This window comes from Aphis gossypii, unplaced genomic scaffold (genome assembly GCF_020184175.1).
Source record: "Aphis gossypii isolate Hap1 unplaced genomic scaffold, ASM2018417v2 Contig00063, whole genome shotgun sequence".
NCBI classification, from domain to species: Eukaryota; Metazoa; Arthropoda; class Insecta; order Hemiptera; family Aphididae; genus Aphis; species Aphis gossypii.
The window spans coordinates 2,824-74,912 of record NW_026082997.1 but is presented as its reverse complement, the minus strand read 5'-3'; the positions used below and the strand labels follow the sequence as shown (position 1 = coordinate 74,912).

The window sequence follows — 72,089 nt, the reverse complement described above, 5'->3', positions numbered from 1 at the left end:
CTTAATTAAGTCAAGATGCTATTGAGTTGTTTTTTGGTCATGTCACGTTTTTTACATAACGATAATCTTAACTGTCTACAGTTTAGGTACGCTTTAAGAAGTATTTTGCTGCACATTTCAATTATACAATCAACTGGAAATTGATCCTTACTGACTTTTCATGAAGATTCATTGTTCTCGCTGAAATGGAAGTACAAAAAAAAAATGAACAAGTACTAGAAAATGAGGACAGGTACAATTAATATCTGACATCTGCAACAATCTAATGTTGAATTTGTAAGTAGTTTGTAACTTTATAAGACCGATTGCATAGAAAATAACTACAACATGCTTAGTGAATTCATGAATAGAAAAATTTTTGTGGAGGATTTCAATTAGGCCTTTAAAAAACCTAGCAATGACACTTGTCAATTATGTGACAAATTAGAAACCATAATCAAGTGTTCGGCTGTTAATGAGGAAGTACAAAACGCAATAAAAGAAAAAGATGAACATTTAAAAATGGCAGATATGGCCTACCAGGAAAAAAAATGATAAAGCTGTAAATAAAATTAACAAAGAAATAGTCACAGTTTCATTTGATTTGCAAAAATGTTTAGCTACACCATCATTATCAAGTGGCCTTTCATTTTACAAACGTCAATTATGGACATTTAATTTGACTGTATATGAAACATATGGAAACAAAAATGTATCATACTGTTATTTATGGAATGAAACCCAAGCTTTTCGTGGTGGTCAGGAAATTGCATCCTGTATTTATAAATACATTTATGACAAAACAGAGCAATTCAATGATATCAAAGAAATAATATTTTACAGTGATTGGACAAAATAGAAACATTTTTATGACCACAATGTTTTTATACATAGTTGCTACTTTAAAAGAAAAATGAAGAAACTTGATAATACATCATACATTTTTAATTTCGGGATATACCCATATGGAAGCAGACACCATACATGAGGCAGTAGTATATATTTGTATGTTCTGAGCACCTTTTGACTACGGAGATTTCAAAATTTTAAGGGAGACTTTTCCCCTCAAACTTTTTTTTGTCCGCTGTACCAGTAAAACACTGATTTTCAAAAAACATAATGTATGTTCTGAGCACCTTTTTTTTTTTTACAAAGAGATTTCATAAATATCAGATAAATCGTGGTTGTAAAAGTAACAATCTGACTACTAAAAGTAACAATTTACAATTTATTTATTACTTATACCAGTGGTGGCCAAACTTTTTTTGGTCACGATCTACTAAAAATGTACTTCACCTTTGAGGATCGACTTCCATATAATTTGTTTTTTTATTATTGAATAACTATAATTATTAAGAAACTGCGACTGGGCTAGTAGCTCTAGAAATAAATTCTAACACAATCGACTTTGAAATTGTCCAAGATCGACCGGTCGATCGCGATCGACTGTTTGGCCGCCCCTGACTTATACAATATACATGTTGGCTACACTGAGCTGTAATTCTTTAGTAACAAAATTATTTTTTTCTTTACATTTTAGTAACTAATTAACCATCGTTTAACCAAGTTGTGTTTTAAGTTTATTTTTTCTATCTCTTAAGAATATATTTTTTATAGTAATACGTTTTGATTTTCAATGTCATTTAAAAACATGAACTTACAAAAAACTAGCAATGACATTTCTTCATTAGTTTCTTTCGTAGGTACGAAACAAATCATTCCCAACATATCCGGAATACATTACATTTACATCCAGATTAAAAACGTATGATATATTACCATCAAAAAGATAGATGTTAGCAAAAAGATTTTAATCGTTATATTATTAGAATGTAAAATAACTAAAAAGATTTTAAACCTTGATCTTGAACAATGGCTTACATTAATGTGTGAAAATAATTACAATGCAATTATCGATAATCTGCAAACTCGATGTAAACGTGTAAGAATAACTGACAATTTAAGTTATTCTGTTAATGTGAAACAGTCTTCAATTATATTACATTCAAATGAAAATTATATTACTTTATCACATATCGATTTACACAGTTTGTAACAATTGCAACACTGTATTGATTTATATATTATTGAAAAACAAAAAAAAAGTTATGAAAAGACTTTTGACATGGCATATTCACTAATTATGGCAGATGTAAATGGGTTACCTTTTTCTTGTCGTCGGAATGAATTTACAAACCAATATATTCAGAATTATGACTTAAGTTATAGTAATATGGAGTCTAACGATATTTCTTTTATGTATGAATTATTACAGTATCATTCTAACTCACTATCAGATATGATATTACAAGACTAAAATACTTTAAGGCCCGGTTTTTCAGTCATATTTAACTGCTAGTTAGAGACACTTAACTGTCAGTTAAATTTAACAGAGAGTTAACTGAAACTTTTCAGTTTATCAGTTAATGGCTAAACATAACTGTAGGATAAAGTGTTGGTTAAGTTATCTGTTACTTTTTCTACTAGTTAAACTTTTAACTGAAAGATTCAAACATAGAATAATATAATATAATATAATTATATACAAAAATTAACACCTAATCATTTTATGATTACAATGTACTAACTATTTTGGCTAAAAATGTATACATTTTATGTATACCAGTCCTACATATTTGTTAATTTTTTTTAAAAATAAATAACTAAAAAACATATAATGAATCTTCAGCCAAATCTTTTATTTGATGACAACGATGACGAAATATTAGAGTTCATTAATTATCGTCGAAGACCTTACACGGTACGAGATAGAATTAATCATATGATGAAATGGGATGATCATGATTTTAGGATAAGGTTTAGACTTTCTAAAATAGTTGTTGAACAAGTATTGGAATTAATAAGGAACGATATATCTGTAGAAAAGCAATGATAAGTTTGGATTAAGAAATAAAAAAATAATTTATTTAAGCAAATAAAATATTAAAATAATTGGTAGGTACATCCTATTTTGTACCAAAATAGTAAGGTTATATTTATGAAATTAAATATAAGTTTGTAAGTATTAAATCAGCATTTGTGAATGGTGAAATTCTATATTTATTAATAATCATCACATATCAAAATGATACACCTTCTTCTTTGGCTTTCTACAGGCCTTTCAGGCTCATTGCCGAAACAACTATTTACCTTCACTTTTCTCTATCTTTTGCCATTTCTTCCCCATTCCATATTCCAGCATCTTCAAGTCTTTTTTTATTTATGATACACCTTACTATTTTCAAATGGCAACATATAATACATGTTGGAATCAGTCAATACTATTTTGATTAATTCCAATTAATAATCTTCAACTACCTACCTAATAATATTTTGTAATCCTCTTTATTTCTTAAGGAATTGTTCAATATCATCTAAAGACAAACTTTTATTAACACTACGATTCTATGCAACAGGAAGTTTTCTTATTACTGCTGGTGACTTTCTTGGTGTTAGTAAATCTTCTGCTTGTATAATTGTTCGGACTGTTAGCACAGCCATTGCACGACTATGTCATCAATTTATTTGTATGCCAACTACAGATGAAGAAGTGTATACATTACAGAGATCTTTCTACAAAATTGCGCGATTCCCAAGAGCTATAGGTGCAATAGATTGCACACATATTCGAATTCAAAGCCCAGAATATTTATTATTATTAAACTTCATATAAAAATAATTTACATTGTAATGCTATACATAAGTAGAAGTTTGGTATCTCAATCGCCAATAAAACATCTGTATCAACACCTCCCCAATTTTTTTTTTTTTATGCCTCAGGGCTTCATTATTTAAATAATATAAAAGTTATTTTTAAGCACTAAAAAGTAATAAATAATAATAAACAGGGTGTTTCTGAAATGAATGAGGTCACTAGTATACGCGTACTCGCTGTGATGGCCCAATGAAGATTTTTTTGAAAATTTTTTTCTATCTTCAAAATCTGGGTTTCTTCTTGTTATTTTTAGAATATTATCTCAAATGCAAAAATAAACGATCTAGTTGTATTTTTTGCGAAATTCTCATACAAATCGAGACGTCACATCGTTTTTGAGCTTGTCGCGCGTTTTTGACGCTCGAATCGCCGACTAAAAAAAATGGTGTAACACATCGATTTGTATGAGAATACTGCAAGATTACGGTTGTGATAGTTATTTGTTGCTATTTAACATACACGATTAACTAAAACATTATTTTACTTTGTAAGAATAATCAATTTATTTTATTTTTACTTTATTTACAATTTCTATTTACAAAAGTTGTCCAATGTGACCCCCATTTACTTCGATGCATTTTTCCATACGACGATGTAATGAACTCCAAGTTTTTTCTAATACATTTGGTGTTTGACGAATAATATCAGCTACATTGATAATTCGCATTAATAGTTCATCTCTATTATTTACTTCTTTTGCATAAACTTGTTCCTTCATAAAACCCCATAAAAAAAAGTCGCATGGATTAAAATCAGGACTGCGAGGTGGCCATGCTGTGTCTGGTCGATATTGAGCATTATTTCCAGCTGCTCTACCAATTAGTTTATCAGGAAAAAGATAATGTAATTGTTGTCGGACTGCATTTGTATGATGAGGAGGTGCACCATCTAACATAAACCACATTGTTTCTTGTACTTCCAATGGTACATTCTCTAATAGTACTGGAAGATTATTCATAATAAAATGTAAAAATGCTTGACCATTTAATCTAGCTGGTAATTCATGTGGGCCTAATAAAGTATTTCCGACCAATTCACACCAAATATTTATACTAAGTTTTAAATAATGACTTTTTGGAAAAATGAAAAACTGATCCCAGTAAAGAATCCCTCGGAGAACAAATCGACCTCTATGCAAAATGTTCGTTTGGCCATTGGTTTACCGGGAAAATTGACGATTTCGTAATTCGGAAAATCGCGTTTTCCAGCTGTTTCCCGGGAAAACCGTCATAGATAGGACAAAAATCATAAGAGGTAAAATTGATCCCCGTAGGGTACTTTGTAAGTTTTGTAATTTAGATTTTACGAAAACGTGTTGTTTAAGTGGCATATAAACAAAAAATTCAAAATAATTATTACTTAAAACATTAAACAGACGTATACCATAAGGAAACGTATGGTTATACGAAAAATAACTTTATGTGTTATTCAACTTTTTGCTTCCCAGATTACGGGTGAAATAATGGTCGTAGGTACTTCAACCATAGACCCTTTTTGAATTGTCGTACGCTAAAATACCAGAATCTGGAGTTTCATAGTGATCGATCGAAAATTCAAAATCCAAAAAACACGTTACTACGTAATTTTCTAAGTACAAAAAACATACGAAAAATCATAACTCCCGAACCACAAGTCGCATAACGTCGATCTCGGAACCCATCGATTCGGCGCAAAGTCCTCTATAATATTTAATTACAAAAACAGTTTGTTGCGCCCAAATCTTAGTGCCCATGCCAAAAAAACCGAAAAAAATGTAAATTTTGAACTTTTGAAGCCCCAAATTACAGGGAAAAACGGATTCTACGGTCTCGACACAAGACGCCAAATTTGATCACCGACCTTCAAACTACCCAGTTCCCGAGTTTCAGAAACATTGTACAAAAATTAAACATTTTCAAAAATACACCTAGGGGGGGGGTGTTCAAAGACCCTCGACTTCGGGAATGCGTCTTAGAAGAGCCTAAACCAAAACGTTTGGTGAAGCAATGGTCCCCCTAAGTTGAAACCTGTCCGAAAAATACTAGATTGTCTAGATTACCTACCTATTTGTGTATTTATATTACATTAAAATACAGTATTTGTAATTAAGGTGATTTGTTTTGAATGAAGGAAAACGATTTTTGTTATCCGACAACTTAGATTTACTTTTAAACTTTCAAACGATAAGTAAATAAGAATGTTCGCTGTGGATGAAGGACTTAGTATTTTAACAGAAGCAAGCTGCAAATGGTATTGTGACTAAAATTTGAACCTCTGTACTTGACTATTTTATAGTTTTATGCAGTTATATGTTTATTTTTTTATGCATACATAATAACTTAATTCATGACAAGTCTCAAAACCTTTAACGCTGAACAATAGGTATAGTAATTACAAAATAACAAGGGTAAATATTATGTTTTCTATTCAGAATTATTGTGGTCGTCCATTTGCGGACGAGATTAATCACACATAAGAGAACGAGAAATTGTGAACCCAAAACTTTATCGGTAGAGAAATTTATGAGGATTCCATTTAAGTGGTCAGTGTAACAAATCTTCCAGTAGTTAAATAGATAGCTTTCAAAAAGCATAAAAAAACCAAAAAACAATACAAAAATTTGCTTTATCAATTATTATAGATTATAGATTAGTATAACCATGGTTGTATATAGTTTTAGAAGGTTACCATTTCAAATCTTAACCAATATTTGAGGTTATTAATTTATTTTTTGTTTTTAATTTCATGATAAAGAAAAAATGATTATTATCAATTTTGATATTTTTGATTTAATTTTTCAGTATTTAAAGTATTTTACATTTTTTGTTTTGTTTAATTGAATAATAATTTCACTACAGTGTACAGTATACAAATTTCAAATCTAAACAGTTCTCCTTAGATGTGGTTTTTGTAAGTCCTTCATAGTTATTAGTCATCATATTTTGTGTATTCTGTAGATTTTATTTTATATAACATTGTTATTATTTCTAGGTGCAATGTATAGACAAAGAATTAAAATCATCGCAAAAAACAAGTTAATATCATGCTATCTACAACAATTACATACCTACTCAATTCATGTAAGTTTGGTATAGTGTAACAATTTCTTTAATAGGTGTATTATTTATTTAAAGTTTATTTTTTATTTCACATCTAAAGCAACTTAAAAGAAATATGGAAAAGATAATTATTTATCTTACAAAGTTACAATCGGGTATGGATTGATTACTTGAGAGTTTGTAATTATTGACTGTTCAATTTTATAGTAATGTTAAATGTTGATAGAATTAATAATTCATAATATTAAATAGTTTATATATTTATAATATAATTATTGATTTTACTTTTCTCTATAACACATATACAATTATAAATAGTATAAGTATACTCTATAAGCACACCACTATAATACAATAATAAAATTTGAATAATATTGATTATAGTAACTATTTTACATTGATACAATTTTCAGAATAATTTTATTAATATTATTTTTTATTATTTTTTTAAGCTTTAGTCAGCAAGATACAATAATTGACATAGGCATTTGTCCAGGACAATAAGGAGATTATTCTGTTTTGAAAAAAGCTTTTTACTAACAAATGTTAAGTTGTAAACTTACACATCTCTATTATTCAACAATGTATTCTTCAGTTCATAATTTTTTTATATCATATGGTTATATTTTTTATTTTTAATGTATATTTTATTTTATTTTTTTGTTTGTGTATAATGGCAAACATAAGCCATAAATAATATATATATTTTTATTTCATTATTATAATTTTTAAAAGATTTATAAAATCACAATTTTATTATTTATACATTTTTTATGTGTGTATCTTATGTAACTATTTACCTTAAACCTAAAATACATAATATAGGTTTAAGCAAGTAAATACAATTTTTAAGTTTTATATATGGTTTATATGCTAATGTATATGACACGATCGTGTATTTCTATAACAGTGCCTTGATGCTATTGGTTCACAAAGGAGCACACATGCACTTATAATCTTTTGTCAATACATAAATTAGCAATAACCAAAATTATGAGTGCTGTGTAATACGGATTCACCAGTGGCATTACAGATATAATTTTTTTTTGAATATTCAAGTTTAAATTGTTTTAAAGTGTGGAAAGATAACTTCAATATTTTAGGTTATGGATAAAATGTGTGTTACCAATATGAGTTTCATTGAATACTATTTTTTGATATTTTTGATAATTCATATGTGAGGTCAAAATTAGCAATAAGTTCCGAAATATAGTATCATACAATTTTATAATTTATGACAATGCTTTACACAAGATGGTGCTGGATCAAATTGTTGCTTAAAATTAGTTGAAATTTAAATTTATTTGTAAATGATTCTATACCTTTGGGAAATATTTAATGCAATTTGCAAAATTCTTTCATACAGAAATTATTCATTATATTATCATTCAATATATAAATCATAAGTCATAATCATTTACAGAATCGTGACATAAACATTGATACAGCTGCAGATGTGCAAGAGAGCCAAATTAAGATAAAAGTTAGGAAATTCTATTGAATCGATGTCATTGGTAAGTATCATAAATTACTTTACCAATTAATTTGTTTTGTTACATTCAATTTTTGTAATGGCCCACGCTGCATTATGCCAGCAGGGCCTCAAATCTATCAAAAGTCTACTAAAAATACTCAGCTCGTAATTGAAATTTTCCATATAACTTACTTTACTAACTACTTACTATCTATGACGGTTTTCTCGGTAAACCGTTGGCCGAACGAATATTTTGCATAGAGGTCGATTTGTTCTCTGAGGGATTCTACACTAGGATCAGTTTTTCATTTTTCCAAAAAGGTCAGATAGCCTGATTATATTAATTAAGTCTGATAGCTGTTATGTTCATTAATATTTTTGAAATAGAACCAAGACACAGATTACAAATTTAAAAAAAACTTTTGTTTATTTATAATTTTTTATAAATATCTTAAGTTCAAATATGACAATATTTATCAAAACCTTAAAAATGTTCAAATTGATTATAGTAAAAAATATATATAAATAGTTTAATTTTTATATCTTAAGATTGAAAAATTGAAACAAGAATTCTCATCAATACATTGATTATTTTAGTCAGCTATCCATATGGGCCACAGCATGTTCTGTAAGCTTTTCATTGATGTGTTTAAAAGTTTAATGATTCGTATTTATAAATCATACCTTATACCATATTATGTGTCAGTTCACCTGTAAACTGTTAGGGGTTATAAAGCCCTTCAGAAGCAAAAAGTATGTGATTCACATTCATACTGTTATCTAAAAATACTTAAAACACAGTTTTTTCATGGCCATTCACTTTTAATATAATAAAAATAACATTATTTTTAATTTCCAAATCATATTTTAAAAACAATGTAATAGGTATGATACCTTCTTAATATACAATTTTTCTCTTAATAACTATTATATTTTTGAAAAAATGTTTAACGTTTTACTAAATAAATAATTCAACAGAAATATAGTTCTTGAATAGTTAGATGATGTTTACAGCAACCAACAGCTTTTTTGTTTTGTACTAATATACATTGTTTCATCCTCATTGTAACATAATATTTTAAGAATTTGGAAGTTTCTCGTCTTAGGCGCCTTTATTGTTAAATAAACCAGCAGTAGTCTGTAAACTTGCAAGAAGGATGTAGGTTGATCATTTGGACAAATAGGTTGGCATAGTGTACCGTAAGATTGCTACAATTGAAGTATAAACATTAAGAGGCCGTTCTGGTAAAACTGAAACGTATACAACGGGCGAGAGAACGCGCTGTTAGGTGTTTTCGGGATCCGCAAGCACGCGACGTTTTAACCACGCCCACTACTAGTAGTCGGCGCCCGGCGGCCGGCCGATGATTTTGTTTGTTCGGGAGCCACGTTTATTATTATCTGAACCTTTGCCTATGACGGATCGCGCGTAAATATACACGTAAATGGTAAATGCAGCTGTAATAACCGCGGCTACCTAGTACCCATGCGATTTATGTTTAATACATTATTAGATACTTACTAATTATTTTAAATGATAGTAAAATATGTTACATTCCAATAAGCGATAACAGTGTACATATTAATTATTTTGTAATAATATATAATTGATTGAAATACAACTTAATACAAATTAACTATTATATCATTAGACATTTTTTTAACAATTTATATATCATTAAATAAGTATTAGTATTCATAGATAATAGATTAATAACATGAAATACCTAAAATACAAGAATATATATTTCTATTTAATGAAATGTGATATTATGTACAAATTATTTAGGTATGTAAAAAGGTTACAATTACGTATACCTATTATTATTATAATTTATAATAAGTAATAACATAAAAAGTATAACACTATAGGTACGTACTATTGTACGTATTTATTTTAATGCCATAATAAAAAACCATTTGTAACGATTTAATAATAATAAATAGGTAAGTAACATAATATAGTTTATTGCCGTCAACTAATATAACAGTACAATTAATAAATATAATTACAATATTATAACCAATATAATTTATACCTAGTTACAAATATAATTCATGTATATTATATACAATTTTAAAAAATATTTCATTTGATATTAATACATATTTTTATTACTTAAATTTTAAATAAATATTTTTATATTTAATTTTGATGGTTTCAAACCATTTCATGCTGTAAATTTGGATAAATATTATGGGTTTTATTCTTATAACGTTGAACGTTTTTATTTCTAACGAGTCTTCATCAAACTCTTTATTTTTAATGTACATGTTTTTATTAGACTGAGATATTAATTTATGAGTAATACTAGAAAAAAAAACCCCTAAAAGCTTTGTACTCCATCCAAAAGTTTTTTACAAAAAATGAATATTAATACCTGCATCGATGGTTGTAACTATTAATTTTGCAACAAAGAATATCCCCATTAGCCCCGACACAAAAGTTCCAACTGTCGTAAACCAGCCCCATAATTTGAATAGCTTATCTTCCACCATTTTTCCAAGTGTGTGTTCATCTATCAAATATTTAAATTGTATTCCTTGGTTTACTGTATCATAACCCATGGTCTGTCTAACTAAATTATTTTTGACTGCGTCCACTTCTTGGGGGTATATTATATGTTGTTGGAAAGCTTTCATTGTATCTTTAGTATACAAGCCGGAATTCATTAAAAAGTCTAAATTTTTGTATGCCCATGTCCATGCTGTATTTGGTTTCAATTTTGGTGGCGTTTTTATTTCCTGGACATTAGGGAAAAATCCATACCAATTACCATCTAAATTGAACGCAGGTGGATACATTGAATTACAATTAATTTGTGTTCCATATTTTTGCAAGGTATGTTTTTTGGAGCCATATAGAATGTATGGTTGTTATACAAGACTGGTAATTCATTATAACATGAGTCTGTTTTAGTTACCTCGACTTTAACTTTTTTGCATTTGATTAAATAAATTATTTCAGCGTGCTTGATGGCCGTGAATCCAGGCCCTCCGCCCATAATATACGCGAACTCCGGAAGATTGTTTGAGGCTAATGTAAGCCTTTGCTGTAATAATTGTCGTTCAAGTGTACATTGCTTTTGTAATAAGTCATTATATAATGTGGTTATTGTTGATTTAAAAAAATTTTCAATGTATACAAATTTTGTATTTACATAAGCAATTAAATCAGTGTTTTGCGGAGAAATGGATTTTGTTTGAAAATTATTTAAAAACATGGCATCTGTAAGAATAAGTAATTGCATGTGTTCGGTTTGAATTACCGGGATTTCACAAGCGAATGTTTTTTTAATTTGTTTGAGAGCAAACACTATTTGTCTGTCTCTACAATATATGTATATATACTCGAGTTGTCGTTAGTGATCGAGGTAACTAATGATGCTGGACCATCAAATAAAACAACGAAATCTTGTTCTTCGCAATTATAATGATTATTGCTCCATACGGTTTCGCCTTTAAACGTATCAACACCATAATTATCAGATAGTTTCATTTTTGTACCCGACGGAAGAAAAGGGTGTTATCTTTACTATTGGCTATTGCTGTACCTTCTGATAAATTTATTTTATATTTAGCCTGTACTATGGCGTTCTCCCATTCTCCTTTATTAGATTTAAAATTCGTCCCTTTACAATTTCCAAATCTGTCCAGTGATCCTGCTACAGTGTGCGAAACTAATGTTGTTTCATTCATTTGCAAATCCGTTACTATACCCCCTAGAGGAAAAGTATAGGATCGTTTTTGATGAATTTCCCAACATCGAGCATTTCCTAACTCAACAACATCGGAAAAATACCCTCCCTCTACTGATTGTGCATCTTCAAATACCGAGCATCTAGTTATTAAATAATCGACTGATATGAAACACGACTTAAAATGAACAGGATAGGTATCAATCCTCTGTAGTAATTGTATTCTTGGTACCTGTTGTGTTTTTGATGGTACTGGAAAATCGCAGTTGTCCACTTCTAAGCTATCAAATGACGTGACATTTTGAACAGGCCCATCACAATCGTACGCAATGAACTCGGATTCAGTGAAAGGTATAGTTGTAATTATGATAAGTATTATATTTTTGATACACATCATGTTGATCGGGTTTAACCTATTATAAAAGACAAAATTAAACAAATTAACCAAAAAAAATTAATGTTATTAATTAAATATTATAATAACAACTATACTATACTTTTTACCTTATACTTATACATTTAAACATAAAACTAAAATTATTATAATTAATATTTAATTATAATTAAAATATTTTAAAATAATATATATTTAATGTACATATTTGTAAATTTATTTTAATATTACACGTCAACAACGAAATTGGGGCGAAATAAATAATTTATAAAATCTTATTTAAAAAATCTATTTTATTTGTAAAGTATATTTAATTTGTTCATTATTAAATATAGTAACAACCAAATAGGTTATAATGGTTATATTATATAAGTACACTAAACGACATAATTATTAAAAAACATGCATTTGATTTATAATTTTAATTTGTAATTTGTTATATTTGTTATTTCTTGGTTTTGCTATTTTTTTTTACTATTCATTCAGTAAGAATATATAAATGTATGAGTTTTAGTGCATATTCTGTATACGTAATGTTGGGTATAATACAATAAGTATTCAGACTTACTTGAAAATAGCCGTAACGCTGGTCTGGAACGTGAACTGATTTGATGCTTGTTGCTTTGATTCCTATACTGTGAATCTTCGGAGCTCCAGGAATGTAGAAAAAGTAGATTATGTACTTGTAATAATTAACACTTTTTTTATTCGACAAAAATGAATGACAACGCGTAGAAACGATTTGAGATTATAAGCAAAGTATGGCAAAAACGAATATAATAGGCCAGTATGTGTGCAAGAGACTGATGTACACGCCTAAGTGGACACTGGAACACTCGATATGAGATGATCTGTTTGGAGGGCTATATTTTATACAATTTGCAGATAGCTGCTTTAATCATTGGTAAATTGCTATTGTTATCATATGTTAATGTTTGTGTAGCTATTTAAATAATATTCTATTTAATTTTCAAAATAATTATGATATATCCTAATGTCATTAAATGTCATTACACTATTTAACCTTATCGAAACTTTTAAAAATGTTTGAATACACTTATTAAATCAATAGCAATATATTTAATTTTAAGATATCAATAGGAAGTCTAAGGTCCTAAACTTATTAATTTAGACCAATTATAGATATGTCATGTATGATTATGCTTGTCTTTTTATGACAACCATTTTTACAATTATTAATCTTAGTATAATATGCGCGTAATATAAAAATATAATATTATAATACGCGTTTAATATTATACGCGAGTGAACACGAATCGCTGTTATACTTTTGTCGTTTTGTCATTTCGTGCTCATCATATTTTTTTTAACGTAAAATGGATCCATCGAAAAATAAAAATCGATATCAATCAAAGAAGTTATCGATAAAAAAATCTGAGTTCTCGAATGAGGGACCTTTTTGGTATTCGCAGACAAAACAAGTATTTAAATAAAACATAAATAATTTTTTTTAATAATTAAATAAGAATATATTTTAATCTAACTTATATTATTTTATTTTAATTCAAGGGACAATACTGAAGTAATCGAACCTGTTGTGGAACCCATGTTTTTAGGTGCTGATAATCAACCACCATGTTCGTCAAGGGAAATAATAAGGTAAACTTTAAATCTTTTATGTATATTATACATTTTTTCTTTAAATAAATAATATAAAAAAAAATTGCTTTCAATAATTTTGACCATGCCAACAAATAATAAATAGTTTATAAATAATTAATTTTTATTTTAATTCAAGGCACAATTTTGAGGTAATCGAACCTGTAGGAGAACCCTTTTTCCTAGGTGTTGATAATCAACCCCATGTTCGTCAAGGGAAACCATCAGGTAAACTTAAAATCTTTAATGTATTATACATTTTTTAAATGATTAAATGCATAGGCGAAATGTAGGGAGCCAATTTAGAGTATAACTTCAAATGCATCATATAAAAAAATATGCCTATGTATTTTTTTTTATAATTTTAATTAGTTTTTAATTAGGTATATTATATAATATATATAGCTTATTTAATTTTTTAGTAGTAAAATAACCAAATCGGAAGACACTGAAGTTAATGATTTGATTACTGAAGAAACCTTATACAGCCATGATTTTTCTGAACAATCTAAATCTAGTAATCAATATGTTGAGTATGAAAACTCCGGTAGACGAATAGTAGATATGAATTACGTTTTTTATCAAATTAAAAATAGTAATCACAAAGGACCATTTGGTTGTTCATTTTTAAATATGACGTTTATTTCTGAAAAAAAACATGGATTAAGATCAACTTTTAAGTTTAAATGCGATATTTGTAATATTATTATGATTATTGAATCGGAAAAATCGAAACCGGAAACTTATTTACCAATTAACGAAGCCGCCGTTAGCGGATCAATATCAGCTGGAATTGGATTTACGCAACTGTCTGAATTGTGCGCGACAATGGATATTCCATGTATGGCGTCATGTACTTTTGTATTAGTTCAAGGATTTATTAACAATAGAATTCACGATGTAGCAGAAGCACAAATGAAAATCGCCGGTGACGAAGAACGTCGTTTAGCAATAGAAGCTGGAACAGTAGATGTTGACGGAATTCCTATGTGTACGGTTGTCGCAGATGGACAATGGTCTAAGCGTAGTTACAAAACTAAATATGACGCATTATCTGGAGTGGTAAGAAATGTAAATATACCGATTGTGTACATTTTAATATTACATTATTAATTTCAGGCAACAATAATTGGTTATAGATCAAAAAAAATTTTGTTTGTGGGTATTAGAAATCGGTTTTGTATATTTGCCAGAGAGCAAAAAATAAAAAATTACAACCACCTGAACACACATGTTTTTTAAATTGGAAAAGGGGTGCTACAAGTATGGAAGCTGATGGTATTGCTGACGGTTTTAAACAGAGTATACAAATGCATGGTCTAAAATACAATAAGCTAATAGGTAAGCTACTATCTACGTTTTTAAATCGTGCATATTTTTCAACTATATAATTTTAGTTAATTCCTAATAAATATATGAAAAAAAATTGTCTAGGAGACGGAGATTCTAGTGTTACAAAAAGACTAGCTGAAATAATGCCTTATGGCCCTAGACTACCTGTCATAAAAATAGAATGTCGCAACCATTTATTGCGAAATTATGGAACAAAATTAGTAGCTCTGACGTTAAATACTAAGTATCCGATTTCGTTGAGAAAACATATAAAATCAAACATATTACGATTTAGATTTTCAATAACTAAGGCAATTGAATATCGTAATAGCTTACATGGTCAAACAGACAATCAAAAATCAGTAGGCAAGTTAATTATTATAATTATTATTTATTTATTTATTTATTTTTGATAAAATTATAAATTAACATTATTATTGTGTTAAACATTACATACATTATTATTTAAGGATTACGACAAGATATAAATAACAGTTTTCGACACATTTTGGGTGCCCATGATCGATGTGAATCATACTTTTGTAAGGGTCCACAAGCAAATGAAAAAAATATGATCGAAGATGCCGAAAGATCAGGGCTTGTGAGCGAAGTATCCCAAATAATATCTCGTTTAGTAGCGAATGTTGATAGTTTACTGATGAATGTTGACAACAACGTGTGTGAATAGTTCAATAGTGTAATAAATTAATAAATATTTAGCGGGTAAACGAATAAATTACTCTCAAAGAAATTCATATAATGCTCGAGTTGAAGCTGCGGTTATATCATGCAACTCAGGTGGAAAGTTTCTTCGGTTAATGCATAAAAATATAGTCAATGAAATAAGTCCAGGTAAATAGTATATTAGTATGGAATTTTTATATATTATTATTCTAAACAAATAGTTATACTTAATATTCAAATAATATAATGATAATGATATTATAATTAATTACACATATTATTTTACTAAAACTGATGATATGTATTATATTATTATATTATTATGTACTAGTACATGCTACTACTACTATAAATATATAATGTGTTCCGAGTATAATATTATAATAGGTATACATTGTTATAATTTGTATATTATTTATATGAATCATTTACATAAAATGTATATTTTTTCTTTAGGAGAAATAGGAAAACAAATGCTTGCTTCTAGTGAAAAGAAAACATGTCGACCAGAATTAAACAAACTTCTTTTACCGGAAATTCGGAGAAAGGGGTTATAATGGCCCGGATAAAGATCATGGTTTAGCTGAACCGTTGCCAGAAGATGGTATTTCAAAAGAAGTATTAGAAAAAACAAAAAAAGATTCATAAGTTCATTACAGTTGAACAGTGAAGAACGATCGGCCATCGAATAAAAAAAAAGAGACCAGGCCAATTCTCAAATTTGGCATGTTGAACGTCGAAATCGGCTTACAGCTTCAAATTTTGGTCACGAGTGTAAACTTCGACCAACAACATCATGCAAAAACACGGTTTATGACATTTTGTATAGGAAGTTTTCTTCAACCGCGACTAATTATGGTAAAGATACTGAACCAGAAGCTATCGTCGTATTAGAAAACCAATTAAAAATTAAAGTGAATCCATGTGGACTTATTATTGATGAAAATTTTCCTTATTTAGCTGCTTCTCCTGGTAAAATATATTAAAGTACTTAATTACAAAAATATAAATGAAATTTAATAAAATTTAATGAAATATTTATTTATTTTTTTATTATTATTTTTTTAATATCTATAGACGGTATTGTCGATGGCGATTTTATTGTTGAAATTAAATGTCCATTTGGAGTAAAAGACACTAAGACATTTTTAGAAGCTATAAACAGTAAAAAGGTGTGTAGTAAAACAATTATTTTATTATTAAAATATGTAAAATGTTCTTATTGCAATACTTATTTAATTTCAGTTATCCTTCTGTCGTCTTAGTAACAACGGGAAAATGGAATTGAAATTAGATCACAATTATTACTACCAAGTTCAGGGACAGATGAAAATCTCCAAACGAAATTTTGCTATTTTGTTGTTTATTCGGAAAATTGGATAGAAATTCAAACAATTAGTTTCGATGATTCTTTTTGGAGCGAAAAAATGATTGAAAAGTTAAAAGTGTAATTTAACTTGAATTTTTAGATTTATGTAGTAATTGGATTTCGATGTAAATATATAAATACAACAAATTTTATTTTCAGTTTTTATACAGAATGCTTACTTCCAGAAATTGTCAATCCCCAGTACGGGAAAAGATTGTTGGTTGATGATATTATAGACCCTGAACATATTTTGGAAAATATAAAAAAAAAAAAATCAAAAATATTAAAGTAACAATATTATACTAATTATATTTAATTAATAACTAGATAGATTGTCATTTGTCAATATAATTATACAATAAATAATTTAAAAAATTTTGAATGCATATTAATGCTATCTGTGTTCTGTAATTATTTTTTTCATATCTTGAATTGGCTTCAATAGGACATAAGTTTATATATTATAATCAATCAATAATTAAATAAATTATCTGTGATAGATGTATTTATACTAATAAATTAATATAATATATACAAAATTTGGCTTTATAGTTTCTATAAACACTTTATATAATTAAGGATTTAAGTCACTTATTATTTAAATTATTATAAGTTCTCGAATTATGTAATTAAGTTATGCATTAATTACGTAGTTGGTTAATTTATTCAACTGGCTTTTATTTATTCGTATGTACCTAAGGTATTTTTCGTCACCTATATAGATTTAAATTTCATATTTTATTTTTATGTTCAACATTGATAAAATTAATTTTATAGTACAATTTTCTTTAAGCTTAAAAAAAGAATTATTCAAATCAAATTATAAAAGTGTTATGTGAGTTTATGTAAAATATGATGTGCAGAATAATAATAATATACGAAATATAAAATTCGATATCGGTTCTATGAAAAAAATAAAACAAGATTTAGATATTGTATTATTCTGTCATCAATATTTAATTGTTTTCGTATTGTGTATAATAATTATTTATAGACAGTGAGCGGCTCAGCCGCGATATGAAAACCAGTTTTGACCTATGGTGCGGTATGGCTGCAACATGGTGGTATGAACGTTGTTCTCGAACGCTGCCGCTATACTAAGCAGAGCAGCACATGACGACTGTAAATTTCTAAATTTCTTACAAAAACATGCTTTCGTACTTCCCATTTTCCTCAGCTCTCGTTAGTCGTAGAAACATAATTTTTTCACCAAAATAATCCTGAGAAGTTCTTCTAGATAACTACGTTCCAGTTTTTTGATATCTATTTTTGTCTATTTTATATAATTTTTCAAAAATTTGAAAAAAAATGAAAATTTCAAATGCAAATATTATCGGTTTGAAATCTGGAAAATCTGGAACGCAGTCACCTAGAAGAACTTCTCAGGATTATTTTGGTGAAAAAATTATGTTTCTACGACTAACGAGAGCTGAGGAAAATGGGAAGTACGAAAGCATGTTTTTACGGTCGAATTTCGGGTACCAGAACGGCCTCTTAATAATATGAATTTATATTAACTATTCAAAAGTTATTTTACCTCCAAAGAATTTTGGTTCATCTTGTTTTGTTGACATATTTAAAACCACACGTTTGCAATAAATAATTTGTTGAATCCATAGCGCACACAACCCCATATAACATTGATTTCCAATCATTGAGCCAAAAAGTGATTTTCTCTAAAACATAATTAACAAGATACCTATAGTGAGATATAACAATGTGATGTTAGGAAGCAACAAGTAAAATTATTGTTTATTAATATAGTTGAACAAACTTATCTTTATTACTGCTTCAGATGCCCTCGCTGGATATATGCGGTATTTGCGATTTATAACATCAGATAGTGAAATAAAAATATTTGAGAATTTTTCAGTTTCTTCACTGTTTGAACTCTTCAACGCATTGATGTTTTCTGTAAAATCTATAAAAAGTAATACATTTATTTTAAATAACATTATGTGTAGTAAGTTGATCTTAAGGTTATTATATAAAATATTATTTATTTCTTAACTTCTTCAACAGTTTCATGGGGAAAATGGTAAGCACTGCGCATCCCAGCAATAAAATGTTAACACGCACCAAATCAAACATCAACCTTAGTATCACAGTCATTCACAGATATGATAAAATATCTAATTAACATAATTATTTGTTTTGTTACATTTACATAATATTAACAACTGTTAAAATCATTCATTAATAATTATTCACTTTACATAAACTGAAGCTATTTCAGTTAGAACACATAGGTATATAATTTAGGTAATAAAAATAGAGATTAATTATTAATCTTATTTTCAGTGTCTTCCACAGTTAATAATTCATAAATTATTAATAAGAAAAAGTTTTAAGTTATTTGATATGCTTTATAAATACTTGACTTAACAACATTGCACATTCTTCCAGCCATAACTGCCATGTAATTTTCAGACATATTTAATTTTCCTAAACAGAATAACTGTATAAATATTAAAATATTCATCAAAATATGTGTAACTGTTTAATAAAAAAGACAAAGTTATGGTTAAGTTAAGTATTTCAATTTGCAAGATGTGTCATCAAAATAGCTATCATCAACCAATGACTATCACAATAAGATCCATGGTTTTTACTGTATTCAATATATTTGGAAGATTTTTGTAAGCAGCAGCATTCAGTATTTTCAAATCTGTAATTATAGAAAATTAGAATATTTTAAACATTGTCAATCTGCAGAATTCTGTTCAAGTAATGGTAACCAAAAGCACTGGTATTTAATTTGGATAGTGGCAACAGAAAAACTAAGTGATCAGTGATAGTTTTAAAATAATACATCATGATCTTTATTAATCAATATAAAATAATAATAATATTAATTTATTTATTTCCCAACTATAGTTTAACAATTTATAAGATAAACAAAATTAAATTGCAGTTGTTAGACACTTCTAAGCCATTGGCTGTGTTCATAAAAATATTAAAAGTCTAAACAATATAATAACAAAATAATTAATATATATAATAATGTTGGTTAATACATATTAAAGAATATAAGTAAAAAGATAATGAGCAACAGAGCATGGAAATAGTTTTTGATTTAAAATAATAGAATGACAATATATTTAATGTTTAATGTAGTTGGATAAACTTATGCTAAGCTAATTATATTAATAATAATAGTTTTTTTAAGATGATGAAATTATAAAAGCTATGAGGGTTAATTTTAAATTTAATAACACCTAATGGAAATTGGAAGTGTGTTATTTGTAACATGTAAAGTATTATATTATTTACATTGTAAAAATAAGGAAATTATTTACTTTATAAGTATAATGATATATATTAAGCTGTTAATGTACAAAATACAAATAAATAATTATGTTGAAATTGTTTTACAAAAACGTGGTATTTGAGTCTATAGTTACGTAAATGTAGTACTTCCTAGTCGAAAAACTTATTAATTAGGAGTGCACATGCTATTAAGAAATATTTAATATTATCTAATAAACAATAAGAATAAAAAGATATATTACAAACAATAATTCATCTAAGAACATATTATTAAGGTAAAAATTAAAAAAATATAAGTTTTACTTACGTTAAGATGAACCAAATACCAACTTTCTAATAAAAGCGACAAACGTAAAATGACCGTTAAAGTTATTATAGACGATTATTTGCTATTTGAAATTTTAACGGACGAATAAATAAAGTATCCGGTGCTGGGGACCAGGCTGAGGAATTCTAATACTCAAAAATCGTAGTTGAACTGTTTACAATGTCGAATGGTTGGTAATAATTTGAATTTTTGTATTTTGAGGTTAGTGTTCGAACTCTGAATAATCGAAAATTCCTTATCACTGGACCGAACTCTTATCACGGGGCCGAACTGTACCCATCCCGAGCGCGGACTATGATGTAAAAAATGGGCCGACGTATTTTTCGTTACCCCACTCCTGTATGGCAAGAAATTGAACTTCCATATCAATAACATTGAAAGACTACACATTTTAACTTGACACAACTCTGGGATAAATGGTCGTATTACGTGAAGTTTGGTATCAAAATTTTTGTTTTTATGTGTACTTCAAACTTGTATTTACAAAAAATAAAAATAAAAACTCTGAACAACATTTTTATTAAAAACAAAATTGTCCACGCTGTAGTATACATAGTATAATACTCGTCACGCGATACCATATTATAATAACGCTTATCTCATGCATAGTATTCACTATTTTTGTTTTGTGTATTTACCAGAGTTGTTATGTTTAAAACAAAGTGTTTTAATCAAAACGTTTAAAACAATTCATTATAAACGTCATCAATATTTTTTAAAACGTTTTAAACTTATGTTTAAAACGTGTTTTTTATTTGGGTGTTTTAATCACTTTTTTTTAAAAAAAAAAACTATGGAATGGTTTCCCTTTATAGCTTATAGGTCACAGGAAAAATACAATCATAAATTAAATGAAAAATAGATTATTATTATTTTTTTTTTTTTCTTGTGGCAAGTCGTAATACCTAACCAATAAGTATAATATTATTAATATTAATATACCATATTAGCATTGCCCTACAAAGGGTTTTTTTAATACATTTAATTAACCTAGGAATAAATTAGGATATTGATATTGCATATAGATATATTAGAAAAAATATTAATTATCAGTCTTTTCTTAAACTTTTTATTGTTTAAGATAAGATAACAATGTTACAAATTATAATGGTCAACTAGTGTCTACTGTCTAGTACCTAGGTATATAAAATATAAACATTAAATAACAGTTTTTGAATTTTAAAACATAAAAAAATTAGGCATTAATAGTTAGGTAATGGTGTAATACTAATAAGTAATAAATAATAGGTAATAGAATTTGTATGTATTCTAAAATATTAAAATAACTATTACTCAATAGTCAATATCACTACTTGTTGACTTAGAAATAGTATTACGACTCTTAAATACTGATACTAGTTTACTAGCTTTTTCCACACCTAAACGGTTTCTTAGTTTACTGTGTACTAATCCAAAAATTGAAAATAATCTTTCAATTCCTGCAGATGATCCTACAGCAGTAAACAGTTGCTTTACTAAGTAGAATAAATCAGATGATATATTTTTCTTTAATGACATCCACCATATTAATGGAGAAATCTTTGCAACTGTTTGTTCTTCAAATAAATATTTTGAAAATGGTACTCCTTCGGCTTGATAAGTTATGATTTCTACCATTATAGTAGGATGATATGCATTGGTGTAATTTAATGCTTCATCCATTTGTTCTTGATTTAAATATTTTCCTTTAAATCTAGGATCCAAAATATAACCAAGCAAATGATAAGAAGTTATTGCTAATTCAAATCGATTAGAAACTTTTTGTAAAATATCTGCATCAAAAACTTGGTTTTCAAAATATTTTTGTAAAGTTAACCAAATACTAGTTGCTTCACTTATTGTACAATTATCTGACTGAACACGATCCAATGCGCCTGCAATTTTTTTTTAGTTTTATTAAATATTCATGAGCTCTATTTTTCATTGCAATATCTTCAACAGATGTAAGTATATCACTTTGAACTGCTGAACGGTTATCTGTGCATATTTTATGAATTATTGACCAATTCTCAAGGTACGATTCAATAGAATCGGCCAATGTATTCCAACGTACATCTTGGGGTAAAATTAGTTTCTTTCCACCTGCCATTTTCAGTTTTGCACTAAAAAAATGCGAATATTTGAAGTATTTGATAATTTTTTTTATATAACTTTTAACACCTTTGACTTCAATATCTTTTGCTAAGAGATTAAGTAAATGAGCAGAACAACCATAGGTAATAATATTATTAACTGAAGTATCATCGTTCATGGCCAAATTAGATCTCATCTTATGCATGTTTGCAGCATTATCAGTCACTAGGCTTCCAACAATACAACCAAGACTTTTACAGTATTGTACTGATGAGATAGCTAAACTCTGTAAGTAATCCCAAGTATGACTATTGTCTTGAGTATCAATTGTATCAACTAAATATACAAGAACGTCACTAATGTCAGTTACACAAACACATACAATTGAATCATGATGTACATTTGACCATCCATCCAATGCAAGACATACCATTTTCCCATTCAACTTGTTTTTTAAATCATTTTTTAAATCAGTGTAAACATTATTTAATAGAATTCCAGCAATATATTGTCGTGTAGGGGGTGTATAACCTGGCCGTAAAATGTGTATTAACTTACAAAATTCAGGATGTTGAACAGCGATGAAAGGTGAATTTGTTCCATAGATAAAACGTGCAATCTGATTATCCAATTTTTTGCATCTTCAACAGATGTCTTCACAAGAAACTTATCCAGATGTAATTGTGGTTTAGAACTTGTTAACTTACGCTTCAATGTATTGTTTGGTATAAGGTCTGTTGAATAATCAGAATATTCTTCAGTTTGTGTAGAAATAATTGTACTAGTTGATCCTGTTGAACTAATATGATCACCAGAGTAATTACCCAAGCTATGATTTGATTTTTCCAACACTGGTTGATGACTGCATAAGGTATCTAAAACATAATTTGTAATTTTATTTATTACTTACAGATTTCCATAAATAAAAAAGTAGGTGTTTATTTAGGTAGGTACTAATTTTCAATTATATTTACTAAATACTAAATAGTATAAAATAATATTAAAGTTGCACAGAAAATATACTCAATCTACTTACTAGTTACTAGTAAGCAGTAGGATATCTGGATATAGGACTTACATTATATAAAGTACAAACTACAAGTGGACATCAAAACAAACCAATCCTTAAATAATTTTTTTTTTAAACTAACTGATTGGCTGCAAAAAATAATCATTATATCTATAATTCTACAATTATTGTCACCTACATTGAAGTTTTAATTAGTTTAATTTTGTAATTCTAAAATCGAAAAACAGTTAAATTTTATTAATCTGAATTTACCTGTATAATAGTTATAATAGGTATTATAAATTGTGAACTTGTGGCCCCCGTCCCCCACAAGAAATAATAACAAAGAGTACCTACCAATTAAATTAACTTTTAAATTTTTTTTTTTATATTGGTACTTATAGCCATTTTTTTTAAAATATATAACCATTTAATTTAGACTTTTAAAAAATTAAAACACTTAAAATATTACATAAATAGGTATTAAGCAATCCAGGGCTTAAAATGGGAAACAAATTCCAGGGGGACCACCGAGTACCGACCAATGGACTAATATCTTGATATTATAGTAGATTAGATAATTGTATGTATAATGTCTAGCAACAATTCCTTGATAAAAAAAAAATAGTAACATAATATACATGTAAAAAGTATAAATCAAAATGCAAAATAAATAATAATACATACCAAAATCAGCTTGATCACATTGCCCTTCATCACTAGTGGGTACATCCTTTGCCAATGGCCCATCTTCGCTTTCAATATACCCAGCACATCTTTTTGAAATGTGGTCTTTCATCCGGATTACTAATGCCGACATCTCTACCTTGCAATTTTTACAAACAGCTCTTTTACACTTCTGCCCATTAATTTGTGTGAAATAGCTCCAAACGTTATCGCGTTTCCTTCCACCGTACGACATTTTATAACGATAAATATTTTAACAATAACGGCAGTCGGCAATAAGTTAAGACTTACACACTATTATAAACATGAGTGGAAAGTAACAAAAAAAGCAATAGAAATTAAAACAATAAACGTGGTCTGTCGTTTGTCGTCTGTGTGACTGAGTAGTGAGTTGTATTGTTGTCACTTGTCAGTAATTACTAGTTGAGAACTTGAGAATATTGTTGTGTACAGTGTACTTGTAATTTGTATTAACTTAACTGTAAAGTAGGTATTACTGTAGGAGCAGTTGCAGTTAACAGTTAGCACTTAGCGTTAGCACACACAGGCGGAGTAGCGTCAGTAGGTAAATTTACTATTAAGTCACACAATATTACAATAATACCGCTAACCATTTTCTATTTATATCTCAATTGTTATTACGTATTAGTTATTTGTTATCAACTGATAAATAATTTGATCGTAGAGCACTAGAGCGTACCGCGTATCGCGATTGTATACACGGGCGACGGGCCACGGACTAAAATATACTATTATTAGATACCACGTTTTAACCGTGGTCTAGACCATTTCTTTATCATTTTGAATTTGATATAAACGTTTTAAACAAGTTTAAAACAGTTTTAAACACGTTTTAAACAATTGAATAAAAACAGAGCATTTAAAAAAAAAAAAGAAAGCAATTAAAATCTATTAAATTCCATAGGGAAAATATATTATCTAATTATTATATTTTTAATTTAATGTAGGTAGTCTTGATAAATATTTTTAATTTTTTAATTTAAAATCATGCTGTTATTACAATTAATAGATTCTATAACTGTTGTAATAAAATATAAATTAGTATCCAATTAAAACCCTAATTTTAATATCTAGATTCCACTCAAAAAACCTGAGTTATTACAAAAATAAATAAAAATGTTCAGAGTTTAATTTTAATTTTTTGTAAATACAAGTTTGAAGTACACATAAAAACAAAAATTTTGATACCAAAGTTAACGTAATATGACCATTTATCCCAAAGTTGTGTCAAGTTAAAATGTGTAGTCTTTCAATGTTATTGGTATGGCAGTTCAATTTCTTGCCATACAGGAGTGGGGGTAACGAAAAATACGTCGGCCCGTTTTTCGTAACATACGAGCATAGGCGAGTCCGCGCTCCAGTTTATTCTTATCTATCTCAGTGTACCAAAGTAATTAATATCCACTATCATTTCTTCAACTTCTAGGTAACTATCTAGGAGCTAACTATCTGAAGGATTACTACTGATAAACGGAAAGCAGCAAAACCAAAACTTTATCTGCCAAATAAATTTATCCAACGGTTACTTATCTAGTAGTTAGCTATACTACTGAAAAACCGGGCCTTAGTAGTCTAATTTTTTTTCAATCAGCTGTTAACCAGCAATTTATATTATTATTATTTTTTTTTTTTCATTACTACTTTTTACTACATTTTAAAATAAATGTACGATTAGTTTTTGTTTTATACATAAATAAAAAATTATATTAATATAATATAATATTTAATTGATATACAATGTGAGTGATGGTATAAAAAAATAACACAAGTATATTTAAACTGAAAATATTTTTATTTTATATAGTACCAACTATTATATATTCAAATTTTTTTCTACTGTCATTAATAAATACATTATTATGTCTTTGATAATTTAGATCTTGTTATCTTCCTCTTTGGATCAGATATAAAGCGTGTGAATATTTTTTGTACAACCTCTGTTAAATTATTCTTAAGTTCTTGATCTTTTGTTTGATCGGTTATCATTACTTTAAGGCTACATTCAGCGTGTTTCCATCTATATAAAAAAATAAAAAAATAATTTTTATTTTTTAATCTTACTGTAGTATGATTATTAAAAAATGTATTACAAGTATATTATATTAGGATCTGGGTAAAGCGGATAGCTGGACATAGCGAATAATGTAAATACATTTTTTGAATATTGGTGATTAAATAATAAAGAGCATATAAGTTGTCAGCAATGTGTATCGTCTTTGTAGGGATAATGATTTAATATTATTCACTAGTTTACATTCGTTATAAAAGCGTTTATCCGAAAAAAGTCCTGGTCTCTCCGTATATAAATAATATAATATATTATATTACCTGTTCTTGCTATCAACATTCTTAATATTTTTGATCTTATAGTGGCTGATGGTCCAGTACTCGGAACTTTTTTGTCAGTTGGAGATTTAACATTTATCAAATCATCATCTTGTTTTACCGTAATAGTATTTATGATATCAGTTTCAATTTTTTCACTTTTTAGCAATCTTTCAATATTATCCAAATATGAAATATTCTAAAACAAAAAAAAAAAAAATAAATAAATAAATAAAAATGTTTTTTTTTTTTTACTTTACTGTAAATGTTTTGTTTTACTTACTTTTTTAGCCATTGTTTTGTTCTTATTTGATTTGACTTGTTTTATATTTTTATTACGTATGTCTTGTTTTTTCACTGATTTAACCTCATCATTCATACTCACATTGTTATAATCGTTCTGAAATAAAATAAAATTTGGTAACTAAAATCTAGTAAAAATATATACGCTACACCTATTTATTTATATCTTTAAGTATAATACCGAACCAACATAGTTCAGTATTATACAAAATAAAAAATATTGTATTTAGTCATCTTCAAAATATAACTAATAATTACAAATTATATAAAAAACATATTATTTTGTACTTACATCACTTTCGTTCATCGATTATTCGTTACTACTATTTACTGAGCTAACAAATCACATTTATTTATTTATTTTTTTTTTATTATTCAGATATAACTTGTACCTAGCTATTAAGTGGATTTACGTACTGTCTCTAAAAGTGACTTGTTATTTTGTATTGAGTGATCTATTTTATACATTAAACGGAAGGGGTAAAATTATGTTGTTTGATAGAGATGGTAAATTATGTGCGACTATATATTTTATTATTTGAGACCGATAATAATAATAGTAATAGTAGAGGGCAGCGCCTGCGATAGCGAAATCTATACTACTATATAAAATAGAACCCCCTTTTTTGTATGTACGCGCATAACTCAAAAAGTACCCAACGGATTTTAGTACAGTTTTCACTAATCAATAGGTCTAGATTCAGAGAAAGTTTTAATATACAATTTATTCGTATAACTTGAATACTTGATTAATAAAATTAAAAAATTATTGTGCCATACCTTCGTACATACTTAAATGGCATAACATTATCGCATTATCGACCCGTGAACAGATTTCTCTTGCGCAGTGGCACTTTTATAAGATTTCAAACACAGTATCTCGAGTTCGAACCTCGGTATCGGACAAACATTTTTTGCATTGTTTTTCCGCTTTTTACTTATATCAGTTATATGGAGTTATTTCAGTATACAGATAACACATTAATTATTGTTGTCGACGCGTATGGTGTGGGGAACTGCTGTGTGTATGTATGGACTTAGGACCGTATTTCATTTTTTTTTTTTAGTTATCTCTGAAACGTCTACAGTGGAAGTGGAGCACGTTCTCGACGTATTAGTGTTATATTGAACAGGCGCACCAAGCGAAATAATTTTACGTACGATTAAAACGACGTTTTCGGTCGATATATTAATTTTATTTTTGAAGTGGACTGTCACGGTTGGTTTTTGAAGTTGTAGTTACCGTACGTTTGAATTTTATGCCTGTTCGAGCAACCAAAGTAGACCAAAATACTCATACTGGCAGTTTCCCAGGTATCTCCACGCCGCGCGCGTGACATTACGCGTTATCGAATGCTATTGACTCTTTTCGTGCGCGCGGTTGATAATCACAACACGATAATAATAATTGGTTCTTTGAGCGCACAGTCGAGACACGTCGTCAGTCGTTTACCAAGTCGTCTAGGCAGTCACTGCGTGTTACGTGTGATCGCTCGCCGTACACCATCGTTGTTATTATTATTATTATTTAAATTTATTAATTATTATTACCATCCTATTTTACCTTTCCACCTATTGTAATGTTAGCCTTTCGGCAATCAAACAATGCCTAACCGAAAGTCTACTATAGGACGTAGTACGGCAAATCCTAAAAGAGTACGCTTAGTACGTAGCAATGAAAATTCTGTTGAACGAAACAATAGACTTTAACAAAATCGTGAAAGAAATAAAAATTTAAGAAATGTTAATGCATGGTTTATTAAAGAATACTCTGCAATGAATTACGATTTTACTATTGATTACAAAAATGATCCGATGGTTACATTAGGTACAATGTCTATTGTTTGTCAATATTGTTTAGCTCTAAAATGGAAAGATGAATCTAAAGGAATGTGTTGTTCAAATGGTAAAATTAAATTAGTAGAGATTTGTCCCCCTCCTGAACCATTGAATTCTCTCCTTACAGGTGATCATCCTAAACATGGAGAATTCAAGCGTAACATACGTCGCTATAATAATGCTTTTCAAATGACATCATTTAAAAGTCGTAAAATAGTTGAAGGTAACTTTATGCCAACTTTTAAAGTACAAGGCCAGGTATATAATTTGGCTGGCAGTCTACTACCGAATAGATCTGACGATTACTTCATTACCGATCCTGAAACTCAAGTGACAACTCGATGTAACGTAGATTCTAGGAAACTGTTAGACAGCTCTTTGATCAGGTCATTACAAGATATGTTGCACTCACATAATATATAAATACAATCTTTTAAAACAGCCATTGAAAGTGTCCCACCAAATGTTCCCAATTACAATATAGTCATACACGCTAGCAGGGTACCAACAGGTGAACATCGAGGACGTTATAATGCGCCATCTACAAGCGAGGTAGCCGTAGTGATATCTGGCCAACAATTTAATAAACGAGATATTGTACTGTGTAGCCGAGACGATAATCTTAAAAAAATATCCGATATTCACAGGTCTTATGACAGCCTGCAATATCCTCTAATGTTATGTCGTGGTGAAGATGGATATTCTATCGATATTCATCAAATTGACCCTCATACTGGAGTTCCATTACAAAAAACCGTTTCGTGTATGAATTATTACTGTTATCGCATTATGGAAAGACAAAACAATTGTAATATGTTACTCAGATATGGTATGTTGTTAAACCAATATTTAGTCGATCAATATTCTAAAATAGAATCATAGAATACATAGGGTTTTTTTACACAACATAATGTCAATGACATTGTGAACAATCCACGTGATACTACATTGACTGCTTTTTTCAAATTATGTGCTAAAGACGAATTTGCTAAAACCATAACATATGACAAGGTTCCAAATTTTTATACTTGGAACCAATCTATCAAAAATTTCCAACGACGACAACGAGGAACCCCCGTCGAAAATCATCCTGGGGTAAAAAAAACTGATACCCTTGGCAGAGTGTATGTAGTTCGGGCGGGACACTTTTCGGCCAAAATGAACCTTTCTCTTTTCAGCCAGTTCACTTTTCGGCCATTCTGAAATGACCGTTTTCGGCCAGTACACTATTTTGGTCACCAATGAAATATTCTTTTCGCGTTTTTTTCTGTTAAACTACCAATTGACAGAATAGATTAAGTAAAAAATATGAAAAATAAAAGTTACATTATACTACCAATTTATATAATAAATTAAGTGAAAAATATGAAAAATAAAAGTTATCTTATATTATCAATTTACACAATATATATACAATTATAGGGATATTTTATTTTTATTTTAAATAAAAATTTAATGGAGAATCCAATATCTATAGGCTAACGGTTGATAAAAGGAACAGCTACTAACTAGGATGAGTATACAATATCTTTCATCGTTATCTTTGTTCTATAATATTACATTTATATAAACGATTTTCTTTTATTGATTGATCAACTTGATTAAGTGCTTAGTGTTTGTGCGTACTGCAATTTGCAACGTGTTCGTATTAGTCTCGTGTTTACTTAAATTAATTATTTTGTGTATTATGGCAAAATTTATTGAAAGTAATAGAGGTAAACGTATGTTAGTGTTTGAAAATTATAAATTTTCATTTGCAAATACGAAATTAGATGGAACAACGCGGTGGAAATGTGTGATTCGATCATGCAGTGTAAAATTATACACTAATGAAAATGACGAGATTTTAAAAAATGAGAATGATAGTAATATTAATCATAATCATAATCCATATGAAACGAAAATTATTGATCGTCAAATTATTAATACAAGTTGTAAACGGAAGGCAACAGAAGACATATTTGTTCGTCCAAAAAAAATTATTTTTAAAGAAATTCAACAGAAAAATTGTTCTGCAGAATTTAATGAAACAGATATAGTGTTTACGGAAAAATTTATACGAACATCGTCGGAAAACGCTCCCTGTAAATCCTACCTCTATTCAAGAAGTACACGAAGCTTTAGAAAATTTAGACGTAAAAACTATGAGCGGTGAGTCATTTTTAATATTAAACGATTCGAAAAAACATATAATTATATTTTCATGTCAAACAAATTTAACATTCATAAACAAAGTCAGGGCCGGATGTAGGGGGGGTTTAAGGGGTCGTGACGACCCCTCACTCATTAAACCACATTTTTCAGTCGGCACATTCTCGAATACAAAAAAAATATATATGATTAAATGCAAATTTTAAATTTTATAATTTAAAAAAAAAATACTGTTTACAGTGGAAAAATATTTTCTAATTTTAAGCTCTATGTAATTTTGTGTCCCCGACCCTGGCCACCACTTACACATCGTGAATTTTGTACGTACTGAGCATTAATTGTTGTTTCCTATACAGTATACGGGCATACGGACTAAATACACGTATTTCCCATAACGCCGGATAGCAAACGGTCGCGGAATGGCTGTTGGTGTACGGTCACCGTTATCGTAATATCACACTACTGACGATAAAAATAGACATACCCAATATTGATATTTTTGAGCAACATGTAATAGTTATTATTAGTAATACCTACTATTATAATTTATAATATTAATCATGATAGAATGATAAATATTTCCATCATGATTATTTGCTATTATTCTGGTAATTACAGACACACAGTCACAGTCTCTACTTTACACAGCGGTCGTCGTCGACTTGATGTACTTACTCTATCGTGGTTGTAAATTTGTTATCATTTACCTTTTTAATTTCTTCCTTTTTAAATATGTGTGACAATAATAAAAGAAAACGTAAATGCACTAAATTGGAATGTTTATCATGCGGACGTTCGTTTGACCACGACTATCGTTAAACACGAAATAAAAATCCATGGTGGTGATCATGTCAAAGTAAAAGACATTAGTCTTGGTATTGCAAATAACCCTTTTATTGCGGCCCAATTGAATTATCAACGAAAAACTCAATTACGTAATCATATCAATTAAATATTTAAAAAATTAAAAAACATAACCATAATAGGTTAAATAGGTAAGTACCTTTATTATTAATTTAATTTTTGAAGGCATATTAATTGTATACCTATTATTACATTATAATGGTACCTAGGTATTTTATATAATTTATATTATAGAATAAAAAAGCTTTGATTTACTAAAAAAAAACCATGTCCAGTATTATAGGTTTATACCCATATTAATATATAGTAAGTAGTAACTAAAATGTCAAGTATTTATTATTTAATTATTTTAAACAAAATATGTTTAACTTATAAAATACAAAATATTTGTAAAATTCAAACTGCTCATAGGTTATAGGTACTACCTACCAATTGATCATTTTAAGTTTTTAATACCATTAATTATTATTAGGTATTTTATTACATATAGTTACATAAATAATAAATTTAATATCCTATGTATAACATTAAATTTAATTAAGCAGTTGTATTATATTACAAATTTAAAATTTTAACTTTCCATTTTCCAAGGCGTAAGTATTGAGACATTATATTGTAAAATATAGGCATATTTTTAATAAACCTTCTAATAAAATGTATTGAAACTAAATACTTGACATTTAGACTATTTAATAATAAGTATGTTTAAGCATTGTTTTCACAGTTTTTTATTTCTAAATTTGCATGCTTTATTTTATAGCATTCCAATCAGGCAAATTCATCGACAGTATCCCCAGATGTTGAAGAACAAAACGACTTAGACATTGTGTCTACAAATACTATTGATGTAAAGATAAATTACTTTATAAAAAGTGTTATTTTGGAATTACTTATAATTTATTTTATAGCATCCTGACCAGTCCATCACATTAGAATCATTAATGGTATCCTCAGATGTTATAGAGCTGAACAATGACTTGGTCATTGCATCTGTAAATGCTTTAGATTTGAAGGTAAATTATTCCAATTATTTTAATATAATAAAAGAGTATTTATAATATCATTGAACCATAACTTATATAGTGTAAAACACAAGTCAAATAACATTAAATATATTTAATTAATATTAGGTATTTGTTTTTATGTTTAATGTTTAATTTTTTTTTGTTTGTTTACTATTGATAGTATTATAAACTATATGTTTACTTAGCATTCCCATTCTCCATTTTCTTTAATAATTAAGTTATTTTAATTTATATCTTTATTTATTTATTTATTTATTTTTGTAGTTTGAAAATGCAGAGAGTAAAATTGAAAACAGTAGTGAACAATTAGAAAATAATCAAAGCACTGTGGAAATTGGTGAACAAGATATGTCACTTATACCTAGTACTGATTATACATGGGTAGATTGTGTTGGACAATTCTCTGAAGCATTACTTGTTGTTACTTGAATGCAATATCTATCTATAGTATTGTATCAAATGAAATAACTCTCTAAATACTAATATGATTATATATGTAATAGTATGAAAGTATCAGTATGATATCTTCTATCAAGGAAAAATCTAATGAATTTATAAATATGGCTACATCTGTACTGACATCAGAATTATCATTGGATCAAAATAATGAAAATAATGTAATTGATAAACTCTTGGATCATGATCCTGGAAAAAGAGAAAAAGTTCAGTCGTCTTCTCAACGAAATTATTTATTTAGCTTAGGGCCATTTCAACCAAAATTACAAAGATATCCTATCAACATAAATATTCCCCAAGGAAGACAACGGCAGTTTAATTCAAATTGGTTCACAGAATATCCATATTTAGAGTACAGTGTACATAGTGATGCAGTTAACTGTTTTATATGTGGATTATTTCCCAATCGTTCATGTGCAGAAACATCTTGGACAAAAGAAGGAGTTAGAACCTGGCATAAGATGAAATCTAAAGGTAAAAATAGAAAAGGAAAATTAGAACTACATTTTACATCAAAATCTCACCAATTCGCATTGAACGATTACAGCAATTTCATATTACATTCTAATCATATCGATGGACTTCTCAATAAGGAACATAGAAAAACAGCCATAAACTTTATTCAGCAAAAAGAATTTCATAAAGATGTAATTAAAATTTTATTTGATGTATCTCGTACTTTAGCACGTCAAGGATTGCCGTTCAGAGTAGATGGAGATGAGAAAAATGGGAACTTTAACCAAATTATTTTACTTTTATCACGTCACTGTCCAGTTATGAAGACTTGGATAGAAGAAGTTAAATTTCGACCCTATCACATTAGTTATATGAGTCATGACTCTCAAAATGAGTTTATTAAATTACTTGCATTAGAAACAAAAAAACAAATAGTTAAAGAAGTAAACGATGCAAACATGTATTCAATTATGGCTGATACTACCCCAGATATGTCTAATCGTGACCAGATGTCGGTTTGTGTCCGTTATGTAGATTCGTCAGGAAAAGTATTGGAACGATTAATTGAATTAGTGGAAGTAACTGATAAAACTGGAAAAGGTACAGCACAAAATATCAGTGATGTGTTAACTAAAAACTATCTTGATTTAGAACGTATTGTATTTCAGTCATACGACTATGCAAGCAGTATGTCTGGAAAATTTCAAGGAGCTCAAGCTATGTTATCTGAACTAGTTGGTTATCATATACATTATATCCCTTGTCGGGCCCATAGATTAAATACATTTGTAGAGCATAGTTGTGAATCAAGTATTATAGTTTGTGAGCTATTTACTTCTTTAGAAAGTTTATATGTATTTTTCTCTTCAAGTACTAAACGAAGTTGTAGTTTAGAAAAAACACTTTCAGAAATTGAAGGATCTTTAAAGCTTCGTAATTTGTCTAAGACTAGATGGACTGCAAGGGCAGAATCTGTACGGGTGGTTTGGCTGTCGTTTGAAGGAATTGTTTCAGTTCTACATGAAATATCTATAAATTCAAGTATCGATAAAAAAACTAGAGTACAAGCATTAGGCCTTGAGAAGAAATGTTTATCAATTGACTTTATCATTTATTTGTACTTCATGAACCATATAATGTACCAAATGAAAATATTGACTGAAATGTTGGAGACTAAAGATCTTAATATAGTTGATGCACTAATATTAATTGATAGTTCAATTAAATCACTTACAGAAACTAGAAACAATGAAATACTGATTAATGAACTTATAGCCAGTGCCAAATCATTTTTTCTAAAACTAGATATTGATTTTATTGGCGATTTTAATCAACATCATAGAAAAAGATCAAAACCAAGAAAAATTGACTCAAATCCACAATCACATGTACACTTAACTTATGAAGACTTTTATAGAAAAGAATTTCTTTAAGTTTTGGATACACTAATAAATTTATCATCAGAAAATTTGAAATCTTGTCTGGTTTGTATTCAACCACTTTTTAAATTATTATCAGTACCTATAAGTTCAAATATAACAGTAGAAGATGTAGAAAAAGCATTTTCCTTATTTCCAAGAAACAGTGACATGTCTAATGTAACAGATTTCAACAGCGCATTATGTGAGATAAGTATATTAAGGTTACAAACTGAAAATGTTAAATCTTTAGCTAATGTTATGGATGTAGCCAATAAATTAAAGACCATAATTCCTATGGCTAATGCACTTTGTCGTTTGGCATTAACATCACCAGTCACCACAGCTTCGAATGAACGTTGTTTCAGTAAGCTAAAAATAATCAAAAATCATTTGAGAACAACTATGAGTAGTTCAAGGTTAAATGATTTGATCATACTTGATTCTGAGAAAGATGTTTTAGATAATATTGATTTAACAAGTATGATTAAAATATGGGCTTCATTAAAAGAAAGAAGAATTTCTGTTTGATATTTATTAGAATTTCTATTTTTTAGTATGTTGAATGTTCATTCTAATAATGTTTTATACTTTTATATTATATTATAATTTTTTGTAATTTTTTTTTTACAAAATAATAATTATTTTCATGTAAACAATAGTTTTTGTATTTATTTGTATACTCACTTAAAATAAATATTGTATATAGCATAGAATTTAGTTTTGTAGAAACAATATATTTATTCATGAATAATTGATGAAGTCGTCAATTTCATTGGCCACGACCCCTCACAAATTTTACGTAACGCCGGCCCTGAACAAAGTGGATACCATTTATATGGATGGAACTTTTAAATATTGTCCACGATTTTTCTTACAAATGTTCACTATCCATGGATGGAAAAATGGCCATTATATTCCTCTTATTCTTTGTTTACTGCCAGACAAGTCATTTGAAACATACTTATTTACGCTTCGTTGTATTTTTAATAAATGTAATTTATTATTTTCTCCAAAATTTGTGACAATTGATTTTGAAATATCAATACATAAAGCTATTGTAGAAATATGGCCAGACTCGAAAATTATTGGCTGTAGATTTCATCTAACCCAATCTTGGTTTCGTCAAGTCCAAAGCTTAGGATTGGTTAATGAAAAAAAAACGATTTTTCAGAAATCGGAAATTTTATAAAATATACGTTTGGACTGTTATTTTTGAATCCAGGAGATGTAGAAGACTGTTTTGTCGAAGATTTAATGGCAATATGTCCTGATGATGATAGATTAAAATCATACTGTGATTATTTAACAGACACCTATATTAGTGAAGAAAGCATATTTCCTCCTACTAATTGGGCATCAAGCTCTTCTGAATTGACTAGAACGACAAATGCATGCGAGTCTTTTCATTCATATTTTAACCAGTGTTTTTATAAAGACTCCCCTCCCATTATGTATTGGCTAAATATAATACACGAAATTCAAACTGAAACATATGTAAAAATACGAAGTGTGGATATTCCAAAATTCCCAAAAGATGGAAAAGTTCGGAGTCGTCAAGATAAAAACCAAATCAATATTACGAAATATGAGAGAGGAGAAATAACACGGATAGAATTTATTAAACGTATATGTTATAATTATAAAAAAAATCAAAAATCCATATAATTTTATATTTATTGTGTAAATTGATAATATAATATAACTTTTATTTTTTATACTTTTTAACTTAATTCAATGTATTATAAATTAAAAATTAATTATTGACAATTGTTGATGCGTACTCGCCGTATATAATAATTATTGACGTCATTATTATTACTTTTATCTTTATTATATTGTATTATAGGTATCTTATTCTTGTCGATATCTGGTCGATCAATATCATTGTTCAATTATATTTCAGTGTGTTTCTATCCATGAACATGATAAATTAATAAAAGTATGAGTTAAAATTTTATTATAAAAAAATTCAAATATCCCAGTAATTTTAGATTTATAGTGTAAATTAATAATAATATTATAACATTTATTTTTAAATTTTTTTTTACTTAATTCAATATATAAATTGTAAATTAATAATTGGCAATGTTGACGAGTATATAATAATTATTGATGTCATTATTATTATTATTATTACTTTTATCTATATTATATTGTATTATATCTTATTCTCGACGATATCTAGTCGATTGATATTAATTGTTCACTTATATTTCAGTGTGTTTCTATCCGTGTACATATATGTATCATTGTGTCTGCTGCCGCATATATAATAAAGTACTTAGACATGCAAAATAATTAAATAATTTTTTTTTTTATATATATATATTATTATTTTATACATTCCATTAAAAAAAGTAGTGTTTTGGTAGTTTAACAAAAATAAAATGCGAAAAGAATATTTCATTGGTGACCAAAATAGTGTACTGGCCGAAAACGGTCATTTCAGAATGGCCGAAAAGGGAAAGGTGCATTTTGGCCGAAAACGGTGCCACCCTGTAGTTCATCCGAATAACAGTGAATGTTTTTACTTAAGAATTTTGCTCCATGTGATCAAAGGTCCAATTTCTTTTGCAAGTCTACGAACTGTGCAAGGAGTGACGTACGATACATTTCAAGAAGCATGCAAAGCAATGGGTTTGTTAGAAGATGATTTCCAATGGGAAAACACATTATCTGAAGCTACTGTATGTTGTACTTCACCGTCTATAAGATATTTATTTGCCATTTTGATAGTGTTTTGCCAAATAGGTTAGGGGCTGGCAAAATCATCGTGTAAGTATGGCTGAAGACATATTGTTTCGAAAACAACAAGAATGTCCATCAGATGATATAAATTACGATGAAAATATTTTTAATGAAGCTTTACTTGAGTTGAATAAAGTGGTGCAATCAGTTTCTGGCAAAAATATCACTGATTTTGGATTAATTCTATCGAACAATATAGATCTGAATACCAATACTGAATACTTGCGAGAGACGTCCTACGATAGTTTCCGTCTATTACAGGTCGTTCAAAATGAGAGACGTTTAAACTCTGATTAGAAAACGGTTTATGACGCAGTAATAACATCTATTAATAATTACGAAGGCAAAACATTTTTTCTTGATGCCCCTGGAGGTGCAGGATAAACATTTTTAATTAATTTATTGCTCGCCAAAATAAGAACAGACAGAAAAACCTAACCTTGCTGTGGCTTCATCTGGAATTGCAGCTACGCTTTTAGAAGGTGGTCGAACTGCGCATTCCACTTTCAAGATCCCACTTAAAATGTCCTACGATGACACATCAAGTGTCTGTAATATATCCAAACAAAGCAACACTACTCAATTGATGCGGGATTGTGTGTTCATTGTTTGGGACGAAGCATCTATGTCCCACAAAAGTTCGGTTGAGGCATTGGATAGAACCTTGCGGGACTTACGTAATAAAAATACATTAATGGGTGGCTGTACAGTCTTATTTTTTGGAGATTTTCGTCAAATCTTGCCAGTTGTAGTAAGAGGAACAAGAGCTGATGAAGTCAATGCATCATTAAAAAGATCTTACATTTGGCCAGACATAACTAAATTGAAACTGAAAACTAATATGAGAATATTATCATCTGACCAAGGAAATAAAACTTTTGCTGATGCTTTACTCCGTGTTGGCAATGGTCAGTCACTGACTAGAAATAGTAAAATTGATCTGTCTGAGCTTTGTTTTAGATTCTGAACGAAGTGATGAATGTATTGATTTTACAATGATGTGTATTTTTTTTTTTGTGTGTCTGTGTACAGCATAACTAGTCGAAATAATGCTCCAATTTCAAACTATGGGGGTGGTTTCCGATGTAAAAGTGAATATCCGTGGTGCATTATAGAGGTAAAAAGTTCACATTTTCCAACAGTTTTCAAAAAAATCGAGAAAAACAAAAAAAAAATGACGGAAAAACGGCAATTTTTACGCAAAACCAGTTTTCGACCAAATCGATTTTTTTTTATGGTTGTAATTCAAAAACTTATCACTGAAAATACTTGAAATTTTCACCGAATGTTAATGTCAGTAGTATCTGTATATAGTTAAGTTTTCAAAAAATTTTGACTTTTTTTGAGTTATTTATAGACCACTGAAATTTTCGATTTTTTTGAGAAATTTTTTTTAAAGTGTCGATAAAAAATTTTTGGATGACCAAAAAGTTTTGAAAATTTAATACAAGATTCCTTATGAGTTGTTTTTATTGTAGCTAAAAAAAATTAAAAATCGTTAGTCACAATTTTTTTTTATAAGAGTTTATAGTTCAAATTTTTACGAAATCTGTCGAAAACGCGAAAATTTGCAAGTAATTTTGAAGTTGAAAAATCATAAAATTTTTTGTGTTCATAACTAAGGATTAAAATTATAACACTAAGTTTTCCATAAGTTTTCCTTCAAATAGCTATAGAGAAAACTAATAACATCATTATAGGAAAAATTTTATGTGCGTTTGAATTTTAAATTTTTACGAAATAAAGTAACGACAACGATTTATCCCAAACGATTTTAAATATTTGTTTTTATTCAAAAAGTTTAAGTTGTAGATACTTGAAAATTTTACCAGTTATTAAGGTTCGCGTTTTCTTTACGTGATTAAATTTTTAAAATATTTTGAATTTTTTTGAGCTATTTATAGACAACTGAAATTTTCAATTTTTCTAAAAAAATATTTTTGAAGTGTCGATAAAATTTTTTTGGCCCTATCAAAATACTTGAAAATGTAATACAAAGTTCCTCATAAGTTATTCTTATAGTGATTAAAAAATTATAAGAATACATAGGCACAACTTTTTTTTATTAGCATTTGAAGTTCAAATTTTGACGAAAATTCGTCAAAATTAGGAATATTTACAAATTATTTTGTAGGTATATTTCATAAAAATGTTTGTATAGGTAGCTAAGAGTTGAAAATTTAATACAAGATTTTTCATAAGTTTAGCTTACAATAATTATAAAAGAACTTAAATTTTGGTGTATTCAGGCCATTAAAACACAAACCACCTTTTTCACCAACAACTGGAAATTATATCCTAGGCTGACAAATCATCTTCGTTCAGAATCGTTTTTCGTATACAATGATACCTATCATTGCATTCAAATTTAACCTACCCTAGTCCTAGGTCCACCCCACCCCCTAATGTACAGCAGAACGGTACCCACTTACCGCTTTTTTTTTTTTTTTTTTTTTGATGTCTAATTTGCTGGACCTAATTGAAAATGTTTACCCAGATTTACCTAATATTTCGACTAAAACGTCAAGTTGGTTTCAAGAAAGAGCAATATTGTCACCAACTAACGATCAAGTCAATAAAATAAATGACATGATACTGTTAAAATTCAACGCACCAACAAAAGTTTACTATTCCATTGACACTGTTTTAGATGCAGAGGAGGCGATACATTATCCAACTGAATTTTTAAATTCTTTATCTCCTTCAGGGACCCCACCACACAAATTAATTCTAAAAGTAGGTTCAACCATAATTTTACTTCGTAACTTAATTCCACCAAAATTATGCAACGGTACAAGATTACAAATTATGTCTTTAAAAAACTGTCAGCTTGAGTGTATAATCCTTACTGGCTGTGGAGCTGGGGAAATGGTCTTAGTTCCTAGAATACCAATGATACCAACCAATTTGCCATTCCAGTTCAAACGGCTCCAATTTTCCATGAAATTAAGCTTTCCAATGACTATTAATAAGGCACAAGGTCAAACATTAAACGTTGCAGGTTTAGACTTAACCGTCCAATGTTTTTCCCATGGTCAATTGTACGTAGCTCTGTCACTAGTCACATGCAAACCAAATCTATTTGTGATGGCCCCAGAAGGCGAGACACTTAACGTGGTGTATCCAGAAATATTTAATGCTTAAGACAAATTGTTATGATTAACAAAAAAAATAAAAATCATACACCATAACGAAACAAATATATTCCACATGTATATATAACATTATACTAAACAAATTAATCAAATTAAATATATCTGGTATAATTCATATCAAACTTTTCACATATTCCTAAACATATAAATGTACTGAAATCTAGCAACAGCAAAGCATTGCCGGGTCAGCTATTATTATTATTAATATAATATAAAAAAAATCTCGATTTTCACCTGAGGTGACTTTTGCCCGAGCAACGCCGGGTGGGACAGCTAGTATTTTTATAAATATGCCAATTATTATAATGAGATCACACCACTCTAAATCAAACTTAAATTATAATTATTATTTCGAAAAGTACCGAGAGTAAATATGTCGTATCATATCATTCACCTCACACTGCTCAGCACATAGACGACACACGGACATTTTTTTTAATATTTCAACTTCTCAAAGAACATTGTAAGTATATATCATTAAACATAAAATATAAAATAGTTATAAATCTAATTTAATTTTTTTACTTATATAAAAACATCAACAGTTTTATCGTAAACATTGAACAACTGTCTCACAAACTTATAATATATCATACCACATCACGGCGCTCAACACAAACACACACGGAAAAAGTTCATTTTTTTTTCCAAATATTTCAACACTACACAAAATATCAATGTAAGTATATATTATTTTTATAAAAAAAAAAAAATATATACATATATAGGCAGATAGGTGTACGTTACATATAGAATGATTCAAACGAATACATGCACATTATTATTGTGTACGTGTACAATATTAAATTAAAAATTGTTTTTAAAATATAAATTACAGTATGTCTTCAATCGTTTCAAACAATACACGGGATAGAAAAATCAACATGTTCTAGAATCTTTAGAGTTTAGAATATTATCGTACTAACCCAGAAATCACCTTTAGATATGTAGGAGATTATTACCCATTTATGGTAAAGGATCATGTATTAAATATTTTAACCGATCCACTTCGAAATTATACATTAGTTGAACTGTGTATACAAAATGTAGGAACACAAAAGTGGTGTAGCAGTTCATGTTATCAAGGTGAAATATCTGGCGGTTTTCAAACTTACAATTCTATATACCAGTTTGTTTGATTTAAAGATATAGAAGCGTTTAAAGATTATTGTTATTAAACACAATGTATATTATGTAAACGGTTTTTAACAAAAGGAGTTTATTTAGAAAGTAACCCATTCCCTGATAGTATTGACGTCGTACCTGTACCCGTAACATATTCAGCATTTTTTGTTTTAGATATGATGAGAAATATATCTCATCATTAAAATTTTAACTAACGATAAAACAATTTTTCTAAGATGTATACATTTTAAAACATTAATTAATAATTATATTGTTATTTAGTTTATTGTAAAAACGCTGTCGAATAATAATAGTAAATATTAAAATCACTACTATTCGTTTAACGATAAACAATTATACACAGTTTAAAATAACATTTATTATTATTATTATTTTTTTTTTTTCTTAATCGAAACCATATTTATCTAACCCTATTATATTTAAACGCTTTTAAGGTTATTATTATTATTATAATTATACGCTTTATATATACGAACATTATTAATATAATTCTTATAAGATATTATATTTTAATTATTACCTACAAAATGTTGTATAAATTTCAAATAATGTATTATATTTCGTAAAAAAAAAATGAAATGACAACTATTAAAACTTATTATGTTTATGAAAACCATGAATTCATATGATTATATTATTAACATTGAAATTTATAATGTGAAAGATACAATTAATGTTGAACGTGATTATACATTTAATCACATAAGTTTGAAAAAATACTATGTAAGTACTTGTATCTATGTTTGCGTTCAACATTCTTTATTAATATTTTAACTGCGTTGTAAAAATTTATCACATAATATGAGTTGAATATTGACTATTCCAATCGAAGTAGCTGAACTCTAGTGATATTGATAAGAACTAATGAAATGTAGGTTTATGGTAATCTATAATATTATCATAATACTATTTTTAATACAAAATTTATATAATATGGCCAATAATATATTAAATTTAATAATTTAAATATACCTATTAATATATATTTATTATTTTATTTGATATTTACTAACTTTTTATTATAATAATTAAAATATAATATAAAATGTCAGCATCTGAGCATAGTTATTTTAATAAAACAAATGCAAATACTTACCACTCAAAAAGGTACTGCTGTGTTCCTCAGTGCAGTAACAAATACATGTAAGTTTTATGTTTTTATAGGAAAAATAAAAACTCAATACATAATGCTAAGTCTTTTATATTTAAGACCTGGTGATAATAGCATGAGTTTCCACACATTTCCCAGTCACATGCCCAGAAAACGTCAGTGGGAGATTGCTTTAAAAATGGGAAAAAAAACTCCTAGAAATGCTGTTGTTTGCTCATTTCATTTCCAAGACACAGGTTTTGTTCTTAGTCAAAAAAGTAATATTAATCAGTTCAACACTTCTGATTTTTACCTAAGTATTTTTATTAAATAATATTTCAATTATTTTACAACAACTTAGAACCATCACAACTGATTTCACGCCGTCTCAAAGGAAATGTAGTTCCTTCTATAAATCTTCCAAAAAGAAAACATGATAAAATCATAAATACCCCTACAAAACAAAAAATGCACAAAAGAGCTGAACGAGCAAAAAAGAGATCAACTGTTGGACAAGATTTGTTTGGTACATCAAATATTAGGTTTGTAATTTATATTATTTATTATTAAATAATTTTAATGCAGAGCCAAAAAAAAAAATCATTAATTATTTAAATTTGGTTTGTCAAATGCAATACAAAATAAATTATTTTAAAACCTAATATTATTTATTTACATACTAAAGTATCCTATCCTAAGTCTTAACTTATATAGATTATACATATAAAATTTCAATAAATATATTGTATGGATTTCAGTTTGGATAATACATCTCCAACTATTGACACAGGGCAAATATCTGACATTGAAGAACTTGCTACTGAATTACAAGATATAAACAGTGTTCAAATACTTGATAAAGAAAATATAACATTACATTTTGATAAATGTATTCAGGTTGATGGTTTGTACCGGCCACCTGGTTTCAGAAGTACCATTATGGATCTCATAAGAAATGATTCTGATATATTAGCTTTTACAGGAGTTCCCACTTTAGTAAAATTTCAAAAAATAGTTGAGGTAGGGGAGCTAATAGTTAATAGACTTCATTATAATACTCAATTTACTTTGGATATTTACCATCAGATATTATTAACATTGATCAAGCTAAAACTAAATATATCATATAAATGTCTATGTGTGTTGTTTAGTATTTCTAAAAGTACATGTAAAAATTATTTTTATAACACAATTGATTTACCTATTATATTTAATTATGAAATCTCTAATTATCTGGCCTTCAAAAACTACTATAGAAAAAAACATTCCCAAGTGTTTTATTAATTTCTTGTCTACAAGAGTTATAGTAGATGGGACTGAAACTGCTGTTGAAACACCAAAATGTCTAGCTTGTCGCATTAGAACATATTCATTTTATAAAGGCCGTCACACTATTAAATTCATGGTAGGTATATCTCCTGATGGATTAATTACTTTTTTGAGTGATGTATTTGGTGGTAAAGCTTCTGATAAACACATATTTGAAACAAGTGGTATTTTTGAAAAGTGTGAAGTAGGGGACTCTATAATGTCAGATAAAGGTTTTCTTGTTATTGTTGTGTTTCTTGTATATTTTAAGTGCTCTATTGATTTAGTGTACAAACTTAATTTATTCTAAATGTCTGCTGTGTTTGGTATACCAATAAATCTGGGTAAACTTAAATTATTTAATTATAATTTAAGTAGACCCTTTTTGTAAAACCCTGCTGAATTTAAAAAAAAAAAATTACAATTGAATTAAATACAGTTAAAAAATGTGTACAAAATTGAATTATTTAGGTACCTTGTAACAATGATTTAAAAACTTCTTCCTGAAGATCTGGAGGCAGTGATTCTGGGAAGACTTGTTTATAAACAGCAGTAGTGCAGTCAACGTGACAAAATTCTTTTACTGGTATTGGTTTATACAAATCAATACCAGTATTCTTTAATTTGCCCCATTGTTGACGAAGATCAGTGCAGCTTAAATGTTGTATCTCCTCTTCTGAAGTTCTGAAAGAAAATAATATTACAATAACATTCTTTATTGTATGTATAATAGGTACCATATATATTATATAATAAAATCCAGTACTAACTTTTGGAGCTTGAGCAAAAATCCCACAACATGCTTACATTTTCCAGTGCCAGCTTTGCAAGTACACGAACCAGTTATGACTGTATTACCATCTTCACACAATTTTGAAATATTTACTTCATGAGGATGGCCATTTAAATTGGATGTTTGTAAGCACAATGCTATATAAACCACTTCATTTGTATTTTCTTCTTTAATACCAAAATCTATTATATGATTGCATTGCAATATTTGTGTCCCTTCAACTAATGGCCTTTTACTATCACCAATGTAGTTTAAAATATCAATAAGTTCAATTATAGAAGTAAACATTTTTAAATATTTAAAAAAAAAGACAAAATAGGTGTATGAATTTATGTAAATAAATCAGATAACCATGAGTTTAAATACGAAATTTTATGTTTGCATATTTTGAACTATAGTCGTATTAATTATTTTTACATCAGCCTACATTTCATTATCAATCGTGATTCGTGATAAGAAGCTAGCGCTACCTATAGTCCATTGGAATCACGAATAACATATAAAGGAAGAAAATAATATCGTATCGTTTACCATTATTATCGTTCGACAAAGCGTTCGTATAAACCAAATCCGATCACGTTCAATGACGATTTATCGTTGAATTACATAAGTACAGTAGAAGCCGCTTATTAGAAATAAATAAAAATAAATATTAGAAAGAAACACTTTGGGACCAAAGTGAAATGTGTCAATTAACCGATTGTTTCTAATACGCGATTTGTTAGATTTATACTATGAAAAAAAATGTATGTATTTATGTATGATTGTATTCATGTAAAATGTGGTTACTCCATAACCATATTTTCATAAGAATAATGCTGCTCAAAACCTATTTCATCCGCACGGTTCTGATAACCGATAACTGAATAACCGGTGTATATGTCAACTAACCTTCGTCTAATTGATTCAAATAACCGATGTACTGTTTAAATAATCCGATTGTATCAATAATCCGTGTTTCTAATAATAGGCTTCTACTGTATATTAATTATTGAATAAAATATTACCATTTACAGTTTCAAAAATAAAAATAATAAAATTGAATCATCTACGTTCATCAAACTACAAATTGAAGAAATGTATGAACGACGTGAAACAAATTTTACCGATGCAGACCAAGAAGAAAAGATACACAAAGAAAAAATAAGAATAATAAACCAAATAATTAAAAAATTAAAAGATGAAAAAAAAAACAACTTAAACTTAACTATGAAAAATCACAATATGCATTATTTAAATCTGAATTAAGGATACGCAATTCTTAAAATTCACTGCACAAACAATTAGAATCTTTGAATCTAGACTAAAACTATTCTAAAACTTTGCTATATTTATCATATAATAATATACATTAAATAATATAATGAAATTTAATGTAACAAAGTATATTCGTAAAAAATTCAAGGTTAACACGTACCACAACAATGTATAATTGAACGTGTCAGCTGTGAGTTATGTTCCACAGAAGTGATTGTATGATACGTACGTTTGGTCTATGTGCGTAGATGGCAAAGTTCCAGCGTTGAGAATGAATCGCACCATCGTTGCTGTTCATGCAAATCATCCAATTTTAATAGCTTATTAAACAAAATGTTTAACAAACTATTATCTGAGAAAGAACAGTTTATATCAAAAAAATCAGGCTGGTCACTGAAATCTATAGGTAGATTGTATACAATTACGAATTAATACAGTTAATCCTCTTAAAGGAGGAAAAACATATTTAGATTTACCTAGTCATATTAAAAAAAAAAAAAACAGCTATTAATGTAAAAAATAACGATAACGAATGTTTCAAGTATTCAATACTAAGTAAGTACGATAATCGTTTGAATAAATCTCGGTTTAACAAAAAATATTTTGGTATGTTAGAAAAAAAATGCATCAATTTTCCAACACTTATAACTCAGTTAAAAAAATTTGAAAAAATAAACAATGTATCAATAAATTTTTACAGCTTAGATGATAATAATGTAATTTACCCATTACGTATAAGTGTATAACCAATATTGAAAAAAAAATCATTTTGATCTTTTTCTATTTGGTAATAATAATACAGCTCATTATTGTTATATTAACAACTTCTCGAGGTTTATTAGAAGCCAAAGAACTAAAAATTCTTCAAAATTGATTATACGTAAGAGATGTTTTACAAGTTTTGGAAATAAACCGTGTAAAAGCAAACTTTGGGGTGAAACAGGATTAATTAGACATAAAAAAATGTGTATTAAAAATAAATTAGGAAGACCTATAATGTTTGAAAAAGGAGATGACGATTTCATATATTTCAAAAACTATAAAAATACTCAATGAATCCCAATTGTTATATACGCTGACTTCGAATGTATTTTAAACCCTAAACAACCTGATAAATTCTTTCAAAATGGTAAAAAAAAATTACTCATATTACACGTCATTTACATAAACTTATGAGTTAAGGGTTTTATGTAAAAGTTGACTATAATATTATTTCGAAAAAATTAATAAAAAAGTTTGAAATTCCTAGAAAAGTAGTAATATACAGAGGTAAAAATGCTGCAAAAAAAATTATGAATAGTATGATAATTATAGGAAATAAAATTAATGATATTTATAAAACTAATTTACCAATTAACAAATTGACTTTAAAAGAAGAAAAAAATTTTCAAAAAGCTAAGGTTTGTGAAAAATGTTTATTAACTTTTAAAGATAATAATTTGTTAAAAGTTCGTGATCACTGTCATATAACTGGAAATTACAGACGATGTATTTGTGTAAAATGTAATTTTCAGCTAACTTATCCATCATTTGTACCAATCTTCTTTCATAATCTGGCATATGACAGTCACTTTATAATTCGAGAACTTGGATGTAACGATAAAGATATTCATGTTATACCTAATTCATCTGAGAAAGAAAGAAAGAAATCGCACCAAAATTTAACATAAAGTTTGTTGATACATACCGTTTTATGACTGAAAGATTAAGTAAACTAGCAAAAAATTTATCCGAAGATAAGTTGAGGTTTAGAGAAACTATTAAAATATTTTCTATTGAAGTGTTAGATTTAGTTACACGAAAAGGAGTCTTCCCTTATGAATATGTTGATAGTTGGAGAAAACTTAATGATTCTTTTTTACGGGTCCATGTATAAACCTGGAATTTATAAATCTGGACTGTAAAAACCCGGATTGTACATATCTGGACCGTATAATTTTGGACCGTAGAGTTATGGACTGTACAAACCTGCACCATACATATCAGGAACGTACATATCTGGGCCGTATAATTTTGGACCTTACAAATCTGGACCATACAAACCTGGACCCTAGATTTCTGGACTTACATAATACCACATATTTCTGTTTAAGGGGCATGAGTGGCAATCCATTTGGCAGGTTATAATTTTCTTAGATTTTAATTTGGTTCAAATTGTTTAAAAAGTGTTAGTATGGTCTTAAAGACCTTTGTTAATAAAGTGTCAAGTCTCTCACAGTTTTGGAGCTCAAATTTTCTTTTTCAGAATTCTTGTCAATTATACTAGATTAAACCGTTCGTTTCAAATACCAAATGGGGCTTCGAAAGTTCAAAATTTGAGTTTTTCGGCACGGACACATAGTTTTTGGGCGCGAATGCGCGATGAGCCGTTTTTGTAGTCTGATGATATAGATGACCTAATGCTGCATCGATGGGTTCAAGGTCGAGGTCATCCAACGTTTGGTTCGAGAGTTATGATTTTTCGTGTGTTTTTTGTACTTAGAAAATTATGTAGTTACGTGTATTTTGGATTTTAAGTTTTCGATTGATCACTTCGAAACTCGAGATTCTGGTCTTTTGGTGTACGAGAACTCAACCCGGTTCTGTGGTCGAAGTACGTACGATAATTATTTCGCTCATAATTGGAGTAGCAAAAAGTTGAAAAACGCATCACGTGATTATTCGTATTCTTTGTGGTATACGTCGGTTTAATATTTTAAACAATAATTATTTTGAACTTTTTTTTCGCATTTATCTTAGTAGACACTAGACATGTAGCTCATTATTTATTAATGTAAATCGATAGGATATTTAAACCTATGAAATAACAGGTCAATTCACTCTAGTCTCTAATATATAATATATTTGAGCTAACAACACAAAGTTGGAACGGCTGGATGTATATTTTGAAGTAGGTACTAGCTATAGAACTATATGTAGGATTATACAATATACTATATGTATAGGACAATATGTAATAATCGTAGGTATAATTATCACCGGTGCAGTGCAGTTAAGTTACCTATTAAAAATACATTTTAAAAATGCATATCAAAGTATTGAAGTACCTATTGTTAAATAAAAAAAAGAAGAATAGTCATAATGTTTTAAAAATATTTGTCAGTTATTACTAAACTACTAAAGGTATGTGTAAAGTGTATTATGAAGAAAACAATTGTATACAATGATCATGTTATTTTAAATAATAATCCACACTGGATTTATGAGCAAATGGGCTTAGAACTAAAATATTTTTAAACATCTTTTATTTTTGACATATATAGCCATACAGATAAACATACTTACAAGATAACGATTATGATTCAATGTTTTTGTATATAAATTATAGCTATACTCTCTTTTTTTATAAAAATTACAAAAGGTTAAGTTGGGTTAGGTTTTTTTTAATTTTTTAATTATTTGTGTTATTAATTGTATGTAATTGTACCTACCTAGGTAGTTGTTATTTTTTAACATTTAAAAAAAAAAAAAAACAAAAACTTTATAGGTTTATAACTTTATTATATATTTTATAAAACAATATAGTATAATACTAAAAATAAAAATAAAAAAAATACCTATTTATAAAATAAAAAAAAATACTTAAAAACAAAATTGTAAAAAAAAGAGGGTTTTATGAAAATATCCTCAAAGAGCCAGTGAAATTGTTGGTGCAAAGGGGACAACGCTTAGGTTCCAAACGATTTAGACAATCTTCACATATTATTGTATGGCCACAGGGTATCAAGGCGTGTGTTCTTTCTTCCACAATACATATTACACACAGCTGTTGTTGATTTTCCAATGAAGGAAGAACGGGTGGAATTCGCACAAAAGGAATGTTATCGATATCTAGTTGCCGTTGCCTAGCCTCACGTTCCATCATCATGATCATATCAGGATCCCTGTCTTCTGGGGTATAATAATCTTCCTCATTTTCTAATTAAGAGAATTTAGTTCAAATTAAAAAATACATAGTTTAAGTTATAATAAATGTTCTTACCACTCATATCAGCTGCGGTTTCCTGGTCTAGGTCTACTACCTCATCATCACTGACATCTAAGTACATTTAGAACAGTTAATCAACTCTAAGTGAACAGTAATAAATATATAAAACAACTTTATTCTTACCAAAAATATTTCTTCTTTCATGATGGACATCATGATTTTCAACAACTTCATCTGAAAGAAAATAAATAAATGCATTTCATATTTTAAACCATAAACATTGTCTTACACATACATAAATTGATTATATGAAACGTATAATAAATGTTGTTCTTACCACTCATATCAGCTGCGGTTTCCTGGTCTAGGTCTACTACCTCATCATCACTGACATCTAAGTACATTTAGAACAGTTAATCAACTCTAAGTGAACAGTAATAAATATATAAAACAACTTTATTCTTACCAAAAATATTTCTTCTTTCATGATGGACATCATGATTTTCAACAACTTCATCTGAAAGAAAATAAATAAATGCATTTCATGTTTTAAACCATAAATTCATTTTATATTTACCATCCATATTATGGTTCAATACTTCTCCATTGGGTATATCTAGCAACTGAGGTACTTGATTTTCAACAGCTTCATCTAAAATAAAACAAATGTAATTTATATTATATTGATATATTGCTTTCTCTAAATTACTATAAATTTGTCCTATTGCCAGTGCTCGCATTCTTTCTTCATATCCAGCTACACTATAAGAACAACGTTTTAAAAATGTTCCTACGCTTATTAATCCTTGCCGAAGTTGATGACTTGCAGACTTAATCCGCTTATCGTTGGCGACATATTTTGCCCGTTTTGTATGTAAAATGACTAAACCATTGTCTGTTTGGTTAAGCTTTATTGAATAGTTTTCAATAAGTTTGCATATATTTCCTTAAAAAAAAAAAATTGTTTCAACACAATAAACTAGGTTATAAATGTAGTGTAAAAAAATGTTTTATTTTACCTAAAAATACCCAAATATTTGGATGAGAAGTCTGGAACATTTGTCGTAGTTTATTGTGAAACGATTCAACATTATTATTAGTCCTAAATTTTTTTTTGTATACAGACAGTACTTCTACACCAACGTTTTGCAGCCAATATCTGTTAAAAATTAATTTTAATAATGATTTTTACAAATATTTAGTAGGTATTACAAATACTAATCATTGCAGTCATTGCACTCAATTAGAGCTTAAGGTTTACATACCGTTCATAGTAATTGAACAACCTGAGCATATTTACATTATGCATAGATGCATAACGCTTTGCTTCAATAAATCCTTCTTCAATTCGTTGAGCTGGAAGTAAAGGAATTACCATAATCATCTTCAATGTTTTTAAAGCGGCTTCATTAGTGTTGATTAAATTCAAATAACCTGAACATTATTTCTTTTTACAATTTTGATCGAGCCTCGACATAGGTACTTTGACGATTCTTTGCATTTATAGTACCTATAGTAATAAATTATAATTTATAAGTTTATCATATAAAAGTTAAATTTATGTATTGCATTTAAATAAACATTTAAACATGTTTGATGGTATATAGGTATCTAATGATTATAATTAATGATAATTCCTAGTTATTAGAAAATATTGAAACATTAATTCTATATTTTTATAAATCATTGTAAGATATAAAGATGTATATTAATTGATTTATACATTACAATAATATTTAAACATATTATTGAAGACAATTAAATAATAATTGCCACTAATATTTTGGTTTATGTAAGAATTTCATCTATAACACAGTATTGCAAATTTGATTAAATTAAGATATATTATTAATTGGATCCATGTAGGTATAAATGTATTTTATATCCATTTAGTATCCACAAAATTATAATTAAATAATAAAAATAAATAATATATAGAATAGCCCAAGAACATGAATGTAACTACATTTTGTTAAGTAGGTAATATGGAAAAATAACTACTTGCTTTGTTTACATAATAATTTCCTTAACACCCCTGCTATTACTTTTGGATTCTAAGAGAAACAACGAAGCTAGTGGTTTTACACTAGTTTATTTCTTCTTTTTTTATTCTATATAGGAAGCTACAAACTAGTTTTATATTTGTATTTGATGTCAAAAAAAATTGTTTATAATAGATTAAAAAAATAAAAAAGAATAGAAAAAGATTACACATTTACAAATATATTATTTGCAATAAATTCAAAATATAAATGATTACAGCATAGGCGTAACAAGACTTCAAAGTTGGAGGCTTTAGTCATTCATAGCATTTTTTTAAAAAGTAAATAAGGTGGAGGCTTTGCCCCCAAATGTAATATAAATTTAAATCAATAAATTAATATTTTTTTTATTATTAAGGTGTGTGTATAATAATTATCATAAAAAGTGCAATGAGGAGGTAAACATAAACTATTAAAATGTGTTATTTTAGTTAAGTACAAAGTTCTTGATTTTTATATCAGTGAAATTATAGAATTTATATGGGTAACATAATAATAATACACTTGTCATTACAGTTTAAGCTTCTGCTCACTGTATGCTCAATAGGTAGGTACCTATATTATATTGGCATTTTTTAAAAAAAAAAAGGTTTCAACAGCTATAAGAGACAACTTAGAGAACTGATTTAGAAATATAGTTGAGTAAACTTGAGTAGTTGACATTGATGAAAATGTTATCATATAACATCACTAGATGTGAAACTTGTTGAAACAGAAAGTGATAGATGTAGTATTTTATATAAATTTAGAAAAACAGATCACTACTTCTACAATTAATGTTACATTGGGTCTATTATTCTGGGTGAAGATTATTTTTGTGTTTACTTTATTGACAATTCCTATGCAGTATGTAGGTACTGTATAATTAAAATTATACTTACTTGGTATTGTTTCTTTTTGAGCCATTTTTTACATAAATGTACCCTTGATGCTCCATGATGATTGAAACAATTTAAAGATAAAATATTAAATTTCAACTCACCAAAAGTCTATAATCTATATTATGGATATTAATATATTATACAAACTCGAAACTATAGATATTAATACTAATTTATTAATTGTGTACGTTTTATTTTTGTCTGAGCGATATTGTAACCAAATACTAATCTATAGTATTTGTTGTAACTATTATCTTATCAGATTTCTATAAATAGTATTAAAAACTATCTTAAACCACACGCACATCGCCCGTATTTTATATGAAAAAAAAACGTGGGCAGAATTAAATAATAATAATTGTGAAATTTTTAATTCGATGTTTATTACGCCTATAGACAAATATGAGATTGAAAGATAAACACAACAAATCAAAAATCATACAACTTTCTTTGAAAATGGTCTAACAAATCTTATTCTAAAAAAAACTGCTAGTATACCATATCGTACCCACTGACAAAATTATTTAATCACTCAATCTCTTTGGGTATCTATTTATCCATTTATTTGCTTAAAAGATGTATAATTGTACATACACCTGATGACCCCACAATCTGTAATAACTATTACTATAGAGTATAGACCAATAACCTTATCTTTATTGCTATCTAAAATATTTGAAAAATGCCTAAAAATCAGAATAATGACATTTTTAAATAGTAAACATTTTTTCTCTAAAACCTATTTGGTTTATGACTGACAGGTATACTGATGATGCATTATTTGAAATTAATAAATGTATTTATTCAAACCTGGATTAGATGTAAAAAAAGATTTTGATTGTATAAATCATAGAATTTTTTTAAAAAAAATTAAACTATTGCGGGTTGAGAGGAAAAATGCATCATGAATTATTAATTAATACCTATCTAACAAATAGATCGTAAGTAGTTAGGGTTTACGATTCTATAGTACGCCATTAGAGGTACCATATGGTGTAAGTACCTCAAGGTACGGTTCTGTAGGCCTATATTTTATTATATGTATAAATGGTTTGCTGAAACTAATCTAAAATATAAACACAATTTGCTATGCAGATGATACTGCTATTTTGATTCACTTTTTCTAAACTCAAATATTATTATAAACAAAATTAAACCTTGGTTTGATAATAATCTATTAGAAATAAACCTTGACAAATCGAAATATATTTATTTTTTTATAAATCTGGAAAATATTGATTCGAAATATAAGATACTCGTTAGTTTAACAAACAATCATAATATAGGGCATAAACAATACAGGTGATAATAAATCCACTGCTTTGCTTTCTATAAATAAAATTAAATACCTTGGTGTAACACTTGATAATAAACTTTAATGGGATCATCACATAAACAATTTAACCAGTACAATACATAAGTTTTTTTTATATCTTTCATGATGTTAAATATATTTTCATTATACAGATGAAAAGACTTATATATATTTCGCTTGTTCAATCAATAGGCATTGAATTATGGAATAATTGTGTGGGGTCAGGCATATAACTCACATGCAAATTCTTTAAAGTCAACTATAAATAGCCTACTTAAATTCTTATTAAATAAACCAAAATATTCCAATAATGAATATGTGTACCATACTACCATGATCTAAATGTATATAACGTCAAAGCTTTATATTTTAATAATATCTCAATTGCTCTATACAAACACAGACATGATACTATATTTTCTATCAAACACGAATATTGTACTAGATACAAAAATTATTAACATATGTTAATAATTTTTAATATTTAATTAATATTATTATATTATAATAGAAAAATTCTATTCCTATTGTAATACACTTATGAAGGGTTCTGAAAATTAATATTATATTTGATTTTCATAGTTTAAGACATTTTAAGCTGTAAATAAAACACAAAAAAATGTTAACGAAATTGATATTGTATAAATTTTACGACCTTTCACTGGTATTATTTGTTTTGTAATATTGTTTTTGTGAACTCGTTACAAACCCTCCACCACAAGCTTTTAGCTTATTGGAGGGTTGCAAATATGTATATACTCGTATTATTTAAATATCTTTAAATTTGTTTTTATTGTAATTGTTTTTAAATACTGTGGGATATTAATTTGTATGTACGAAAAGAAATTATTTTCAAAAATAAATTATTATTGTTATTATATTATATATGAATCGTGTTTGAAAAACATAATAATAAAATCAAAAACTTGGAAAGCATACGCGATTATAATTTATAAAAGCAGCCCGTTGTCGACGGAAATTGAAACCTTTTGACAGACATTATTACATTATTATTATTAGGTACATTCATTGGAAATTTTTAAATCAATTTTTTAATCAACAAATTGATGATTCAATTAATTTATTTGCTTCAAACAAAAGGAGATGATGTAATATGTAAATTCAATCAAATAAAGTTGTTTTTTGTTTAAACTTTATTATGTTTTTTCTTATAAATATTAGAACTAATAGTGTAACTTTATATGTAATTTTCTTTTAAAAAATTATTAATGATACTATGACAAAGTATAAGTAGATGAAAGATGTTGCGGTAAATCTTCCCATAAGTATTTAGGTACTTGCAATTTTTTGCCCCACTCCCCTGAGCTAAATTCCAGCGGGCGTCCCTGCCTACAGGTTATGATCATAAATAAATGTTTTATATTACCTACATTGATTTTATATGGTTATATAGGTACATTGGTTTTATTAGTTTTTCACTTTTACCAGTTTTAGCAAGTCACGTTTTTTTATGTAAGTACCAATGTCTTCGGGTAGCAATACTGATCTAAAAATTTCATATATATCTATCTCAGGATTTATTTTATTTACAAAATGTATTATAGATGATCTCCTTAACTACAACAGTGTCTGATAGTTGATACATTGGTCTAAGACTTAAAAACTTGTTTTTTTTCTCCTTGTATATTTATTACATAATACATATACTTGTTATTCCACCTTGGTTCTTTATAGGTAACTTTTTAAAAATTCGAAATAAAAAACTACTGACAATTTGAGAAACAAAAGTTATTTGAGTTAAGTATACAACAAATATTACCTACTAATAAAGTGAATGTTCTTAAATAATTTTTTATATGTTTTGGCACAAGTCTTAGTCACTACAGCTTGATTCTGACAGAGACTAATTAACTTTAGTCTTATCCCCAAAATTGTTAAAGACTCGACACTTTATTAACGAAGGTCTTTAAGACCATACTAACACTTTTTAAACAATTTGAACCAAATTAAAATCTAAGAAAATTATAACCATCCAAATGGATTGCCACTCATGCCCCTTAAACAGAAATATGTGGTATTATGTAAGTCCAGAAATCTACGGTCCAGGTTTGTACGGTCCAGATTTGTAAGGTCCAAAATTATACGGCCCAGATATGTACGTTCCTGATATGTTAGGTTTGTACAGTCCATAATTCTACGGTTCAAAATTATACTGTCCAGGTATGTACGATCCGGGTTTTTACGGTCCAGATTTATAAATTCCAGGTTTATACGTGTCCCCTTTTTTACCTTCAAAGCTTGAATTTTATAGCACTCTAACCGATGAAAATATTACTGATGACGATTATATACATGCGAAAAATGTATGCAACGTGTTTAATATAAAGACATTAAGTGAATATAGCGATCATTATTTAAAAACTGATGTTGGTATACTAGCTGATGTGTTTGAAAATTTCAGAGACTTATGTTTATCTACTCTTGAGCTAGATCCTGCTTATTATATGACTGCTCCAGGATTTGGGTATGACTGTATGCTTAAATATACTAAGATCGAATTAGAAAGGTTAAAATGTCCTAACATGCTTTTGTTTATCGAGAACTCAATTCGTGGGGGAATAACTCAATCAACTAAAAGGTATGCTAAAGCAAATATACCAAATATTGAAGGATTGAATTATAATTATAAAGAACCGATTACATGGATAACATATCTTGATTGTGTAAATTTATATGGAAAGTTTATGTAACCTAACCTTGCCAGAGGTCGTAATTAAACCGCGTTACTACACTACGTCTAGGAAATATTTTTCTCGCTGGTCGATGTAGCTCATTAGCTATACTCTCTAAGGTTGTCATTAAACTATAATATTTCTCTCGCGTAGTTCTTCTAAAATAGATATTATTTCATTATTAACACCAGTATTACCAATACTTTGCGATGATGTTAAAAGATTTAATTTAGTTACTAGTTCATTCGGGTCGTCATAAAAACTAATTGCGTTTGCGGTATTACATCTTTATATAAACCTGAACCTTTCTTAGGTGCAGTGTTAAGTAAAATTAAAAAAAAATTAAACATATTTTAACTGCAGGATTTGTAACCATAGAACTGTTTGCTTCTGGATTAAAATAAAATGGTTCGTTTTTCATGGTCGTATCATCATTAACATTACTACCTACGTTTAGCGTTCGAACTAAATAAATGATCCTTAATTGATGTAAAGTTAATTTGAGGAGATCTAAGGTTGTTCATTTTAGCTATATGTTCGTTTAACTGTTTTTCTTCATGTTTCATTCGTTCATATAGAGGTTTTACAACGACTGACCATTCATGATACTTTGAGGTTTTAGGTTTCTCATCTCCTTTTAAATGAACTCCAGTAGTTTTCAAAATGTAATAGTTTTCTATATCTTCTATAGTTGTTTTTTTCGGTTCCTTCTCACATAAAAAGACCATAGTCCTATAGTCCATGGATAGTATTTATCGAGCAGCTGTAAGTTACCATGACTAAAAATTATAACATGTTTTCCAATTTTATATGAATCACTGACTTATCATAATACATACCGTAGGATTTATCATATCGTTTTATTGTAGAACGTTTATTATTAAAAAATGTTCAAATGATGAATTTTATTTATCGTCATCATCTCGTTACTAGAGCATAGCATATGGTTTCTATTTTTTTTAGTTCAGTGGTTGTGAATTAGGTACATAAGTATTTTTTTCTGTCCGTGTACTTAATGGTTCGATTATTGGCTTAAATACATCACGGTAATAGTTGTCAGAATCTATAACACCACGTTTCATTTCCATTATTTCCGTTTAATATTTTTTTTTGACGCTATTCAATTTTCTAACAAAACTTTTCTTTGTTCATTGTAAATTATAAACCCAATATAACTGTATCGGATGACTACTGATAGCACTATGTACGGAATAACAGTACTACAGTGTATATATATATATATATATATATATAAATTATTTTATTTTAATAAACGTATGGAAACCGCATCTATATCTTCCTTCATTCATTTCCGAGTTTTATCGATAACCAAAAACCCATAATCACTGTGATTCCAACAGAAATGAGACATTTTCCGAAATTCTGAGAAATCCATATCTGCAGACGAATGATCGTTAAATTTATGTCGTAAATTTGTATAATCTTGTTTCAGTATTATTAAAAAGTTTGAGTTATCTCTTACTAACTGTTTTGGTATTTTAGAATACGTTTGCGCCAAATAAAATTCAGAGCTAGCACCTGAATGTCTGCAAATGCTGATGTATTCTCTGATTACAGATTGTGGACCACATATAACATCATCAAAAATTATAATAGAATTTTTCTTAGTTAAGTTCGATTTTATAACCTTATCAACGCTTGTAAATATGAAAAAATTAGCACCTTGTACATCGTCTATTATTTTTTTTTAATAAAACATATTTTTCCTGATTTGAGGTTATAGAGTATAAATAAATATTTTCAAATCTTAACCCATTTGCATGAGTGATCAGATTATACATTATATTTGTTTTTCCTGAATCGCTGTGACCGACTAGTATAGCACGTATAGTGTCAGGTAATAACGAACTGTGTCTTTATGGTTTTTTTACCATCTGAACATCTACATTTATAACCTCTAATTTATCTTTTTGATCAATCAAATCCATTTTTTTTTATACATACTCTAGAATTTTCAATTGTTAATCAGTTATTGATGACGCGTTCAACTCGTAAGTTAAAATCAAACGAGACTGACAAAAGATTTGTAAGTTCCCTTATAAATAGTCTCCCAGTTGAAGCATGTTTCAGGCTATCAGTATTGTGGTCCTGGTACGAAATTAAAAAAAAAGACAAGATCGCGGTGATAAAGGAATAAACCCATTGGATGCTGCTTATCGTGATCACGATATTGTGTATGAAAGGAGTAAAAAATTAGACGATAGACATAAAGCTGATAAAGTGTTAGAATATCGTGCTTGAGAAAAATTTAAAGCAAAAGACACTCCTAGAAAGAGAAATTGGTTGTGTACGCGGTAAAAGACGTGATGAAAGCTAAAAGAAAAATTGATATGCTTGTAAAGGTAAACGGAAACGTGTTACAAAAAATAATAGTATGCTAGCTGCGAAGAAAAAGAACCTCGAAGAAAAAGAATAGTGTAAAAGGTTGATTTCAACCCAGGACAGTCAGGAGGTGCAGTTCCCTTAATACCTATATTAGCAGGATTGTCAGCACTTGGTAGCTTAATGTCTGGAGGTGGTAGTGTATATAATGCGATTCAAAATTCAAAAAGTAAAAAAGGCAATGGTTATTATATTAAACAATAATGGGTTGAGAAAAAAAAATAATAATAATGATTACGCTACCTGATAGATCGCTTTCGACCCAAGATATTATAAAAATACGTTAGAAAGTTGAAAATCAATCATTTCCGTGGTGTGTTTTCACGTGATAGCTTGCCTAAAAACCGCACGTCATTGAGTGTGGTATATTAAACTTAGACATATCTTCAGGCGACTGGAGCCATTGGGTAGCGTTTCATAAAATGAAAATAAAGTCATATATTTCGATAGTTTTGTGATTTACCTCCACCAATTGAATTACAACGTTTTTAAAAAGTTTAAAATAATATATAACTATTCTAACTATCAAGACTTCAATACATTTAACTGTGGACATTTATGTCTTGATTTTTTACAATGCATGAATCTTTTACACTAAGTTTAACTGGAAGTTCGACTGTATTGACTGCAAATTATTTTCCATCTCTAAACGTTTACGAGGATTCAGAAATAGCTTTGTTATCTTTACAAACGTTCAATTCATTTCCAAATATTATAAATGCATTTAATAACCGACTAAAAATAGAAGTAATTCCTTCAAAGAGAAATAAGTATAAATTATACACTTTTGAAATCAGTTTGGAAGAAGGATGCTATGAAATAGAAGATTTTAACAATAAAATTGAAAAGAGTTATCCCAAGTTAATAACAAGTATGGAACACAGCTAACATTCAGTGTACGTATTGATCCTGTTGATTTTAGAACGTACATAAAATGTAATGGAATACTTCAGTTTAATACTCCATATAGTATAGCACCTGTTCTTGGGTTTAAAAAGGTAAGACGTGGACCGTTTTATGAAGCTCGTAGATCGGAAAAAGCAGCAAATTTAAACACAATAAATTCTATAAAAGTAATGTGTAATATAGCTCAAGTATCATTCAACAACCATCTTTAAAGTCATTCGATTTACGAGTTTTCCCGAGTGGAAGGACAGGATCTAAAGTAATTCAATCACCGTCTAATTTAATATATTACAAATTAAACAAAACAGATATTAATTCAATAACTGTTCAGTTAGTTGACCAAAACAATAATCCAACTGTCGATTTTAACGAGACGTTGACAGTTGTTCTGCATATTAAACGTCACGGATCTCATTATAAATTTATATCTTAGATTTTAAAATATACGAGTCAGTTACTTTAAGTTTAACTGAGAATGCTACCATATTATCTGTAAATTATTTTCCGCCTATAAACCTTTACAAGGACTCAGAAATGGCTTTGTTATCTTTACAGTCATTTAATTCATTTCCAAATATTAATGAAAATAATAATAAATTTTGTATAGAAATAGTTGACAATGAAAACAATAATGCTCCTATGATGTGTTATATTAAATTGGAAGAGGGATGTTATGAAATTGAAGATATTAATCACCGAGTTAAGAAGCAAATAGATGTCTATAATAGTGAAAACTTAACCAAATTAACATTTGATATTTCGGTTGATCCTAATGATTTCAGATCGTATATAAAATGTAATGGGATACTACACTTTGAGATTCCATATAGTATTGCACCTGTATTCGGTTTTGAAAAAAAACAATATAATAAACCAGTGTATGAAATTCTTCGATCGGAAAAAGCAGCAAATTTAAACACAATAAATTCTATAAAAGTAATGTGTAATATAGCTCAAGTATCATTCAACAACCATCTTTAAAGTCATTCGATTTACGAGTTTTTTCCGAGTGGAAGGACAGGATCTAAAGTAATTCAATCACCGTCTAATTTAATATATTACAAATTGAATAAAAACAATTATTGATTCGATAACCGTTTAGCTAGTTGATCAAGATCATAATCCGATTGATAATTTGGTGAGGCATTGACAATCGTGTTACATATTAAACGTTACAGATCTTGATATGGGATTAAAATTCAATATAAATCCACTACTTCGGATCAGTTCAACTAGTCATAAGACTAAAGTGGTACCGGTAAACATCAAATAAAGTAAAAAATTGACGTTGAAAAATAAAAAATTTTACAAGCTCTGGGTTATCAATTAAAGCAAAATGCCCTGAAAGTGATAATTTAGATATAAGTTCACGGTATGAAACGGATTCTAAATAACAAAAATTGAATATCATTCATACACGCCGTATACTACATCCTTAATAATAACGACGAAATACATAATATATCAATCCAGCAAACAGATGTTTATCCGTATCTACACGAAAGCTTTATTTTTTGGAAGGAATGTTTCGGAACCTGACAAAGTTAAACTATCTAATAACGGTACTCTTATCTCTTCGAACAAATACGCGGCTGGAAATCAATGGTATAGAAGTTGATTGCACGCGTGTTCTTGAATCACTAGCTCGTTGAAAGGATACTTATCCGGTACACCAGACAACTATAATTGTTATGAAAATTCTGGCTGGAATTTCAAAAACGCAACACAATCAGCAAATGATAAAGGTGAATTTAGTGCTTGCATTCCATTGAAATATTGGCTAAGTTTTTTTGAAGACTATAGAAAAATATTAGTTTATTCTAGACTGGAATTAATATTAACTCGAAGTCATAGCGATTTAAATGCATTAAGCTTGAAAAGTGGTATAAATATTACTACAGCTAAAGTTTCTTTAAACAAAATAGTATGGAAGGTTCCACATATCACTGTTGACGATGGAGAAAGGTTTGAAATTATTGAAACTTGTAGAAAAAGAAAAAGTTTGTTTATTCCTTTCAGATCTTTTGAAACTTTTGAATATCCTGAACTAGAACCGCTAAAAAAGTTGTATGGAATTGAAAACTGCATTGAAATTAGAATAACCGCGATTTATAATAATCGGATTGCAAAAAGGACGAAAAATACGTTAGAAAAAGACTGTAGTATATTTGACCATTGTAATCTAACAAACGTTAGAGTATTTCTGAACTCAATAGCTTATCCGTAAGATAATTTGAATTTAGATTTTACAAAAAATAATTTTACCTTATTATATGATATGTAGGTATACGGAAAATCCGATATTGAGTCCTTCTACTTTTCTTTCAAACGCTCCACTAGTCATTGATACTTCGAAACAGAACGATTCAGCCACAGCCTCAGCAGTAGATGTACAATTAGAAATTGAAGCTTCAGAATCGCTTACAGTTGTAACTGCTTATTGTTTATTGATTCATGATCGTATTGTAGAATATGTACCTTTTACTAGAGAAGTAAGAAAACTTGTGTAAATACAATTTATAATAATAAAAAGTTTATTTAATATTTGTGTCTTTTCTTGAAATAATTATTCAGTAGGTGAACAATATACTCGTATGTGTTAACACCGTATTGTGTTACATGGTAAATCTGAGTTAGCGTAAAATTTTAATAAAAAAAATTTTGAGATTTTTTTTTTTTTGTTACACAGTGAACGGTGTAGAAATCTCTCTTTGTAAAAAAGGTGCTCAGAACATACATTATGTTTTTGAAAATCAGTGTTTTTTACTGATACAGCGGAGAAAAAAAAAGTTTGAGGGGAAAATTCTCCCTTAAAATTTTGAAATCTCCGTAATCAAAAGGTGCTCAGAACATACAAATATATACTACTCATGTACTATATTTACTTATTCTTGTAGGTGACGAAAAAAATGTATTTAAGAAGATGCATTTACATAATAAATTATGACTATAAAAATGTATATACTATAATTAAATTAAATATATTTTTAAAATACTGATCATATTATATATGATGTTAAAATATTTTGCAAGAACATATTTTTATCTTTACAATGATATATTTTTAAAACATCATCAAAATGTCTCACTAATGATTATAAAATATTTCAGAAATATCAAACCGGCGGCCAAAAATATTTGTACATATTGTGAATATATTTATTATGTTCTAAATACCATCTAAAGTTGTTTTTAAAATATTTGTAGTTCATAAATGATATTTTAAAAATAAGTAGTTTATATTATTGCTATGTGGGATATAGACAACTGAATTTTCAATTTTTCTGAATTTTTTTTTAAGCGTCGATAAATTTTTTTTGGCCCTATAAGATACTTGAAAATTTTTATACAAAGTTCCTCATATGTTATTCTTATAGTGATAAAAAATTTATAAGAATACATAGCCACAATTTTTTTATTAGATTTTTTGAAGTTCACATTTTGACGAAAAATTCGTCAAAATTATGAAATTGCAAATATTGTAGGTATAATCATAAAAATGTTTGTATGAGCAGCTAGAGTTGAAAATTAATACAAGATTTTTCATAAGTTTAGCTTACAATCAATAATTATAAAAGTACTTACATTTTGGTGATTAGGCCATTATTAAAAAACACAAAACACCTTTTTCACCAATGTAGTGATCTCTCACTATCGTTTATAAATGAGTGCTTGACATCTGCAGTTGGATCAAGTTGTTGGGAAAAGATTACGGTTTTTAAAAGTGAGACAAAGACACAATGTTAATACAAGAGTTTATTAAAATTAAAGTTATAATTGTTACAATAAAAACAAGTGTATAAGAATTTGAGGACAGCACGTTAAGTAGCTGCCCGAGAAAAAGTTAATCTTAGCAATTCGGACATAGACTAGCTCTATGCGAATGTGAAACTAATTCTAAATTTTAAGACGGACAGAGACCTGTATTTATATGGTTCTCTGTACCCCTGGTTGTACATGATAGAGACTAGGAAATGGACAAAAAGGTGTGTTATAGAATGTTGTCATCGTAGCTGCAAAAGTGGTTTTGCGCCCAAGACACTTGACACTGGATGGACTTGTTGTTGTGCTATTAAATCAAGGCGTGCGCATCTATGAATTATGTGCATGGCTTGATTGTCAAAAAGTGTTAAATAAAAGTCGTTTGTGACTGTGTTTTCCCATACGCTTTGATTCTTGGAAATTGCCATCAGAATTAATTGCGTATCGCTACGAGTATGCTAATAAAATATTTAAAAGCGAAGGACATTGTAGTACATGTAGATAAGTTAAAATAGAAAAGAAAAATAGTGAGAACGACTCCGGCGGCTTACTACATTCCTCCCCTCGAAGCTGGAAGTCCCCGACTTTCTTACTTAAAACCGTAAGGTTGTAAATTTGCATAGTGGGGCTCCGGGCTATTTCTTGCTGTAAGTGGAAATTCAATTATGTCTTCGTTTTGATTTCTTGTTACTGGTGGATTAAGCTCTTGGCTTTCTTCTTGAGTATGTTCTGAAAATTGGGTTTTGCATTTTTCCGTTAATTTCGTTTATGCTGTGTATTATCATCAGTGTCATAATTATAGCGACAAAACTTATGGTTATATATAATGCATAGTTAAACATTTGTTGTATGTCTTGAATTTCCTTGATTTCTATGTTGATTTTGCTTTGACTGTCCAATTGATTTTTTGAGTTAGACACTAAGTGTAAGTCGTCCATGTTATTTGTTTTTACATGATAGTCTTTCATTAAACCGTTAGTCTCTGTTCGTGGTGAATATTGGTTACGATCTATTATTGATTTTGGATTAAAATCTGCGTATTCAGATCTGTAATCAATTTTTCCTGGTAATAATATGTCTCTTGTGGCGAAACCTTGCAAGTTTCGTTTAAGTGTATTACTCCTACTCCTTCGATTGTATGGCTTGTTGATTCTTTGTCTTCATCACAGGTAACGAATAACACGTCATAGTTGGTTACGTATATCCATTCATTTTTGAATCTTTTTTATGAAAGATAGTTGTACCGATTTGAACATGCATTACTTCACAATTGGTTGGAACTTTTGGTGGATCCTGTAATAGTAATACTTCGCATGTGGGTCTAATGTTACGAGGATGTAAAGGATTAATTTCAGGACATAATAGGAAGTCTCTAGCGTGTTTACAATGAGTATAGTAAAATTCATCATAGGTTGCATAATGTTCTTTAGACTTACTTATAGCTAGATACTTATTAATAGGTTTTATATAAACGCAATCGTTGCCAGTACATACTGGTACAGGTATTAAATTATATAAAATAAAATCATTTTGATAAATTAAAGGTAAAGAAATTATAAAACTAGGTTGTCGTTAGCATAATAAATAGCAATATCTGAGAGTTTCACCAGTTCATAAATGTTAGTTATGACTAAGTCAGTGGGTAAATCAGTTCCCCCTGGTAATGATACTTTAATATCTTTAACGTGTTCTAATAACTCCTGTGGAGTTATTAAACTTGGGTGAATAACTCCTATCTTTGCTTGATGTATTATTTCTAGTAACGTATTTGTTTCCAATATATGTTTTGTAATTAATAGATTAACTTGTATAAATGTTTTGTTAAGTAGTTTTTAACCTGTTGTTCATCTGTAATATTTGTTAATTCGTTTATTTCTAATGACATATTAACATATTTGTTTGTTCCTATATCATGGTTTAGTTGAACCACTTTAATTTGTTCTTTAATCAATTTAGATTGTGAGGTATTTTGTGCTACTCCTATGTTAAAGTTAAACTTTTTATGCATTCTAAGTTACATATTCCATAAATTAACCTAGCTGCTTTTGCTGCGAATTTAAGAAGAGCATTACGTTTACTAATTACGTGTCCTATAGAATCTAAAACTTGTGTCTTTTTGTGTTGTAAATTGTTAATTATGTCATCGGTTACAGTAAGTAGACCGTTACAGTTAAAGTTATCTGTTACTGGGTTATGCATATGTGTAACACATAATACTTTGTTTTTTCAATCATAGTATTTATGTAGTCAAATTGTTCGTTATATTTAGTGAGACTAATATATGCAGTAAGGTCCCATTGAGAGGTTATAAGTTTCAACGGTCCGCGATTTTCGTAGTAGATACCGGAATGTTGAGTTAAATGTTCGTCTGTGAATCTTAATGTTCCCGACGTGAACGGTATCATTAACATTATTAGTCTGAAAGTTGTTTATGAAATTAATAAAAATGATTATTCATTTACTATATTGTTAAAGTAAATTGTTATGAACTACCTAATATCAGTTATTACTAAAAGAAAGTTGTATTTATATATAATATATATTCCAAAAAGTAAAAATATTAAATAAATGTATTTAAAATAAAAAAATAAACCCAAAAATAATAAAAAAAATAATATAAAAAAATAATATACCCATTTCCATAAAAATAAATGCCAATATAAGCTGAGTTGGCTTAATAAAATAATGAATACGTATATTATATAAAGGAAATTTAACCACTGATGGCGTCATCTATCTGGACACTATATCTAAGTCGTAGATATCTAAACAGGCATCCAGACCAAATTACATCGGTTACGGGGTTATGTGCTTCTATGCACCCATGATCCCTCCACAAGTTAGACCGTGTGCTTCTGTTAGACACAGCGCACGACCGTTTTTTGTTATATCTCCGATATAATGGGAAACTATAATTGTTTTTCCGTACAGTAGTTGTAAGTAAAATTTTCCGTTGGAGTCAACGTCCCATCCCCTCATTGAAAGAGCGATGTGCGGTGCCCTAAAGCGTCAAGTATTTTGATGTCTGTACTACCCTCCCATAGTACGATCACATCGTAATTTTTATTAAGTTAAGTATTTGTTTTTTGGTTAAGTTAGTTTCAGTTGAGTGGTCCGAGTCATATATCTGGGCAAGTACTGGGTACAATGTTTTGGGTTTGTCTTTAAAATTCTTACTAAATGGTGAACCATGTCTTTCCATTCTTTTGGCGTAACCGCTCTATTTTCTTTTAGTAGCAACGCGCGCCCTTCCAGTTTCGTTACTAGACCTGGCGAGTGTCGACCCATTAATGCTCCTGATATAAGAATTAAGTTGTCGCGCCCTAGATTCGTAAACTCGAAATCCATGACTGCGTATTGAATACTAATTCATTATCCACACAAAAGAAAAAAATACTTATGTCAAAAAAAAAAACAAAACACACAAAAAAAAATAATAATAAAAATAAAATGAAGTAGAAATAGAAAATTAAATGAAAATAATAGACAGAAGGAAACAGATTGAGAGGTTTAGAACAAGACTAGATTACAGAAACGTAAGTCTAACATAGTCAATATGTCTGTTGCGTCTTCGGCATTGTCTATAAGTTTTCAAGTAATGACAAAAAGGTTTTGTAAGTGGACGTTGGCTTTTTGTCATGTCGTGTGTAAAATGGTTTAGTGTTCTAGTTATGTTTAAAATTTCTTCAGCTGAAAAAGTTTGAAGTAAATTTTTGTTCGCTAGATCGATATGTTTTAATAAACAATTTGGTATTTCGTCGTGAACTAAAACATCAGCGTTGTGCTGTTCGCGTCCTATTACGGCGCTAAGTTCCTTTAGGAAAATATGTTGTTTAATTCTAAAACAGAAAAATAAAAGAAAAAAAAAAATTGTAAGGATAGAAAAGTAGAGAAAAAAAAAACTGAAAACTAAATGATTGTTAATATAGATTAGACTTATTGACTTGAACTTTGTTCATCGTCGTAATACCGTTTACATTATTTTTATGAATACGATACTCGCGTCTACCTTTTTGTATTGTTATGTTTTCGTTGTCATGTACTAGTAACACTTCGTATGGCCCTTGCCAATTAAAGCTTAGCACGTTTTTCTTATTATGTTCTCTAATAAGTACTTTGTCACCTACGTGAAGTTCAATTTCGTTTAGAGATTTGTCATAGTAAGTTTGTTTGTTTCTTTTTTCTTAATTAAATTGTCCCTAGCTATTTTATGAGCTTCCTGCATCATACGTTTAAGATCGAATACATAGTTATCGTAATTGTATTGTGGTTCTGGGTCTTTATTAAAGGCTGATGGAATATTTGGTTTAGTACCGAACACAAGTTCGTAAGGCGTAAAATTAGTTGAAGTGTGAACAGTTGTATTATAGCAAAAAGTTGCGTAACATAACAATTTATCCCAGTTGCTATCTTTATCGACAAAACTTCGTAGATACGTTTTTTAACGTTTTATGACTACGTTCGAGAAAACCGTTTGTTTGTGGATGCCAAGCAGTTGTCTGTACCTTTTTAATGTCTAGTAGTTTACACATGCCCTTAAAAACATCGGATAGAAAGTTGGTTCCACAATCGGTTAGAATCGACTTTGGAATACCATATGTGCATACGTAACATTCGACAAATGCTTGTGCTACAGTAGGTGCGTCCGTAGACGATAATGCTATGGCTAACGCGTAACGAGATAACTCATCTTGTAGTGTTAGTATATACATATTTCCTAATAAAGTTTTTGGTAATGGTCCTACTATATCTAGGCAAATGCGTTCGAACGGTTTTACTACTGTGCTGGTAATTAACATCGGTTGTTTTGTTTTATTATGGGATTTATTTTTCTGACAAAGCTCACAATTTTTAATATATCGTTTTACGTCTTTTTTAATATTACGCCAGTTATGGTTTATTGGAGTCGCTTTACGGTACGCGATACTCCTGCGTGACCCCCTAGCGGCGAATCATGATGCTCGTAAATTATTTGTTGTTTTTCTTCTTCTGTATACTGTCTACCACTATATATTTTAACTACGATGTTTGTACCTTTAAAGATATATCTGAACATCGTTCTGATTCGTGCATAATTTGTTAAAGAGGACTGACCGTCTAATTTAATGGTTGAAAAGGCGGTTATGTCGTTGTTAATACAATACGTTTTAATGTCTACTATTGCTTGGTACACGCCCTCTGGTTCAAGAGGCGTGTTATGTGTTTTTAGCATATTATAGAAAATCATCAGAGGCAACGTATCGGAAATTACACAAAACCGGTTTTCGTCCGAAAATTGTATTTTATTAGATTGACATTCTCTACGATACCTCTTACCTCGGAATGGGTTATTTTTTTGTCCCCCGGTATCGGTATAATTGTGGTTTCACTTTCAATGGCCTTGCTAATGCTGTCGTTAACCTCTACAATTTTCGAATTAAAAATCGGTTTGTCTTCCGCGGTTCGAAATTCTCCGAATGTTTATTATCTACTGTTTGATCGGTTTGTATTACTCGGATACGCGATAAACAGTCCGCGTTTGAATGTTCCGGTCCTGCCCTGTATTTATATAGTATAGTCGTAATCAGCCAACTGTAATCGCCAGCGCATTAATTGAGACGATGCGTCTTTAATACCAAACAGGTATGTTAAAGGTCGATGGTCGGTGATTATGGTAAAGTGTCGGCCATAGAGATATGGTCTAAAATATTTCACGGCCCATACGATGGCTAACAATTCTTTTTGAATAACGCTATAGTTATTTTCGGCTTTGTTTAGTGTTCTACTCGCGTAAGCTATAGGTTGGTCATTAGGTACGTCCCCTTGAGAAAGTACGGCTCCTATGGCATATTGTGAAGCGTCAGTACACAAGTTAAATTTCCCTGCTTCCCAGTCTGGATAGACTAGCAATGGCGGGTTCATTAAAGCCTTTTTAAGTTCTTGGAAACTATGTTCGCAATTGTCAGTCCATGTAAATGGTACGTCTTTTTTAAGTAAGTAAGTTAGTGGTTTTGCTATTTTCGCAAATTGTCGACGAAACGTCTATAGTAATTTAGTAGTCCTAGAAAAGATTTTATATCTTTCGCGTTTTTAAGCTTGGGATAATCTTTAATGCATTTTATTTGTTAGGATCTGGTGACACCCCGTTTTCGTTAATTACATGTCCCAAATAGATAACTTCTTTCCGTAAGAAAGAACACTTTTGAGGTTGTAATTTTAATCTATGCACGCGCAGTCGATTGAAAACCTGTTCGAGTTTGTGTTGGTGGTCGTTTAGACTGGACCCATGTACGACGATATCGTCAAGATACGCTGTACACATTTCCTCTAGACCCATAAGAACGGATTTCATCGCGCGAGTAAAAGTAGCGGGTGCTGAACTTAGTCCAAATGGCATACGTAAATATTCGTAGTGACCCGATTTAGTGGAAAAAGCAGTTTTATGCACATCAGATGGTTCAATATTAATTTGGTGATATCCGGAAGCTAAATCTAGAGTACTAAAATATTTAGACGACCCCAGAGATTCGAGAATTTCGAGCAAGTTCGGCAATCCGTATGCTTCGTTCTCGGTGACTTCGTTAAGTTTTCGGAAATCTACACAAATTCGTAACTTGGGTTTCCCTGCCGAATCTAAATTCTTTTTCTTTACTACTACTAATGGAAAGTTAAATGGTGATTTAGAATCGCGTATTATATTACTATTTTTCATTTCCGTAACTTGTTTTTCGATTTCTTCTTGGTACGCCCAAGGTAAACGATACGGACGTATGTTAATAGGTTTTGTGCATCGCGGCGTGTTTATTGTATGTGTCACTACCTCTGTGGCACTTAAATAATCGCCGGGCAAGTAAAACAGGTCCGCGTAATTACAACAGAGCTAAAATATTATCGCGCTCCTCTTTGTTTAAATCGTTCGTGTTAAGTTCGTTTTTTAATTTCGTTATGCGATCCGTTTGGTCGTTATCTGCAAAGGATGCTTTAAGTACGGTTTCATAATACGGTTCCCATTCAATATGTCGTGTGGTTAGCTCGTCGATAATAAAAGGTTCCTCCGAAATATTTATTATATTGCTTATTATTGTATTAGTGCTAACCGGACTGATGCTATTTGCTATAATAACGTTTTCGTTGACGTCTTGTTTTTTATAG

At 28.7% G+C, this 72,089-nt stretch overlaps 5 protein-coding genes, 1 long non-coding RNA gene and 3 pseudogenes across 7 annotated transcripts; 7 read left to right on the top strand and 2 right to left on the bottom strand.

The window, feature by feature from the left end:
* Positions 1-6,408: 6,408 nt before the first annotated feature.
* On the top strand, positions 6,409-7,300 carry LOC126553081 (uncharacterized). The gene is made up of 3 exons (XR_007606440.1): positions 6,409-6,583; positions 6,665-6,753; positions 7,185-7,300. It is a non-coding gene; the product is annotated as an uncharacterized LOC126553081 (long non-coding RNA).
* Positions 7,301-13,620: 6,320 nt separating this feature from the next.
* On the top strand, positions 13,621-17,284 carry LOC126553079 (uncharacterized; annotated as a pseudogene).
* Positions 17,285-33,716: 16,432 nt separating this feature from the next.
* LOC126553075 (zinc finger MYM-type protein 1-like) lies at positions 33,717-35,543 on the top strand. The gene has a single exon (XM_050208264.1). It carries the CDS (start codon positions 33,717-33,719, stop codon positions 35,541-35,543), a length of 1,827 nt encoding a protein of 608 aa, XP_050064221.1.
* A 3,259-nt stretch (positions 35,544-38,802) lies between these two features.
* LOC126553074 (uncharacterized) lies at positions 38,803-39,246 on the top strand. Its single transcript, XM_050208261.1, has one exon. The coding sequence runs from the start codon at positions 38,803-38,805 to the stop codon at positions 39,244-39,246; it is 444 nt and encodes a 147-aa protein (XP_050064218.1).
* Positions 39,247-40,736: 1,490 nt separating this feature from the next.
* LOC126553073 (ATP-dependent DNA helicase PIF6-like) lies at positions 40,737-41,423 on the top strand. Its single transcript, XM_050208260.1, has one exon. The coding sequence runs from the start codon at positions 40,737-40,739 to the stop codon at positions 41,421-41,423; it is 687 nt and encodes a 228-aa protein (XP_050064217.1).
* Positions 41,424-43,460: 2,037 nt separating this feature from the next.
* Positions 43,461-45,288, top strand: LOC126553072 (uncharacterized; annotated as a pseudogene).
* LOC126553080 (uncharacterized) lies at positions 45,240-46,140 on the bottom strand. 2 transcript variants are annotated; one of them, XM_050208269.1, is made up of 3 exons: positions 45,749-46,140; positions 45,454-45,662; positions 45,240-45,373 (listed from the first exon to the last, which is right to left on the bottom strand). In XM_050208269.1, the coding sequence occupies exons 1-3, from the start codon at positions 46,057-46,059 to the stop codon at positions 45,342-45,344; spliced, it is 552 nt and encodes a 183-aa protein (XP_050064226.1). In that variant the 5' UTR covers positions 46,060-46,140; the 3' UTR covers positions 45,240-45,341. The 2 variants fall into 2 exon arrangements, with proteins under 2 accessions (XP_050064226.1, XP_050064225.1); XM_050208268.1 differs by having other exon boundaries at positions 45,248-45,376.
* A 4,501-nt stretch (positions 46,141-50,641) lies between these two features.
* On the bottom strand, positions 50,642-52,502 carry LOC126553078 (uncharacterized). The gene is made up of 9 exons (XM_050208267.1): positions 52,222-52,502; positions 51,976-52,115; positions 51,666-51,902; positions 51,534-51,608; positions 51,423-51,473; positions 51,294-51,350; positions 51,140-51,190; positions 51,011-51,067; positions 50,642-50,946 (listed from the first exon to the last, which is right to left on the bottom strand). Exons 1-9 carry the CDS (start codon positions 52,338-52,340, stop codon positions 50,642-50,644), a joined length of 1,092 nt encoding a protein of 363 aa, XP_050064224.1. The 5' UTR covers positions 52,341-52,502.
* Positions 52,503-60,866: 8,364 nt separating this feature from the next.
* On the top strand, positions 60,867-61,629 carry LOC126553070 (uncharacterized; annotated as a pseudogene).
* The last annotated feature ends 10,460 nt before the right edge of the window (positions 61,630-72,089 follow it).

Bases quoted from the DNA above. Each gene is read 5' to 3' on its own strand.
- LOC126553075 (XM_050208264.1), top strand. From the start codon at position 33,717: ATGATATCTTCTATCAAGGAAAAATCTAATGAATTTATAAATATGGCT.
- LOC126553074 (XM_050208261.1), top strand. From the start codon at position 38,803: ATGTCCTACGATGACACATCAAGTGTCTGTAATATATCCAAACAAAGC.
- LOC126553073 (XM_050208260.1), top strand. From the start codon at position 40,737: ATGTCTAATTTGCTGGACCTAATTGAAAATGTTTACCCAGATTTACCT.
- LOC126553080 (XM_050208268.1), bottom strand. From the start codon at position 46,059: ATGTTTACTTCTATAATTGAACTTATTGATATTTTAAACTACATTGGT. The intron at 45,663-45,748 runs GTTAGTACTGGA...ATTTTCTTTCAG, and splicing joins TTTTTGCTCAAGCTCCAAAA to AACTTCAGAAGAGGAGATAC. The intron at 45,377-45,453 runs GTACCTAAATAA...TTTTAAATTCAG, and splicing joins TTTTAAATCATTGTTACAAG to CAGGGTTTTACAAAAAGGGT.
- LOC126553078 (XM_050208267.1), bottom strand. From the start codon at position 52,340: ATGATTATGGTAATTCCTTTACTTCCAGCTCAACGAATTGAAGAAGGA. The intron at 51,903-51,975 runs GTAAAATAAAAC...TTTTTTTTTAAG, and splicing joins AAATATTTGGGTATTTTTAG to GAAATATATGCAAACTTATT. The intron at 51,351-51,422 runs GTAAGAATAAAG...AAATGTACTTAG, and splicing joins TGAAAGAAGAAATATTTTTG to ATGTCAGTGATGATGAGGTA.